Raw genomic sequence first — 62,522 nt, forward strand, 5'->3', positions numbered from 1 at the left:
GAGAGTGAATCTGTTTTTAGTGCTATATTTCATTTAATACATTGACAACCTCATTCATGGACAAGGGAAGATAAATACTAATACAATATTCGCATTGATGTCCGTAATACCCGCTTAACATTATTATTATTTTTAATATTGTTACGAAATAAACTCATACGCCGCCTCGGTACGACGCCTTGGGTTTTCTCGAGAGCTTTCTAGTAAGTATGTACGTATGAAAGCCACCTTTTAAGCAATTAAATAAAATTATAATCATTTCAATGCCTTGTGATAACCCAAACATGTCGCCCTAAATTCACACATGGATGAAACGTTACACTTGGTTGCCAAGATTTAACGATTTTCTTAATTTCTTTTATTCAAATTATTCAAATGCGATTTCGTCCCGTTGTTTTTTTTTTGCGCCAAATTTGAATCCACATTTGGACACCACAGCGTTTTATATGTAGAAACATGTTACAGCCCATAATAGAAGTTTGAACTTTAGACCTATAATAGGTGCCGATCGGAAGTGAAGAACCCAAACCAATAAATGACGACGGTTTTTCAAATTGGTTACCTAAACGAGCGTCCTCAATTGTTTCATCAATCATGCGAACACATGTTTATTCACACATGCTGTTTCATATGGAAAGGCCGACATTAAAATCGCACCTATCATCGTGAGCAAAAAATTCTAGTCGTCAATGTCATTTTTGTGCACCGAATTAAATGGCACACGCTGATACTGACGACCAGAATTTTTTGCTCGCGACGGTATCTCGTTTTTAAAAGTACCTACACAGGTATTCAGTAATATCACTGATGAATACTGATGATATTTTGGTTAAGCTGACAACAAATTATACCATTTGTATCAATATCCTGTTAGTAATGATACGAAGGCTGACGGCAAGAATCGTCTATATAGTTAATGGTCTTTTTTCGCATTTCATATGGTACGTCGAAGACGATAGATTAAAAGACGTTTGATCGGCGACCAGCTCTAGCTTGTATCATCGTCTTTTTCGCACACCAAGAGATAGGTAATATGATTCCAAGTTTAGAGACTGATATCTGTTAATAGGACCTGCACTCTGATATTCAAATAAAGAATAAGCCTAGTGTTAGTTTGGTGTTTTCGGATTTGGTAGAAACATTGGATAGGAAATTTAAACACTACTACGATGGGGAAGACCGGATCATAAATTTGAAAAGACAATGGTGTATGTAATACAAACATACGTTAATGAAACCATTCAACGTAGATTTCACGGAATTGTTTTTCTTCGTTAGTGCCATGCCAACGCCATTTACGATATTGTTTTATCATGATTCCTAAAAAAACGTTTTTTTCGAACCATGCAACTTACTAGTTCAACAGCGACAACACTCATTTTTTGTCCGATGAGACTCCACATGCTCGTCAACAAGTACGAGTTCAAGAGACCATTTTCGATAAACGTGTTTCGGTTGGATGCAACAGTTAGTTTGTGGAAATCAACAGTGTCCAGAAAATATCGTAGAGCTTCAAGAACAAGTGATAGTGACAGCCGCTACTCCGGTGTTTTTCTACCTACTTATCAACAAACATCTTGCGGCGCTCTGACGCCTGTATTGCTACTCAAGGACAACATTTTCAACACTTCTTGTAGCATTCTAGGTTACTCTTATTTTTGTTCCAATAAACAATGTAAAATCGTTGTGGCAAGGACCAAACATCCGTTAAAATCAAAAGTCGATCGTCATGAAGCATTACCAAAAAAACTTTAGCACTGACCATTAACGATGAATGAATCCATGAATGAGTGATAAGCAGCAAAAAGTCGGTTTTACTTTTAATTGAAACTGAAAGTGTTTACGTCGTTTTTATTCGAACGTTTTTCCAACTCTGTTTACGAGGTGGCTGAGCGTCTTCGTATCGAAGGTGGTTCACGGAGGTTTTGCCCCATTCGATTTTCAATTTGTTTTTTCTATATTTCGATACTACCGGGGTGGGGAATACCGTGTTTAAAATTATTGCATATACAGGGTTTTTCAGCTAAGATGATCCATTTATGTTTTTAAAATAGGCAACCCAAAATACCGATTCCACCTGAACCTGGATTACAAACAATGTTTCAAAATTGAATTGACTAATGACATTGTGAACGTCGTTTAAACGTAATTTTGACCCACGTCTGGTCAGGATCATTGCCGTAGAATACAAAACAGTTGTGTTATGCGTCTCTTCACGAGTTCTCATCGAAGTGAGTCAGTACGTTCTGCGTCAACCCTCATACAGGGGTTGCTAATTTATACAAAATATCTATATAACTTTTCATGTTTATAGTTATACATTTTATTGTGTCGAACACAGAATTTTTTTCCAATAGTATACTCCGGTGGTGCAGTATTAACCCTTAAAACCCCGTAAAAGGGTTGTTTTCTAAAAAAGTTTTATTATTCGTTAAAATGGTGATAATATGCTTGCGTACCAGATTACCACCCTGGTGGTTATTCTGTACCTTCTGTGTGAGATGGGTGTGCGGATTATTCGCAGATTGTATATGATTCGGCGACACTATGAACGTCGTTTAAACGCAATATTGAGCCAAGTCTGGTCAGGATCATTCCCGTAGAATAAAAAATAATTATGTTATGTGTCCCTTTACGTTTTCTTATCAAAGTGGGTCGTTACGTTCAGCGTCAACCCCCTTACAGGGGTTGCTAATTTATACAAAATATTTATATAACTTTTTAATCATGATTACAGTTATACATTTCATTGTGTCGAACACAGAATTTTTTCCCAACAATATACTCTGATTGTACAGTATTAACACTTAAAACCGCGTAAAAGGGTTGTTTTGTAAAAAAGTTTTATTGTTCGTTAAACTAGTGATAATATGTTTGCTTGGGTACTACTTCACCGTTCTGGTGGTCATTGTGTATCTTCTTTGTGCGATTGGAGTGCGGATTATTCGCAAATTGGATTTGATTGGGCGAGATTGGTCCAGATTGTATTTGATTGGGCGAAATTGGGCGACACTGTGAACATCGTTTAAACGCAATTTTGAGCTACGTCTGGTCAGGATCTTTGCCGCAGAATAAAAAACAGTTGTGTTATGTGCTCCTTTAAGCGTTCTCATCAAAGTGGGTCGTTACATTCCGCGTCAACCCTCTTACAGGGGTTGCTAATTTAAACAAAATATTTATTTAACTTTTTTGATCATGATTGCAGTTATACATTTCATTGTGTGGAACACAGAATTTTTTCCCAACAATATATTCCGATTGTACAGTGTTAACACTTAAAACCGCGCAAAGGGGTTGTTTTTTAAAAAAGTTTTATTGTTCGCTATAATAGTGATAATATGTTTGCTTGCGTACCACGTGACCATTGTGGTGGTCATTTTTTACCTTCTTTGTGCGATTGGCGTGCGAATTATTCGCAGATTGGGTTTGATTGGGCGCCCCCAATTTGGGATTGTATTTGATTGGGCCAGATTGGGCGACACTGTGAACGTCGTTTACACGTAATATTGAGGCACGTGCGGTCCGTATCGTTGCCGTAGGATGCAAAATGGTTGCGTAATGTGTTTCTTTACGACTTCTCATCGAAGTGGGTGGTTACGTTCTCCGTCGACCCCCTTATGGGGGTTGCTAATACGCAGACAATATTTATGCATTTTTTTTGGTATGCTTATCGCTGTAAACGTTATCGTGTCGAACACAAAATTTTTTCCCAAAAATATACTCCTGTTGGATAATATTAACACTTAAACCCGCGTAAAAGGGTTGTTTTTTAAAAAAGTTTTATTGTTCGCTATAATAGTGATAATATGTTTGCTTGCGTATCACGTGACCATTGTGGTGGTCATTTTTTACCTTCTTTGTGCGATTGGCGTGCGAATTATTCGCAGATTGGGTTTGATTGGGCGCCCCCAATTTGGGATTGGATTTGATTGGGCCAGATTGGGCGACACTGTGACCGTCGTTTAAACGTAATATTGAGGCACCTACGGTCCGTATCGTTGCCGTAGGATGCAAAATGGTTGCGTAATGTGTTTCTTTACGACTTCTCATCGAAGTGGGTGGTTACGTTCTGCGTCGACCTCCTTATGGGGGTTGCTAATACGCAGAAAATATTTATGCCATTTTTTTGAGTATGGTTATCGTCATAAATCCTATCGTGTCGAACACAGAATTTTTTCCCAAAAATATACTCCTGTCGGATAATATTAACACTTAAACCCGCGTAAAAGGGTCGTTTATTAAAAACAAATTATTTTTCGCTATAATAGTGATAATATGTTTGCTTGCGTACCACGTGACCATTGTGGTGGTCATTTTTTACCTTCTTTGTGCGATTGGCGTGCGAATTATTCGCAGATTGGGTTTGATTGGGCGCCCCCAATTTGGGATTGTATTTGATTGGGCCAGATTGGGCGACACTGTGAACGTCGTTTAAACGTAATATTGAGGCACGTGCGGTCCGTATCGTTGCCGTAGGATGCAAAATGGTTGCGTAATGTGTTTCTTTACGACTTCTCATCGAAGTGGGTGTTTACGTTCTCCGTCAACCCCCTTATGGGGGTTGCTAATACGCAGACAATATTTATGCATTTTTTTTGGTATGCTTATCGCTGTAAACATTATCGTGTCGAACACAGAATGTTTTCCCAAAAATATACACCGGTCGGACAGTATTAACACTTAAACCCGCGTAAAAGGGTTGTTTTTTAAAAAAGGTTTATTGTTCGCTATAATAGTGATAATATGTTTGCTTGCGTACCACGTGACCATTGTGGTGGTCATTTTTTACCTTCTTTGTGCGATTGGCGTGCGAATTATTCGCAGATTGGGTTTGATTGGGCGCCCCCAATTTGGGATTGTATTTGATTGGGCCAGATTGGGCGACACTGTGAACGTCGTTTAGACGTAATATTGAGGCACGTGCGGTCCGTATCGTTGCCGTAGGATGCAAAATTGTTGCGTAATGTGTTTCTTTACGACCTCTCATCGAAGTGGGTGTTTACGTTCTCCGTCAACCCCCTTATGGGGGTTGCTAATACGCAGAACATATTTATGCAATTTTTTTGAATATGCATATAGATGTATATTCTTGTGATCGATTCAGAATTCTTTCGAGTCTTGTTCTCGGGTAATAAAATGTTAACAACTTATAGAATTCGTGAAGGGGGTGCTTTTTTCAAATAATTTTATTTTTCGTTATAATCGTTTCAATAAGCGTTTTATTTCCATAATAATTAATTATCTTTTACGGCATTTTATTGTAAATGATAACTCAAAGCCATTTTGGGAATCTAAAAGAAAGCAACAAAATTATTTATATTAGGGACATCAATGTTAGTGATAAAATAAAATAAAATGTTCCATTTGCACGTTCTAGCACACTCCAAACCTAAATTGTATTTATTACATCACATTTTGATTTTTAGATGTTTTTATTGGTAATACACAATTATTTCCAATTTTCACAATCAAATCCAATCAAATCCAATCAAAACCCTTAATTGTGTTTGCCCAATCAAATCCAATATAAGTTCAAATTGAATCCCAATTAACCCAATCAAACACAATCTGGTCCAATCTAACTTAGATTGGGTTATATTGGATTTGATTGGGCATTTTTAACAGGGATGAAGTCACTCAAAAAGAAACAAACACGGACACAGAAACAGACGAATCAACCTACAGTTTTGATCAAATAATTAATGTAAATGGCATAACACATGAGGGCTCGTGGAATATTAAATTAAAGGTTAACAATACCACATTGAAATTTAAAATCGACACAGGCGCAGACGAAACAATTATCACGCAAAAAGACTTTGAGGAAAAGCTACAACATATAGTAGAAATACGAAAAACTAATGCTATTTTAATGGGACCAGGGAACAATAAAAATCTGGAAGTATTAGGAAAAATCAAATTACCTATAAAGTGGAACAATAAGAGCGAAATTATTAAGTGCTTCGTGGTAAACACGCAAGAAAACTTCTTAGGTAGGCCAACATTAGAGAAGTTAGAAATAGTAGAGTGGAACAAGAAAACACTAAAGATAAGAAAAGGTATACAAAGTGTGGAAAATAAAGACAAGTTTAAGGAAGAAATTATAAGAAAATATCCAAATTTATTTTCTGGTTTGGGAAACCTCAAGAATTATGAATACAAAATAGAATTGAAGGAGGGAGCAGAACCATGTGCAATAGGCATACCAAGAAGAATTCCGCTTCCACTTATGAAAGATGTTCAAAGGGAAATAAACAAGATGGTAAACGACAACGTGATAGAAAAAGTAGAAGGACCTACAGACTGGTGCGCGCCAATGGCCATAGCACATAAGAAAAATGGTAAAGTTAGAATTTGTGCAGATGTAACAGAATTAAACCGACATGTAAAACGTGAAAAATTCCAATTACCGTCAGTGGAAGAAACTCTCGCAAAATTGCAAGATGCCAAGATATTCAGTAAATTAGACTTTTCAAGCGGCTTTTGGCAAATGAGCCTGGATACAGAAACACATCACTAAAGTGTGGAATGTCACCAGCCCAGCTACTATTTGGTAGATCACTACGAGAAAGAATACCGATATTGTCAAATAAATTGTAGCCAGTACTACCAAACCACCAAGAAGTGAGAAAAAGACTATTGGAAGAACAACAGAATCAAAAGAAGTATTATGATCGACGCCACCGAACACGATACAACTAGCCAAATACACTGACGTCATCCGAGGTCATCAAGATGGCAGCGTTTGACAACTAGCCGGTTTTCTCATAAGAGTCAATGCTAATATTTTCGGAATTCATTTGAATTTGAGAATGTGTCAACTGTGTTTTTATAGTTTGGTAAGTTTGTTACAGTTTCTAGATTGCGTAGATATCTGTAAAACGCACCATAACGTTTGAATATGCTTAAAAAATAATGTTTTCCAATGTGATGTACAGGTTAACTTCGCTGCATCTTATATTATTTGTTTTGCAAATTAAATCTTTGTTAATGTACATCAATGTTTTTTAAATACACTAGCATCTTAATATTATAACATTTTGTATTTTAGGAGAAAATGCTTAAATTTTATGCTGTTATGGGTTGCGCGAATCGAAGCACAAGAAATGCGGACAAATTTTATTTTCCTTTCCCAGCAATTAGCAACAATAAAGGTAAATATATACAGGATGGGGAAAAAAGGCGGAAGCTTTGGTTAAAAGCCTTGAAACGGGTGGATTTAACGAAGCCAAAGTAAAGTATTCCTATGTTTGTTCGGATCATTTTATTTTAGGTACAGTAACTACCTATTAGATTTACAGTTTCTAATACATTACTACATTGGTGCTCTTTTAGATAAACCCGCAGATTTGTCGGATGTGGACCATCCTGATTATGTTCCATCACAAAATTTAGGATATCAAAATAAATCCACTCATAATACTTGTAATGTTCAAAGACACAGTCGTTTAAAAAAGAGAAAACTAAATAAATGCCTGTAGAGTTTTGAATGCACGAATTTCATTGTGGGTTATTTTACTTATTCCAAAAATAAAAAAGTTTAGAATGGTATTCATTGTTATGGTAGAGAATCGTCTACACAAATTAAAATCACTTGCACTCATTGTATAAGGATCTACGCCGTTTAAATTGTTTAACTTTTGTACATATTTGTTTTTCTCTTTGACAGAAAGACATCGTGCATAATCACTTAAATTATCCATACTTTAAAAACAAATCACACACCTTCACTTAAAGCCGTCACATTAACCTTAAACGAAAATATTAATTTCCGATTTACCGCTTAAAACACACGGATGTATTTTGGGTGACGAGGAATTCAGACCAAAACAGCGTTCTGTATTTTTATTTTTATTATGGTTTTTTAAACTCAAATCGCCAAAAAAAGCACCCAGATACACAGAAAAGATATGAAAGAAGCTACTCACGTGTTTATTTTCTAGATAAATACCCACACTTTTAAATAAAATGCGAAAATGTTAACATTGTCACTTATGGAGTTTCACGGCGCTTGTCAAACGCTGAGTTCCCGCCACAGCGTGACGTCACGTGTTATTGGCTAACTCTGAATTGAAATCAGCTTGCAAAGTATGGATCATAAACTCCAGAAAAGAAGGAATTGTGAAAAAGGAAAGAGATGAACCACGATCATACGAAGTAGAAACAAACGAGGGAGTCATTCGAAGAAATATAGTACACTTGCAACCAATGAATATAGGAAACGAAATAGAAGTTAAAAACCCAGAAGAAAACCGCATCCCAAGAGAGAAGTCAACGAAGAAAGAAAGTACCTACGGGGCTTCAGGAAATGTGCGCCGCAGTGAACGAATGAAGACTGCCCCAAAAAGATTTAATGACTTTATTCGTTAATGTTTGTATTCTTATTTTTGTCAGTATTTAGTTTTTATGTAACCTCATTCATGTTCATTTGTTAAGTTTATTTTATTTGTATTTCTTAAGAAAGGGAGATGTAGGGTAGATCTTAGTTAGGTTGGTATTGTACGTTGGTACTGTTGACAGTTGGTTGGGAAATGAATAAAGAGACAAGCATGGCGAAAGACGCCGTAACGGATATTAATTAATACGTGGGGGCCTGTCTAATTTGCAGACCACAGTTTATCTTGCAGACTGGGGGTTAAAAATGCTCCAATCAAGTTGAAACTCAAAATTTGTTTATTTCTCAATACGAAGATTGTTGGTACAAAATTTCAACCCGTTCGGAGAAACCCTTAAAAACCACCCCCAAAACAACCTTGCAGACTGGGGGTTAAAAATACTCCAATCAAATTAAATTTTGACATTCGCTAGTTTTTCAATACGAGGATTATTGATGCAAAATTTCAGCCCATTCGGAGAAACCCTCAAAAATCACCCCCAAAACAACCTTGCAGACTGGGGGTTAAAAATGCTCCAATCAAGTTAAAACTCGATATTTGCTTATTTCTCAATACGAAGACTGTTGATACAAAATTTCAAGCCGTTCGGAGTAACCCTTAACAACCACCCTTAAAACAAATTTGCAGACTGGGGGTTAAAAATGCTCCAATCAAGTTAAAACTCGATATTTGCTTATTTCTCAATACGAAGATTGTTAATACAAAATTTCAACCCATTCGGAGAAACCGTTAAAAACTACCCCTAAAACAACCTTGCAGACTAGGGCTTAAAAATACTCTAATCAATTCAAAATTTGACATTCGCTAGTTTTTCAATACGAGGATTATTGATGCAAAATTTCACCCCATTCGGAGAAACCCTCAAAAATCACCCCTAAAACAACCTTGCAGACTGGGGGTTAAAAGTGCTCCAATCTAGTTAAAACTCGATATTTGCTTATTTCTCAATACGAAGATTGTTGATACAAAATTTCAACCCGTTCGGAAAAATCGTTAAAAACTACCCCCACAACAAGCTTGCAGACTGGGGCTTAAAAAATACTCTAATCACGTCGAAATTTGACAATCTCTAGTTTTTCAATACGAGGATTATCGGTACAAAAGTTTCAGCCTATTCGAAGAAACCCGCAAAAATCACCCCCTAAACAACCTTGCAGACTGGGGGTTAAAAATGCTCCAATCAAGTCAGAACTCGATATTTCTTAATTTCTCAATAGAAAGATACAAAATTTCAAGCCGTTCGAAGAAATCGTTGAAAACTACCCCCAAAACAACCTTGCAGACTGGGGCTTAAAAATACTCCAATCAAGTCAAAATTTTTTATTTGCTAGTTTATCAATATGGGAATTATCGATACGAAATCTCAGCCTATTTGAAGAAACCCTTAAAAATCACCCCCAAAACAACCTTGCAGGCTGGGGATTAAAAATACTCCAATCAAGTCAAAACTCGACATTTGCTTATTTCTCAATACGAAGATTGTTGGCACAAAAATTTAACCCGTTCGCAAAGACCCTTAAAAACTACCCTCAGACAGACTTACAGACTGGGGGTAAAAAATACTTCAATCAAGTCAAAACGCGAGATTTGCTTATTTCTCAATACGAAGATTGTTGATGCAAAATTTCAACCCGTTTGGAGAAACCGTTAAAAGCTACCCCCAAAACAACGTTGAAGACTGGGCCTTAAAAATATTATTACCAAATCGAAACTTGGTGTTTAGTTTTTATCTATACGAGAAGTGATAATGCAAAAAAAACAGCCTTTTTTAAGCTGCTCTTAACAAGTACCCCAAAGCAATCTTTCATACAGGAGCTTAAAAATACTCCAATTGAGTCGAAAGTTACCACTTGCTGAGTTCTTTACACAAAAAATTATCATGTCAAATTTTAGTCACCTTGAAGCAACTTATAAAAATGATTGATAGTTGACATTCATTTAAAGTACAAGTAGCAGAAAAATTTCAGACACATATAAAGAGACAGTACATTATGTCTAAAGTAGGTGCGCACCATAGAGGTAGAATGAGAGGAGGGAAGATTGTTTGAAAAAATGCCTGTTACCGCGCTTTCTACTAGGGTCATAAATGGTTCTTCCAGGTCCTCCGAGAAACTGGTTGTTCCAGTGGCGTGCTCAAAAGCGTTTGCGGGATACTAGGCATAAAACAAAAATAATTCCATAAGAAAGCATATAAAAGTAGCAGCAGCAAATTTACTTGAGTTTTTAATTGGTTAAGATTCGTTGCTACGGTCGTTGTGTTATCTCCACCTTTGCGCAAACCAAGCTAATTCCTACAATAATTAATCACCTAATGATCTTAATATGCATTGTTAATTATGAAAAATATTGTTTTGTTACCTTTTATAACTGTATTTTAATGCGTATACACTGACCGGCAAAAAACCTACCACGCTGTAAAATGTCGCAAAACCAAACTTTAAAAATTGTTAATTTAACTTGTGATCGTTATTTTATTAAAGAACCATTCACTGTTGACACATGATGTATAAATTAGCAACAAAAAAGAAGACAAATAAACGTAGAATTAAATTTAATTTAACAAAATAACAGAAACAGAGCGACAATTTGGGAGACGTCTGTAAGAGTTAACGACATTATTTTCGAGTGAAAACGTCTATTAACTGCCAAACTTATAATCAAATGATGAAAAACACTGTTTACAACAACAGCCTCCTTTATTATTTTAATTAAGAAAATATCCTAATTGGTCTGTTTCTGTTATTTTGTTAAATTAATTTAAATTTTGCGTTTATTTGTCATCTTTTTTTTGTTAATTTGTACATCATGTGTCAACAGTTTATAAATAAGGTATGTAGTGCCATTGGAAAGATTAAAATCATGTATATTTTCAAATTCTATTTTTTTTTCTTGCATTTTCACATCTATATCGTTATTTCCGTCTAAGAATTTAATTTATCAATACAACTAAAATTTCTCTAAATACATGCACTCAACTAGAACTAGATTTGTCTTAACTGTAGTCGTCTTTACTTTTACTAAGATTTTCCAATTCTATGTCACTTTCACCGCTAGTACGTAAAAGAGTTTTGAGAAAAAACTACATATACTCCTATCTTTTTTTTAACATAAAATGCAATCGAATCAAGTTACATTTGCAACAGCGTAACCAAACAACCTTTCTTATTTCCCATTTTATACAATTTATGTCATAGATTTATGTCAATTAACGCTTAAACATGCGCTTAAACAATGTCATACAAAATACAGTTGCAAAGAGCCATATACCAGTTAATATAGTGAATATATTTTGGACCAAATATATTACACGCGCAACTATATACAGAACAATTAAAGACTGCGAGGTAGCAATACCAGAATAAGTTTAGAAAGATTAAGAAGAAAGACAAGAGCCTGGAACATCAACAAGAAGATTGGCTCGATTGTTTAGAGTTCCTATATAACAAGTTTCTAGAGAAATAGGCAAAAACAACTTAAAATACAGCAAAAGAGCTAAATGTTCAAAACATACAGCATCGCAGTTAGAGAGAATTCTTAGATGTTGCCGGCTATTGAGAATTCATCATTTTCTGGACAATCGTGTGGTTGTGTTGGGCGATGAAAAATATTTTACGTTTGCCCATTCAGAGATGGAAGGTAACGATGGATTTGATACAAACAATATAGAAGAAATTACAAGTAAAATTTAAGTCGAAGGCAAAGTTTGAAGATAAAATTTTGGTTTGATGGGCTATATCTCCGGCCGGCGTTTCAGCACAATTCATTGGCCGTGCTAGAGGTGACGCGGTCAATACATAACAATATATGGGAACACCATAATAACGAAGATGTAATATTTTGGCCAAATTTAGCAAGTTGCCATTATACTAGAATGTCCAGGGATTGGTTAGAAAGCAATAATATAAGTTTTGTACCTAAGAAAAGGTAATCCCCCCATAGTGCCCCCAGTGCAAACAATCGAAAACAAAATTTGGGGAATACTAAGTAGAAAGGTTTACAACAACGGCTGGGAAGCCAATTTAGAAGAACAATTAAGAAGAACAATTTACCAGACAGTTAGAGAAATGGACGTGGACACCATCCAAAGGCTGTAAGACCTACATATGAAGACAATTTTGCGTCGTATTGAATATAACGAATCTTTATCTGTTTTCCCATTAATAATAATTAATTAAGAAATTAGCACATTTCTGGGTTCTTTTTGAAATCCAAATAAAATTAAGTTTGAGCTTCCTATTATTAATTTAAACTTTCTCTCAAAACGTTTTTTTTTTACGTTAGGTTTCTCGGAAATTAAAAATGTCTCTGATTTTCTTTATAATATCTTTAAGATTTTGTTTCGTCTGAATTTTAAATTTTCTCTTCTGGACACCACTAACTTTGTATTTTTTGACTGATGATGAAAGTTTAATTATATCTCAAAGAACTCAAAACCAGCATATAGTATGTACTGAATGAACCAAGTTAACAGCAAAAATGACGTGTAAAAACGCACAAAAAATGAGAGATTGGACGAAAAAATGCCCAACTTATGCATTCTTACATAGTAGCAACAATTATCTAACAGCGATAAACATGAACTCAAATTATCACAATTCACGTATCTGTAACAAATACTCCTATATTCGTAATTTATATATTTTTTAAATTTAAATATTAATAAATTAATTAATAATTAACAACAAAATAATAAAAAAGTAAATTAATGTCAAATTTTGACTTGATTAGAGTATTTTTAAGCCCTAGTCTGCAAGGTTGTTTTAGGGGTAGTTTTTAACGATTTCTCCGAACAGGTTGAAATTTTGTATTAACAATCTTCGTATTGAGAAATAAGCAAATATCGAGTTTTAACTAGATTGGAGCATTTTTAACCCCCAGTCTGCAAGGTTGTTTTAGGGGTGATTTTTGCGGGTTTCTCCGAATGGGCTGAAATTTTGCATCAATAATCCTCGTATTAAAAAACTACGGATTGTTAAAATTTAACTTGATCAGAGTATTTTTAAGCTCCAGTCTGCAAGGTTGTTTTGGGGGTAGTTTTTAACGGTATCTCCGAACAGGTTGAAATTTTGTGACAATAATCTTTGTATTGAGAAATAAGCAAATATCGAGTTTTGATTTGATTGAAGCATTTTTTACCCCCAGTCTGCAAAGTTGTTTTGGGGATGATTTTTGAGAGTTTCTCCGAATGGGCTGAAATTTTGCATCAATAATCCTCGTATTAAAAAACTTGGGATTGTCAAAATTTAACTTGATCAGAGTATTTTTAAGCTCCAGTCTGCAAGGTTGTTTTGGGGGTAGTTTTTAACGGTTTCTCCGAACGGGTTGAAATTTTGTGTCAATAATCTTTGTATTGAGAAATAAGCAAATATCGAGTTTTGATTTGATTGAAGCATTTTTTACCCCCAGCCTGCAAGGTTGTTTTGGGGATGATTTTTGAGGGTTTCTCCGAATGGGGTGAAATTTTGCATCAATAATCCTCGTTATGAAAAACTAGCGAATGTCAAATTTTGAATTGATTAGAGTATTTTTAAGCCCTAGTCTGCAAGGTTGTTTTAGGGGTAGTTTTTAACGATTTTTCCGAACGGGTTGAAATTTTGTGTTAACAATCTTCGTATTGAGAAATAAGCAAATATCGAGTTTTAACTTGATTGGAGCATTTTTAACCCTCAGTCTGCAAGGTTGTTTTGGGGGTGATTTTTGAGGGTTTCTCCGAATGGGCTGAAATTTTGTATCAATAATCCTCGTATTGAAAAACTAGCGAATGTCAAAATTTAACTTGATTAGAGTATTTTTAAGTGCCAGTCTGCAAGGTTGTTTTGGGGGTAGTTTTTAACGGTTTCTCCGATTGGGTTGAAATTTTGTGTCAATAATCTTCGTATTGAGAATTAAGCAAATGTTGAGTTTCAACTTGATTGGAGCATTTTTAACCCCCAGTCTGCAAGATAAACTGTGGTCTGCAAATTAGAAACGCCTAATACGTGGTCCCCTGTAAAGCCAACCACCACACCGTTTTTAGCCAATTGTCCGGTGGCTACCACTTTACCACGACTAAACAATTGTAACGTGTGTTTGCTGAATAATGCGTTGACACCATAATTACTAGCTGCACTTATTGAGAATAGATTTTTCCCAATTTCAGGCACGTACCACACTTCACTCATGCCTTGCTCCAGTACTTGTCCATTAACGTACGAAGTAATCATTACATCTCCTTCGCCTTCCGCGTAAATGGTTTCATTGTTGCCGACTGTAATCGGTTTTCTCACACTTGCATTAAACTTCCTATAATTTGTAAAAATGTCGCACCAGAATCCGCGACCCAAATTCGCCCGCATTACCGACAGCCATCGTTTCGGCTGTATACATCATCGCACTCGATGCGCTACTGTTTGATGCTGCATTCGCCTGGCCATTGTTTTGGGTGTTTTGGGGTTTGAAGCAGTCGATCTTTCTATGACCCGTCTTACCGCAGTTATAACACTTCCCACTAAATCGCTGTTTTGAAGATTGCTGTCGCTGCTGTTGTTGATGACGGCCACCTCTATTTCTTTGGTGATTTTGGCGTTGTCCTCGATTGCCGTTGCTTGTATAAAGGGCTGAGTTCTTTTCTTCGTCGTTTTTACTTTCGGCCATTCCATTTCTCATTGTTTCCAACTTTAATAACCGAGGAAGAAGGTTGACCATGGTTTGCTCTTTTTCTGGAAGCATATCAAAGTCCGCCGCAATATGTTGATACTGTTGTGGTAGTGTGTACAGTACTTTCGTGATTATTTGTTCATCGGTGGGTTTCTGATTCAGATCTTCCAGCTGTCTCACCAGCTCTTCGATAGCAGCAACATGTTCAGTAATTGTTGCGCCTGGTCGCATTTGATAACTATAAAATTTTTGGTGTAAAATATGAATCGAAGTCTTGTTCTTTTGTTCGTAGTCACCAGTCGTGTCCACATTTCAGCTGCAGTCTTCATATTCATTATATGACGCACAGCATTCGACTCTAGGGCACACGATAACGCAAATTGAGGTTTCTCGTCTTTTCTGTCCCATTCTTCTTGTTCCTTGGACGTACCTTCCGAATCAGGTCGAGCTTTCATACCTTCGACAACGTCTAACAATTCGTGATACCGCAGAGAGGCGGGCATTTGAAATTTCCACACTGCAAAATCGTTGCCGTTAAACTTAGCTATCGCGAACTTATCCATTTTCGATGTGTCTCCTACTATTGGCCGCGAAACCGAACTTGAACAGTGACCAACTACAAATCACAACTACGAATAGGAACTAATCGCTTTTATTCTACTAATTGCACTTTTTCAAAATACTAATTGCACAATAATCGATACGTAATCTGCGTATTAAAAAATGCAAAAATAAAAGGCCAACGATGTTAACACCAGCGAAGGTATTTATTAACTGACTTAGATATGTACAATATGTGAAAACTAAATTAGTAAAAAAAAGGTCTCCACATCTGGACGTCGATTTGCCGTGAAACGCCGACAAAGACAAAAGGGTCAACCCCACAAGTGTCGCAGCGGCACTGGGCCAGAGCGTATCTAATTCTGATATATTGCAACATTAAACACCCGTTATAAGTAACAGATAATAATGACTCACCATGTTACTTTCAAAGTATTTCCACTATACCTAAAAGCGTATTTCGTATATTTCTTCTGGATCTCTATGCGCGATTTGTTTGAATAGATTTCAGTATATTGGAACGTTGGACGGAATGAGTAATAGACTTGTTGTCCCTTTTATGGTTTATTACGTTCTACTTTTAAAATACAGTCCAGACCTGAGCAGGTTGGGGGTGACAAACCCACCACTGGTCCATACAATTAGGGGAAAGTCCCCCTTATTGGACCAGTGCCTGAATTGAACCACCCTATTTTTTTCAAATCTAGAATAGTTGCCGACATCTAGTGCATATTATTCGAAAGTATTTGGCGCCAAAGCAGTGTTATGCAAAATTCCATTCTGTAGCGGTAAGTGTCTGCTTGTTAAATTGTAAAGAAATTTTGCTACCATTGTGATACAACTTTTCGCATGTTTTTGTAAGGATATATAGCCTAAACTATTTCATAAATACAGTGCACAAAGACTACATTGGTCAAAGCGTAATAAAATTAAGAACCTAACCTTGAAATAAATATGTTTTATTTCGTTATAGCATTTTAACACAAGAAAATAGTAAATTTTGTACCAGCGCGTAAATTGGACCACCTTATATTCTCCTTATTTGGACCGGTCTAATTGAAGGAACTCCCGATTTGACCAATCACGTCACAGTATCTAGGCGCGTAATTTTAGAACTTCGTATTACAATGCCCAATAATACATTTTCTTGTTATAATCTATTAACCATGATTTTATACTAGATGGATGCGGAGATTTCACGATTGACGGGCACTCTAATCCAAACAATAAGACTGAAAAACAGCTGATTACTGAAGTAAAGAACAATACGAAACTAGAGACTGAGGAATTAAGACTTGATGACGAAACTGCCACTCTGCATTATTATACACCTCTAGAAATTTCACCTATGCCCAAGATAATTAAGCAAACAACAAAAAGAAAAAGAAAGACGCAAAAAACTACAATATTAACAACGACACCTTATAAGGAACAGTTGGAACAAAAGAAAAAACAGAAGACTAAGAGCAAATTTGTTGATGAACTTAAAGAACCCAAAGCAGGTCCATCTGGTTTGCGTAAGGACAAAATACCAAATACAAAACAAGACGTTATTATAGAGGCCAATGTGCAAGAATGGTACTGCTTCCTCTGCGAGGAAACAACGCTGGAAGACATGATTCAGTGCAATGGATGCAAAAAATGGGTTCACGAAACATGTTCAGGAGCTGAATCGCGCACAAAGCGTTATTTATGTGATTATTGTACCTAATTATAACAGTATTGTTCAGTTTACATGTAGTTCTAAAACGTTTGTTTTTGTTATTATTTTTTAAAATTTAATATTGTTTTTTTTCACATTTTAAATAAAATTATGTTCATTTTATGCATTTTTACCAAGAAGGTCCAATTTAAGAACCGGTGGTCCAATTCAAGAATATAGTGGTCCAATTTAGGAACCCAGTCTCCTATTTTGGACCACTTGCAGACCTTCAAAAATTATTTTTTTTAACCAATTTGGATGTTTCAAAAAATTCTAAAAAAATTACCGAACGTTGAAAACATGTCAAAGTTAATGGCTCAACACTAGATAAGTTAATATCGTATTACATTTTGGTTTTAATTGAAAAAATGTCCCACTAGGTCCGAATGAGGGGACTTTCCCCTATCACGAACATGCCTCCCCCTTTGAAGGATAGGATTGAAAATTGAGAAATAAATTAAATAAAAGTAAAAATTACAATAGATGTTACAAAATAAAATAAAAACAAAAAATACGATAGACGTTCCATTATTAAATATCCGTCACTTATTAGTCCGAGTCTGCTGAGAGTAAGCACACCCTTTTTACGGTTCGTTTGTAAACACCAGTCAATGTTTGCACTGTGACCACTCTCACTACCCCATCTTGTCCCGGATGAACATGCAGTACTCAACCCAATTTCCATTTCAATGGTGGCAAATTGTCCTCGATGATTATCACCAAGGAAGCGACAGCGATCTGGGTTGTGGAGGATTGCTGACCTTTAGGGCGCTGCTGTAATTACGAGAGATATTCCCGGCTCCACCTGTTCCAAAAATGTTGGTGGAGCCTGGAGCTGCTGCACCCGCTGCCATCGTGAGAGACGATTGATGGGTAGTGATGTGACGTCTTTTTCGGCGGTATTCGTCAACATCCCCTATAAGCAAGTGTCCTGGTGTGAGAGCGTTCCGGTCATTAGGGTCAGGAGATAGAGGGGTGAGGGGTCGTGAATTTAAACAAGCTTCAACGCAAACTAAAAAGTACCCTCTAATAAAAGAGAGAGAGGGTGGGCGGTACAAATACCTGCTAAAATAAAATTGACTTTGGCAAATGAGATACCTTCTAAGAAAAGAGAGGCCGGGTGACCGGGCTAAAATTAGACCGATCTTGGCAAATGACATACCCTCTAAAAAAAGAGAGGCCGAGTAGGTGGGGCTAGTATCTGTTAAGATAAGACTGCTTTTCACAAATGACGTATTCTCTAAGATATTTAATTAAATTATTATAAGAAAAGACACTAGGGGCTTCAAAGCATTTTCAAATTCTTTCGAAACAGGAATACCTAGAACTTCAAGATTGTTTTAAATTTTTGAAAAAAAAAAACAGGCTCCCAAAATTTACTCAAAAACAGGTCAGGTCAGAATTTTCCAAACATAGAACACCAAAGTCACCCAAAATTGTTTTCAAGCATCTCATACAGCAGCTTGAAAAAAATTAAGTTTTAACTTGTGAAATCAAGTAGATACTATTTATTATGCATATTGATCTGAGTATTTACTGGAAAATTTAGTAAATGCTGGAAAAATTTTAACCTAGCTAGCATGTAGTATATACTTTTTAGTTTAAACTAATTTTTATGCATATAAACACTAGTACATACCTACTTAAAATTTTCAGTATTAAGTATTTACTAATTTTTATGCATATCACTCAATGGGATGATTAGACAAATTTTGGTTAGCGTTTTACCATTTACATAATATACCTAATATAAATACAAAATTTGACAACAATCGGCCCAGTACTTTCGGAGATTATCTGTGTAATAAAAATTCGGGACGGTAGACAGACGGACAGACAGACGGACAGAGAGACGGAAACTGGAGACCTATTTCTTCGTCCTCTAGGGGTCATGATAGGTTGAGAAAATGCAAAAGTAGAGAGTCGGCCGACGGACTCGATTACAATACTTCCTTTGCTTACGCTCGGGAAATAAAAATGCAGCAATTTCGCCATTCGCCGGTCGTGTTTACGTTTGAAATTGCGTTTGAGCTTTTGCATGGGTAATCTGGAACTTTCTCTACAAAGTGCCGTTCACATATATATGTGTCCTTAGTAATGTGGTTGATAGAACAAAATTTTGTATCGCTTCGTTTACAACTCTTAATAAAATATCGCAAATTTTGCACACTTCACACTTTAAGATGTGTTCACTATTAAAGTCGCTGTTAGACACCAGATTACGCATGTTCTGTTTCCGAAATGTTATCATGGTTTCGGAAACCGATGAAACTCGATATTTTGGTTAATTTTGTACTTTGCGATACTGCTATCACTCCGGTAGTTTGCAAAAACACAATGTTTTGTTGCACCGTTCTGTTTTAAAGCACTCATTACTACCGTCTTCAAAAAATAATTTATAATATTCACCGTCGTCTTCGTTGATTCACTATTAAAGTCTCTCCAATCCCTTAAATGTGACATGTGAGGGCGCATACGTCGGGAGGGAAAGGAATCTGTAATGTCGGCTAAATGTCTGTCGTGGTTTGACTTTTTGACACAATTTGACATCATGTATTTCAGTTTTTACTTGGAAAAGAGGCAAAATTTCGGTACCGGTGCCAAAGTCACAACGCCATGGGCGTGGATGGTCTGCAAAGGGATATGCAGTAGGAAAGTTTTTCTTTGAGGTGTTTACATTGTTATCGAAATGTCTCAGGAATTATGAAGCTGCATTCTGGATCACGTTTAGTACTTGCTGGGGAGCTTGAAGAAGTAGGAACAGGTAGTGATGACTTGGAACCATGGAGGAACAAAGTAGGAACAGAGCCGGGTTTAAGTCTTTTATTTGCATAATAACAACTTCTCTCAAAGTGTTTACCACAAATGTATAAATTATTTGCAATATTATCACCTGAAATGGTTTTAATGGCTATACATTCCCTTAGGTAAAAGATTCATGTGGGAGTGTCTACTTGTAGCATTAAAAACCTTTTTGCACCACAACCTTTTGTTCACAGTGTTTGAAGGGAATCTGTGGATTATTTTGTGGTCTCTAGGATCCTTGATTACCCCACAAGCAGGCACAGAGCAATATTTTTGGACATTTTGATAATATCAATTCAAGCACAAACTGTTTTGGCTCGTAACAAAACGGATTAATTACAGATTCCTGTAACTCCCGAGGGGAGTGACATCTTTTGATATTTTCCCTTTTGACAAGTCGGACGATTGTAACCAATTGGAGAGACTTTAATAGTGAATCAACGAAGACGACGATATTCACAATAGTGCACCCAGATATAACCTAATTGTTCAATTTGTACAGCTGTCAATCTTGTCAAGGTCAATTTTTGTACGAAAATAAGGCGTGGTTTACGACGCATGCACCTCAAAAATTTGCCTTATAATCAAGCCCTATTGAAATAAACATCTGACTGCCAAAAATGGTGCGCATGTGGTTTCCATATGTCACTGTATTTAATCGATAGATTTGTACAGGTTCCGAAACTTCATTTCGCCAGAGGATTCTTTGGAAATCGCGGTCATTTTCATGCATTAAAATCATTCCGTAGATTTTAGTTATATCGACTGAAACTACACATTTATATATTCGGAATCTACATTGTTGGACGTAAAGGCTTTGAAAACACCTTTTTTTTTCGCGGCGATTTTACAATTCCAAAAAAATAATATTAAAATTTGGATCGAAGCTGACAAACGCATCAAAAGGTCACCTACCTTGTTTTGTTCAGCCTCCTGGGTTGAGGGTTTGTAGACCGCATGCACAAAGGAACCACGTGTCTAAGTTTCGCGACAACAATTCGCGATTGACGTCACACAAGATGGCAACTGCGTTCACTTAACGCCCACCTTAGCGATGTTACCTCTCTGAGGGTTTCTCGATCACTCTGTTCAATAACAGCGCCAACCCCAAGTACCGGGCCCTTTTGCTCGGTACTATGGCGCCTCTAGTGGAAAGTGACCAAAATACACTTGTCAGCAATCCGCGGGAAAACAAACAAAATCAAAACAAAATATTAACAAACTTCGAACCGGAACATTCCGCCCACCAAAAGAAAATTAAACTAATTTTTTTTTTTTTTTTAAACGTAGGTTCCAGCACAATATAAGGTTAATTGACAATCTAAAAACTAATAACTAAAACTAAATACAATATGATATACAAACTATTGACGAGGAAGCGGGCACAGCTTCACTAGAAGACGTGTGATCAGGCCGCTAGTGGTACGTACTTGTGCAACTCGCACTATGCCGTCTTTTCCCGGGTGCAGCGCGACAATTCGGCCAAGTTGCCACTGCAACGGGGCCACCGAATCACCCTTGATTACGACCAGCGTATCTACCGACGGTAGGTTATTCGACGTGTTCCATTTATTTCGTTGCTGCAATGTATGGAGATAACCCTGTTGCCACCTATGCCAAAAATCCTGGTGCAACCGTTGCACGAGCTGCCATCTACTTAGCCGATTTAACCGTATTGTCTCCAACGGTTCATCGGGATTATCCGCGGAGGCGGGACACAGGGGTCGCGAATTCAATACGGCTTCAATTTGCGCTAACACGGTACTAAATTCTTCGAAGGTTAGGGGTTGCTCGCCTACAACGCACTTAAGATGGGATTTGACGCGCGGCTCCCATAATCCTCCCATATGGGGGGCCGACGGGGGGTTATAATGCCATTTGAAGGTACAGTTACCGGCCGCTGCTTGCAATAACAAATACTGTAATGTCCGGAATCCGACATGTAAATGTTTCCGATGAGCGGCCTCTATGATTAGTTCGGTTAGACTGTGCGAGCGCGGCAATAACAAGGGGTGCTTAGTTTCATAGAGGAGTTCCGTTTGGTGCAATCTTCCGGTAACGCGAATCAAACCGTCGTCCAGGAACGGGGTCAATTCGTGGAATGGTTTTGAACACGTGCCATTCTTTTGCAATGAACGAATTTCATTGGCAAACACTTTACTTTGTTCCATTCGCACAGGTATTAACAACGCATGATGCAATTCCCTTCTGTGTACTTCAAGTTCCCTACCGGTACCAACTTCTAGGTCTACTTGTAGAGGCCACTCAGTACCTGTCAACCACATGGGATCCGCCCACCATAGCGGATGTGTGACACGCTCCTGTAAAAGTAACCCCCTCGAGGCGCAGTCGGCTAGGTTATCAGGGCCGCTTCCATGATTCCATGCCGAAGGTTCGAATATACCTTGTATGGGCGCGATTTGATTTGCAACAAAAGTGGTCCAATGACCGGGCCGCGACTTAATTCCCGTTAGCGTTACTCTTGAGTCGGGCCACGCACACACCCTGTGTGTGTTCAACACACCCTTGAGGGTTTCCCGGGCAAATGACAATAGGTCGGCCGCAAAGAGGCGCGACTCAGGGACGAGAAAACGGCGCACTGCTGACTCGGAGGACCGACCTAATAAGGACGGCGTCTTGTCGGCGAAAGGTAATTGAATGTTGTATCTACCCTGGATGTCACGTGAGATCGCCGACGTGACTTTTTCCTCACACCAAGCGTCTTGCGGGGCCGCCATACTGCGTTGTGAGCCCTGCTCAGGCTGCCAAAAGCGTTTTAATGCCGCGTCTACAGAGTTGTCTATGGACGTACAAAAGGACCTAACCGCGGTTTGTTGTTTGTTACGCCTAACACCCCCAATCAGTACCCACCCGAAAACAGTATTTAACGCGGACGGTTTCTCGAGCCCACCTTTCCTGAAGCCGGATGTCACGATTTGTCCGTAAACATCAGCACCCAACAAGACATCCACTTGTTGTGGCTTACCGAATTCCGGGTCAGCCAATTTCAAATTACGTATGTGACGAAATTGTCGCAAACGATCTTGTGATACTGCCCTTCTGGGGACGTCACCGCAAATTTGAGGCACAACAACCATTTCAGCTTTTAACGAAAAGCTACGTACTAAATGCGACCTAACTTCGCATTTCAATACACCCGACGTACTGCTTGACGACATTTGATTCAAGCCTTGAATTGGTACCACCGCGTTAGTTTGAGGGAGCCCTAAAACCTTTGCACACCGCTCTGTGACAAAGGTGGCCTCGCTCGCAGTATCCAAAAGCGCCCTAAATGCGCGATATTTACCTCGCGAATCCACCACAATTATTCGCGCGGTCGCCAACAAAGTGAAACTATGGGTCGCGATCGCGTTAGTCATTACTTTGACCCCGTCGTCGACCGATGGGTCCTCAAAGATACCTGACGCGTCTTCCGGCTCGGCGCTAGGTTTGGGGACAAAATGTAATAATGTGTGATGCCTACAATTACATACTCGACAGTTTACTTTAGATGGGCATTTGCTAACCGAATGTACCCTCGACAAACAATTATAACACAGATTTTTCTTACGCGCGAAAGTATGTCTATCCCGTGGCTCCATTTCTAAGAAAGCATCGCATTTCGTTAATGGGTGCTCATCCGAACAATTAAGACATTGTTCCTTGCTGGTCGGTGATCGCGTGACAAACGATGACGTCACGGGACGCTTAGCAGGTACGGACGATGCAGCTGTGGGTTTACGAAGGGCGGATGCGGAATTATGACCCATTGTCATAACGGAAGTTTCCAACGCGGTACAATGTTTAAGCAAAAATTCTTGGAGGTCATTGTAAGCAGGTACGGAATTTCCTACAATACTCAACTCAAATTTCTGTTTCCACGTGGTGTCCAGTTTTTGTAACATTAAATTTAACAAGGTGAAGTCCCACAAATCGACTTCATCGTACTGCTTCAACGCGGCCAAATTTTCCGAGAACACGTTTAACAAATTTCGCAACAAACTCTGCGAATCTCCATTCACTTTGGGTGCACTATAGATTGCTTGCCAATAATTCGTCAATAATACGCGCTTATTGTTATAACGCGCCACCAGCGCATCGAATGCGATAGCATAATTTGCCGCCGAAATCAGCAAATTCTTGATGACGGTAGACGCCTCGCGAGACAATGACGTCGACAAATATTGAAATTTTTCAATTGCGCTAAGATTTGGGTTATTGTGGATAAGCGACCGAAACAAATCATAAAATGTGGGCCAGTTTTTGAACTGACCGTCAAACGTCGGAATTTGAATTTTGGGCAATTTGACGTTGTTCGATGTTAAATTGCCCCTAGGTGCGGATGACTGCGCGGCCTCGCGATTTAATTCGGCTGCAACCAATTTAATCGAGTACTGCATAACGTCAAATCTTGATTGCACCTCGTATTGTTCGTCTAGCTGCTCAGGGGTGGTGCATAATTCGACAATCTGCAACTGTCGCTGCTCAAACTGGGCAACAATGCGGTTTAAGTCCGCGGTTCGAATAAAAAACTCTCCTCGTACAGTTTCGTGGACTCGGGCTTGTTGCGATAGATTCACTAAAGCCTCCACGCGTTTGATCAAACTAGCGCGTCCATTACTTAGCGCGGCGACGGTAGCCATTGTGTAAGCTCGAATTTACGTGTTTCGATAATTTGAAAATCAAATGAAAATGCGTGCTAATCACGCTTAGCAAAACTACAACAAATTTGTGCTGGAATCTACAAATCTCTCGTAATTACCCTAAATCCGGCTCGAAGGACCATATGTTGGACGTAAAGGCTTTGAAAACACCTTTTTTTTTCGCGGCGATTTTACAATTCCAAAAAAATAATATTAAAATTTGGATCGAAGCTGACAAACGCATCAAAAGGTCACCTACCTTGTTTTGTTCAGCCTCCTGGGTTGAGGGTTTGTAGACCGCATGCACAAAGGAACCACGTGTCTAAGTTTCGCGACAACAATTCGCGATTGACGTCACACAAGATGGCAACTGCGTTCACTTAACGCCCACCTTAGCGATGTTACCTCTCTGAGGGTTTCTCGATCACTCTGTTCAATAACAGCGCCAACCCCAAGTACCGGGCCCTTTTGCTCGGTACTATGGCGCCTCTAGTGGAAAGTGACCAAAATACACTTGTCAGCAATCCGCGGGAAAACAAACAAAATCAAAACAAAATATTAACAAACTTCGAACCGGAACATACATAGTATGGAAAAAAGATTTTGCTGTAAAGGTGGACCCGTTAACAAAGTGTCATTTAAACTAAGACCATTTGAAGTCGGTGCCGACGCATCAAAAACAACTCTAATTTTAGGGCCACTAATTGTGTTTTTAAAGACGGAATGGTGTGGAAGGTAGTAAATATTATCTCCTTCCAGATGTTTTATTGCTGTTCCCATGTGACCAATATCCAGGTACTCGTTCATGAAACCGACATAAGCCTCCCTCAATGAGGGATTTTTGCGCAACTTCCGTTCTAGACTCAAATATCTGTTTATTGACATGTCGTAAGAATTACCCAGTTGGGTAATGAACTGACCGTGAGAACTTCTCTCGTAGTTTTCGTCGAAATGTGGTTCGCATCGTAAATGGTTTGCGAACAAAGTCGTACCACCTTCAATTTCTTCGTCTAGCCGTAAACTCTCTAAACACAAATCTAAGTCCCTTTCTCTTAATTTGCGAGATACACGCATTATGATTGACGGGTGTTACGAATATCATAAAATTGCCTCCTACTACAAAGTCCAATTTTGTATTTTGCCAAAATGGTTGATTATTTTCTAATTGAAATGCTGCACCAATTAATATATCCCAATACAATCCCGATTCTATTAATAAATCAATAATATCCTTAGGCGAATTGAAATCAAGATCTAAAGGTCTTACATTTGCTAGCACTTTAATTAATTCTTTGGGAAATGAAAAAGATAGAGTCGGCTCTGTGATTTTGGGCACAATTAAACAATCCATATTAGAGGCAAAATCTGATACAAGGGATTTTATTGTCACCTTAACACCTTCGTTTATTGAAATAGCCCTTAAATTAACGCCTGTTAAGGACGTAGCTATTTTTATCGTAAATAAGCCAAGTCTTTTGCACATTTTTGAAGTTAAAACATTTGCTTGTGATCCTTGATCAAGTAAGCCTCTGTATTTATGAAAATTATCGTATCTGTCCGCGATTAGGAATGTTACGGTGGTTAATAAAACTTGACTGAGCCCTACGGCGTATAAAGATGCTTGAGGTAGGTTAAAAATGTTAATATACAATAAAGTGTCATGCTTTTGATGACAGATTTTGCATAAACTCTTTGATTTACACTGTTCAACCTTATGATTAGTACGCAAACAATTTTCACACATTTGTAATTTAGAAATTTCGTTAAATCTTTCAACTACAGTCCGCCTCAAAAAGTCGTCACATTGATAGATATTATGGTTTTTTTTTACAAAAGGCGTAAGCTGCCTTGGAAACTAGGTGATTGGAAAATCTGTTATTGCCATATTAATTATTATTGGTATTAGTCTTGAATGCATTTTGCTGTCTTCGAATTATTTGAATTTTGAGGTTTGATTGTGGTTAGCGATTCAAGAATTTGGTATCGTTTTTCTTAAAATTCGTTAAAATCCACGTATTTTGGAACATCCTTGTTTAAAATTGTTTGTCATTACCATTTGGTGGTATAATCTAATTTTTCAGTTAAAATAGGTATCAAAAGGGCAATGTTATTGTTTACCGCATATAAGAGTTGACGCAATTCTACATGAGATGATTTCATTAACGGTGTAATATTTAAGATATTTAAAACGTGCTCGTTTACGATTAGCCGCTTATTTTCAAAACGTTTAATGAGTAGTTCTAGTGCAGTTACATAATTATCACTGGAAATTCTGAGTGATTCAATAGCTCTGAATGCTTCATCCTTAAGACACCCGCGCAAATAATGAAATTTGCAAATGTCCGAAAGTGTTTTATCGTTATGCACTAATGATTTAAACGAATCATAGAAATTATACCATTCACTAAGTTTTCCTGAAAACACTGGTAAGGGCAACGGTTTTAAATTTGTTATGTTTTCGTTAGAATCGGGGGCAGCTTTGTTAATATTTATTACTATAGTTGACACTCCAAGGCCCATACACGTATCAGTTTTCAATAAAAATGTCTTAATATTCGCCACTACGTCACAATAATACTGATTTCCTACCGCTGTGCGCTCTTTATCGTTTCAATACCTCTTTGAATCGCATTGTATTTTTACTTCCCGAGCGTAAGCAAAGGAAGTATTGTAATCGAGTCCGTCGGCCGACTCTCTACTTTTACGTTTTCTCGACCTTTCATTACCCCAACAGGACGAAGAAATAGGTCTCCCGTTTTCGTCTGTCCGTCTGTCCGTCTGTCTGCCGTCACGGATTTTTATTAGACAGATAATCTCCGAAAGCACTGGTCCGATTGTTGTCAAATTTTGTATTTATACAGGGTTAGTCACGAGAGAATTACTTCTGAAAATTATTTTTACGCAACCCAAAATACGAATACCATGTACCATTTGATACTAACTGAATTTAAAATCAAATGCTTAATCCATGACTGCTTTGAGTTTGGCAATCTCATTTTGACAATTGTGGAAAAGGAGGTTACACGAATGTCCATGGAGGTACCGCAGCCAGTCGGAAATCTCCTCCGGCGCCGCTAATAAATTTGTCAGTGTGACTCTTGATCTTTCGCAACCGATTAATCACGAGAAAATTATTTCGAAAAATTCCTTTTACGACATTTTATTCAAAGGTTACAACACAAACTCAAACAAGTAAGTAAATAATTTAACTACTAATCTGTTGAAAATGTTGGGCATTTTGGGGGGATGCTACGGCTTTTTTGTAAATGGATGGCCGAAGAAGTCCAGAGGTTGCAGATTTGCACTTCGAAGAGGCTCTAGGTGACGCAGAGATGGCGAATTAACACATGCACATTAGCGGCGAACAACATTGGTAGAACGGCTTCAGTATAGCCCAGATTGATCTGACTGTATGTCGTCGATCCAATGGGGCTCTAGAGGCGAGTCAACGATGAAAAAAAATGTTAAAAATTAATTAACGTCAAAGTGACACTGCCAAAGTCAAAGCAATCATGGATTAGGCATTTCATTTTAAGTGGTACAGGGTATAAGGGTATAAGTATTTTGGGTTGCGTAAAAATAATTTTCAGAAGTAATTCTCTCGTGACTAACCCTGTATTAGGAATATCATGTAGATGATAAAACGGTGACCAAAATGTCTTTAATCAGCACCACCACTAATGCGATGACGTTACTTCAAAATTGTACATAGTAAAATGGGTTTTAAATTGTATAAAATAACATAATCCTACACATGTAGTTTACACCTCCGAATTGAGTTGTTACCCGAAATGTCCAGATCTTTAGACAAAAAATCAAACTTATAAAACAAGATTTTGCAATTTAATTTTGAATCTGCTAACCCGAATGCTTTGAAATGTTGCAGATGTTTTAAGGCTTGTTCTTCATCTGTGATGTTTGCAAAATTAATTGTCAAATGACTGAAAAATCCTATTTAAGTAACATAGAAAAAAATGTAAGTTCCATCAATGTTCAGATTGCTGAGCTTAATAAAAACAATGGGAAACAAGTTACAGAAAATTTGAAATATGAATTAACATCTGCTTTTCAAGCACAAATTAATGACTTAAAGCTTTCAATCTCGAAACCTGAGAAAACTGATGATGAAACCACTTATGCTAAAGCCCTTAAACAAACATCAGCAATTATTTTTCAACCAAAGGACCAATCTCAAAGTGTATCGGCAACCAAATCTGATATCTTACGTAACGTTGATCCAGTAAAATCGGGTGTTTCAATAAGAAATACAAAAAATGGACACAATGGAAGTTTAATTGTTCGATGCGATAAATCTGAAGATACAGAAAAAATTTCCAAACTTGCCAATGATAATAATTTGGATGAAAAATACACCATTAAACAGCTACCTGTTATCAATCCTCCTATTAGAATCGTTGGTATAACTGATGAAGAAATTACTACAGAAAATCTCTCTGATTATGTAATCCATCAAAACCGATATCTCTTTGTTGGTGAACCGTACTGTAAAGTAATTGATAAAATAGTATCGTTACGAAAAGACAAAAAAAGGTTTCAAGGTATCGTAGAAGTAAATCCGGCTACTTATGATAACATGATTAAAAAAGGTTAATTAATTAAAATTAATCGTTGGGTATGATGACTGTCTTGTATACGATGCAATAGATATTAAAATATGCTACCAGTGTTGTGGTTATCACCATTATCAGAAGCAATGCTCTCAAAAGCTACCGAGATGTCCTAGATGTTCTGGCTCCCATAAAAATTGCAAATCCGAAACCTTACAATGCGTTAATTGCACATTACTGAACACTAAACAAAGTAGCAATCTATCGATAGATCATGCAGTTTAGGACTTTAACAAGTGTCACGCTTACCATAAAGCGAAAGCGGAATTTAAAACTAGCATTCTTTCAATTAAATAGCAATTAAGGACCTCATCTCCAGTTTCTAAATATCCTAAGCGTCTAGTGGATACCAGTAAATATTTAAATATTTATTACCAAAATGTAAGAGGTGTTAACACCAAAACCTCTGAAATTCTTCTTAACTCTACTTTGATGTCCCAGTATGACTTAATAATATTAACTGAAACCTGGTTAAATTCAAGCTCTTTTGATGGTGAATATTTTGATGTAAAACTCTTTAATGTATTGAGAAAAGATCGCGATTTTTCTACAACAGCAATGCGTAGAGGTGGTGGTGTTTTAATTGCAGCTAGGAAGGAGATAAACGTCATAATGTTGAAGCTTGAACAGTTTTACTATAGATTTGCTGAATTAAAACATATTGACATCATATGGGTTAAAATTAAAGCAGAAGATCTTCATCAATGTCTACATATTATTGTTCTATACGTCCCACCTTCTTGTGGAGTTGATGATTATTCAATTCTTTTTGAGTCCTTAATGTCTGTAAATGTTCTTTATAAGTCAAATATAATCGTGTTAGGTGATTTCAATATCCCTGAGTATATTAGCTGTTATTCGTCCAGTGTTATATCATCCAACATCTACTATGACTGTGACAATTTCAGCAAGTTTCTTGGTCTTTCCCAAAAAAATTTTGTTCTCAATTCTAATGAACGTCTTTTAGATCTTGTGTTTAGCAATACAGAGTGTCACGTAATTCATGCAGAGGAAGTGTTAACCCTAGAGGATGCGTATCATCCTGCCTTGGAAGTCAGTGTATGTCTCTTGAAGGAGAAAACAACTTGTATTCCAATCAAAACTCATGGTGAATTTAATTTTAAAAAAGCAGACTTTCCATCCCTATACTATCATTTATCCGAAGTTGATTTTTCGTTTTTAGATTCTGCAAAAGATGTCGATGGGGCTATTGAGTTATTTTACGACAAACTTTTAAATATTTTTAATTTTTTTGTGCCAACGAAAAGGCAGCCTCTCGGTACCTACCCTGAATGGTTTGACAAGGAAATTATTAAAAGTCTCAAACAAAAGCGTAAAGCATGGCTGAAAGACAAAAAAGATAAGTCGCTTCTATTTCTAGAAACATTCAAATTGTACCGAAGAGAAATAAAAAAACGAATTAAGATGCTTATGACAGATATTTAAAACGTGTTACTGATGGTTCTGGACACTTGTTAAACATAAAACAAAAAAGTTTAGTATACCAAACATAATGCAATATGATAAGGAGCTAACATCACCACAAAATATAGTAGATGCTTTTGCAGATTTCTTTGGTAAATCATTTAATAGCTTGTCGATTTCCAGTACTTCAATGCGTGAGAACAGTTTAGACAGCTTATATAAAAATATTATCTATTTGACAAGGATTAATGAAGATGAAATTCCTAATGCCATTTAACAACTCAAACCTACGTTGACAGCTGGTCCAGATTGTATACCGTCATTTCTTATTAGAGATTGTGCCTCCATTTTCTGTAGGCCATTAAACATTATTTTCAATTTAATAATAAAAAAATCTTATTTCCCAATGAAGTGGAAAGTATCTCGGGTCGCACGAGTCCACAAGAAAAATAGTAGAAGCAACATTGCTAATTACCGTCCGATTACAATTATAAATAATTTTGCAAAAATATTCGAAATCGTACTTCATTCTCGTATCTTTAATCCCGTCTCCACTTACCTATCTCCATCTCAACATGGGTTTGTTAAGGGAAAATCCACAGTCACTAATTTATTCTTAAAAATTCAGTTTATTTCAGAGCGTCTAGATGCTCGAAGTCAAGTTGACTGTATATACATTGATTTTTCTAAGGCGTTTGATGGCATTGATCACAAAATCTTGTTGCATAAGTTACAAACATTTGGTTTTTCAAACAACTTACTTAACCTTCTTACATCCTATTTGCATCAAAGACATCAATATGTTTGCTATCGTGAATACCGTTCCAACAAATTTTTGCAATCGTCAGGCGTACCACAGGGTTCTGTGCTGGGTCCTCTGCTCTTTAATATATATATAAATAATGTCGTTGACGAACTTGATGTAAGACATTTACTGTATGCCGATGATTTAAAAATTTTCTGTGAAATTAAAACAGTTGAGGACTGCTTACATCTTCAGGAAAATCTCAGTAAATTGTGGAATTGGTCAATTAACAATCAGCTTTTGCTAAACAAGGACAAATGCTTTGTAAAATCTTTCTATAGAAAACTTGATCCAATAATTTATGACTATGCAATTGAGAATTCAATACTAGAAAGGCCTGACTATATTTATGATCTGGGTGTCACTTATGATACAAAGCTAAAATTTGATAAACATATTGAAAAAATCGCTTCATCTGCTTACAAGTCACTTGGTCTCGTCATCCGAAACTCAGGTGCCTTTCAGAGTAAAGATATCTTAAAACCACTTTATTTTGCGTATGTCCGATCTCGACTTGAGTATTCTTCCATTATATTTAGTCCCGTATATCAAGTTCACATTTCTGCTTTAGAGAAAATCCAACGTAGGTTTCTGAAATTTTTGGGTTTTCTTGAGGATGGTACTTACCCACTTAGAGGAATTCCAAATGATATACTCCTCAGACGCTTCAACTTGCAGAGTCTTTCTTGTCGTAGGACTGTTGCCTTTATTATTATGCTAAGAAACATTTTGCATTCAATAGTAAACTGTGAAGATATAGTAAACCTTTTATATTTTAGAGCACCGACAACTAGCCTAAGATTGAACTCTTTAATAAAGGCACCCTTTCCTAAGACTAATATAATGAAATCTTAACCACTATTTCAGATGCTACACAGCTACGCTAACGTTGAAAATCATCTTGACATATTCTGCTGCACAGTCAGAGATATAAAAAATCATTATGCTTTACTATAAACAGTCTATATGCTTGTCTTCTTCTACTTGTTCTTTTTTTGTTGTATGTCTTCCGTAAATGGGCTATAGCCTATGGAAGGGTTTATCAATAATAATAATAATAATAAAGAGCATCATAAATCTTTAGTCAAAATATATTTGGTTATCCCCTCCAAAAACTTGATGACGTCAGCTCAAAAGTTTGCCGAATAAATCCTGTCTAAAATGCACCAAATATGATGAGACAATACTTGTGATTTATTATTCCATTAAAATTTTTTGGATTTGCATATAATGGATGACTCAAAAAAATTAATGAATGCGGGAATTTATTTTATTTAATCAAGGACTACAGAACCGAATGCTTTCAAATCTTGGAGATGTTTTAAAGTTATCATGGGCATTGTAAATGGTTAGTCAAAATGTATTTGTTCATCTTCCCTAAAAAATGTATCTTAAATGTGCAAAGTATGATGAGACAACACTTGTGATTTATCACTAGATTAAAATTTTTTGGATTTGTTTATACGGATTGTCTCAAAACTAATGACTGTTAGTCAATTTATTTTATTGATTGAATCAAGAATTGCAAAACTGAATACTTTGAAATCTTGCAGACGTTTTGAAGTTATTGTAAGAATCTTAACTTTTTAATCAAAATGTATCTGTTTATCAACCCCAAAAAGTTGGTTACGTGATCTCAGAATTTTGCCAAAAAAATCCTTTCGGGAATGTGCAAAATATGATCAGACTATACGTGTAATTTATCATTGCATTAATATTTTTAGATTTGCTTATACGGTGTGTCTCAATGAATTCCCTCAAAATTGTCTCTAATAAATAGAACCTGAATTGCATAAAATATTATATTATCACGCTTGTGCTTTATGAATCCCCCTGCTTTTGAATTTCATTATTCTAATTACAATTGTTATTGTTCAAACATCGTCGAATCGAATATTTAACAAATTGAGGCTTGCTTAAAATGCGCTTTCAGGAAATTAAAAAAGGAAAAATCTGACCTGAACGTCTAGGACACGATGCAGACGCTGAGATGCCTCGAGGCTCGGGATCGGCATCTAATTTTCTTCCCGACGAACTCCGGAGGTGAAAATCGGGTGGATTCTTTCTTGCGTAGTCATTGTGTGGATTTCTTCCCGACGAACTCCAGATATGGGCATCGGGTGTATCCTTTTTTGCGTCACCGTCAGTTGGATTTCTTCCCGAAGTATTCCGGAGTTGGCTGGATTATTTCTTGGATCGCCTGGTTTTCTTCCCAACGCACTCCGTACATGTGAGTTGGGTGGATGTTTTCTTGGATCGTTTGGATCGCGCTACACTTTCACTTTTACATACACAGTACGAATGTGTCGATGCCGTGAAAACGTGATTTCGAATTTTGATGATTGAGATGGATGGTTCCATTCGGCTCGAAGAACCAAAAAATGTTAGAACGTTGGAAGGGAGAGTAATAGACTTGTTATTCCTTCGATGATTTATTAAGTACGTTCTACTTTTAAAATACAAGTGAGTCCAGACCTGAGCAGGGTACTGGTCCATACAATTATCAGTACCAGTACTGGGACATTTTTTTTATAAAATTCATACAGAAATTGCAAAAAAATGTGTAAACAGTGCGAAACACAAATTTAAACGGGAATCACATTTAAAAAGCGGGGTATTTTGTGATAAATGTATGTGATAGCCTTAGTTAAGATTTTCAGAACTCATCAGTAATCGTTTCAGATTCGGTCAAATATAACAAGACTAGAGCAACAAACCTTTGTTACCGAACTGAAATGTACAAAATTTTAGGGAAACAGTGAGCGTTTGTAAATGTATAAAAAATCTCTTCAATAGTGTTCAACAGACATCACTTACTTTTTTATCTTCAGTTTTTTTACGTGCATCAGGTGTACCTGAGAACACATATCACCATTTTGTTTAACGGCCATTCTGTGATGTTTGCTCTAGTTTTTAAATGCCTGTTAAGGTACTATTTTAGGCAACCATTTAAATCAACTGATTTACACCTACGGGTAAGTAAATTATAATTTTTTTTTAATTTACAATAACATTTGCAAGTCTTTCTTCAAGTACCTATATGTGTTTTATATGTACCGATATAAAATATCGCAAAATCAAGTTGGCTTTGGAAAGTATGTCACTGCGTTTTTAACAAGAAATTTCCATTTTCATTTGATCTGGACTATTGGTTGCCTCTCCATCGGATAGAAAACACATTGGAAAGGCTTAAGAATGTTGGATTTTGATTGGCAATCTTTTATTTATCTTGCATTTATATTTTGAAAGCTGACAACTCCTTTATGTTTTGAAACCGGAAATAACTTACTTTTGTTCTTTAGTTACTTAATTCAAGAAGTTTATTTCTGTTTCAAAATTTTTCAGCTGGAGAAACAGATCATATTTATGGTTGATTTCCTTTAAATTTTATGCATAAATACGTAAGTTGAGAATTACTTAGTTTAATTTAACCAATGGAAATAGCTATTTAAATTGAACTAAAATTAAAACAAATGATACGAAAAAATTATTTAGGTTCCTGGGGGACTTTTTGAGCAGAAAAGTCAATTTTGACACGACTTCTTCGAATTTCCATAATTGCGTACATTGAAAAAAAACTAGCAATTGAAGGAAATGTATTTCAAACTCTGATGAAACCTTGTAAACATTCATTACAACAATTACAAATTATTTTTGATTGTTTGTAACAACCCGTCTTTGGTACCACAAAGTCCCAGAAAATCATCCATATCTACCGTCCATATCATAAGACCCGCCAAATTGTTATCTTTGGCATACTGAACCTAGAATTCCACAAATATGCTAGATAGTTAATACAAAATTCACAATATCTATATTACCTTTAACGCAACAGATTCTTCGTCGTCATACCCAATCCACTGATCGTCTTTGTATTTATAAGGCACTTTTTGTTGATCGTCAAAGACTCGAGTCCAGTCGCCAGTTAATTCACAAATCTTTTCAAAACAAAAAATTCAGTAAGACATTTACATTATCATAAAGTTAAACACTTACTTCGTTGTAACCCATGATACCATAACCTTTAGTATACGGTCCAGACATTCCTGCGTCTGATACGGGACTTCCAAGATCGTGCTGGGCAGGATCAGTCAATTGGAACGTATGACCGTAAAACGCTAAACCAATGGTAAGCTTCGCTGGATCTGCACCTTCATTAACCCAATTAACAACCGTAGAATTCACATTTTCGTACTCTTTTTGCCACGCAGAGTCAGCTGCTCCCCAATAAAGTGGTGAATTTTGACCAGTGATGCCACCTCCAGCAATATGGAAGTCATAAGTCATCAAATTTATAAGATCTACGTTTTCGGACATTCCAGGGATGTCATAGGCGTCATCTATGGGAATAGCAGAAACAGCTATGGTAAGGACGTATCCTCCGGGTTGGAAGGCTTCTTTGATTTCTCTCAGAAGAGTTATAAAATTTTCCTGAAAGAAGATGGTTGTTATGGACGGGTGTGTATAGGGCGATTGTTTACTTTATCTTTGGCTTCTGGATATTCCCAGTCGATGTCCAAACCGTTGAATCCATAGGTTTCGAAATATTCTAAACAACTAGCAATTAAATTTGCTCTAAATTCTGCGGATGCGGCTATAGGTGATAAAATGGCATTTCCTGCGTTCCAGCCTCCAACGCTGATAATGGTTTTCAAATTTGGGTTGATTTCTTTTAAAGCTTCCACTTCTTGGAAGTTACCTGAAAGAACGAACAGTATAGAGACAGTTTTTCCAAAACATGTTTACCTTTCTCGATGTCACCCCATTCATCTATCATTTGCAAAGTTCCATTGGGGTAAATTCCTAAGAAGGCATAATTGATGTGGGTGCATATTGTTGGATCGATGCTTTCTGGGTGAAATTCTCCTTTATCTGGACGATAAATAGCCCAGCTGGCGTAGTAGCAAACGACTGTATCTGTAAACGTTTTTATATATTTACTATGTAATGTATGTTTAACTAGAAATTTGCATTACCTGTTACGCCGTAGCTGAACTGAAGATGTAAACACAAAAACGAAAACAGTAATAAACATTTAACAAACATTTTTTGAGACTAGTTTCTGAAGAATTTTAAAGAGAATGTGAAAAAAGTTAGTGCAACGTGGAATTCTAGGAGAGTTTATAGTCTTGAAAACCTAGATATCTTGCCGATAATGGAAAATTTAAGTGGATTGTGTACTCATATTTAGACAATTTGCTTTCATGTTGTTGCATTAAGTGCTTATTGTTATTTGTTACAAATTTGCATAAAGTGTAAACACTTCATTTCTTAAAATTTTGATTTTTGATCGAGTGATATGTTTTAGTATTGGCTGACCATTTAAGTTAAAAAAAATCACACAAATCTGTTCAATATGCGGTAAAATAAAAAATTATTTTCAAAGATGTAAAAGTTTTTGTTCATAAAATTTTATCATAAATAAATTATTTCACTATTGTTAGGTAGGAAGATAGTATCAATGGTTTTCTATACACGTGTTCTTTTGATAAAAATAAATTAATTCGTATGTGACTCTCATATCAGATAACTAAAGGAACGTGTGTAAGGACACCGACATGCAATAATATGAAACTGTGGGTTTTCGTTCTTCTGCTGGTGGACCCATTACTGACAAATTCATGGCGTACCTTAGGATTGCTGTGTTGCCTGGAGACATTAAAATGCTAAACAAAATTTGTCTGTCCCCACTGAAAATTGATAACGTAGTATCACAATTTTGTTAAGTAAATCATATTTAAAATGTTCAAAATTATACGGTCTTTTTCCTATAGCTAAACATAATTTACTTATTTGTTCCTTCTAACAACTTGATGACACAGTTTCAGAGTTTTGAAGAGTAAATATCGTTTGTAGGGTACAAAATAAAGTGTTTCTGTACATCCACAACATTACTATACTCTTATTTTTAAGATCTTTCGGATTTTATCACAGGATGGAATATTTTATGTTTTTTATGAAAACTTTACTTTAAAAACTAAAACTATATAGTTTCGAGACATTTATTATTTAATAAAGGTCAAACAAATGTACTTAAGCACTGTTTTTCCATTCGATCAATATTGGGTACCTCTGTTCTGAAACTTTAAACTTATCCAAAGTACCCAAATTTTCCAATCAACTGATATTACACTTTTTTGAACAAACAAAAATGTTGAAAAATCTAAAGTGTTTTAAAAAGTACCAGCATTAATTTATGACTAATAAAGTATTTTTAGTTAAGGAGATAATAATCTCCTTGTGATTAAATCAAAGTGCATGTCTTTGTATAATGGAACAATAATAATTAATTAATAACTCAATTTTTTTATGATTCTATATGTATATTAAAAAAAAGAAATTAAAATTAATTTATCATGTTCAATCACATTGTGAGCGCTCTTGTGTTTTCCCTAAGAATTAAATTAGTTATGTTGTTCTGCGTAATTTTCCTGACAGTGTTGACTTATAGATATTAAGAAAACACATACATTTAAAACGAGAATTTGTACAAACTACTTACTTAATGTAAATTAAAAAGTACAGAATATATGCATAATAAAAAATTCACATTTGTCGTTAGTAGATTAATTTTTATTGTTATTTTGGAGTTAATTTTTAGTTCCGTCGCAGTATTCTACTCAAAACTTTGTACTTTAAAGACGGAACTGATCATTTCAGATAACGTGAGTTTAAAAATTTTGAAAAAACTATACGATTATACTTAAAAATTATGCTAAATTTTAAACAGTTCTTTTTTGCTTTTGAGAAAAAAAGCACGAAAATTTGCGTTTTATGGTACACTTTTACTTCCCCAACATAAGATAAAAAAGTATTGCAATAGGATCCATAACAATCAATTCCATATTTTCTCCGTGGTTTCTCGTTAAAAATAGAAATACGAGGGGATCAAGAAAAAAATTGTTGATCTCAGTTACCTATTAACTAAAATAAGTACATTTTTTTGTTGTTATACTTTTGAGTCTGTTGTTAATTCAGCTGCATAGTTAAAAGTTAATTGGTTTTTATAAAAAAAAAGAATTTTGAAAAAGAGAGAATGGGTAAATTGAATGCCACGCGGTCATCAAATTTCTCACGAAAAAAGGAAATTAAATATTAAAATGACACGAAAATATTAAATAAAATTAATTTACGAATAAGGCGGATCATTTCTATGAACACTCAAGGCGCATTTTGAATAAATTGAACTAAATCTGTAAATTTTAATACCGTTACAGCAATAAAACTTTGATAACTTATATGGTGTGATTTTTTAATCTGTGATCCAGTTGGTCATGACGCTTACGTCAACTGTTGCGATTGCACTGCTGACGTACGCCTCATGGTCAAACAGAGCAGAAACTTAAAATTACGAGGTATTTCTTGTCTGCTTTAGTACATATAATAAAGATCACAAGATCAGTATCAATATTTCAACTTAATGCAATCAGGTTTAAAAAAAAAACAAAAAAGAAAACAAAGATGTTACAATTTCTTTTCCTTATCCCAAAAACCGATTATCCTGAAATTTTGCACACGTCCTAAGATTATCGTGAACGTGGCAAATCAAAGTCACTACTCAGAATTTATCTGTTGCCTTTCAAAAATTTAATGACGTCGTAGAAAAATTTACACAGTATATTTGGAGTGTTTAGAATAGGCTGCTTCTTAAAGTGTACTTTCTTAATACTTATTCTCTTATTTTTCAGAATTGTTTGTTGATGTGCATTAAATCGATGAAAAAAATTGATTAAGAAAATATCATTCCATCTTTGCGATATCCGTTTTGTAAGTGGTTTTTACTAGAGTCTTGTTTTAAATATTTTTGAAACAAAGTCAGGCAAATGAATTACAAAATGTTAGGAAATTTATATTTAATCAATTAATAAATTGCTTCAGCGTTAATATATAGTCTACAAAGTTTAGATTAGTCAATGCACTCGAAGGATTAATGGACTGTGATAGATTTGGGAGAAATGATTTTAACGACACATTTGACTTAAACAATAGAAATTGGTCTAAAGTCATTTTGACAGGACTTTCCTCTCCCCCAAAGTGCAGTGCAACAAATCCCGCTTCTTTGAAAAATTAAAAGATTGATTTTGCGAATTTGTATTCGTAATAACCTCTATACATTAAAATAAATATAGATAAGTAATACTATAACCGCCTAAGAAAGTAAATGACATCATATAAATTCGTTTTGATACCCTATATTTTTTTGTTTCTTTACCACATATCACTTATTTTTCAATGATACCCAATACATTTTTGTAGAGATCTTGTAGAATTCTAACATAATATGTGACGAAAACCATTTTTTATATTTGTGCGGCATCTCTGGAATGACCTGGTCTTCAACCCATGATAAGAACCGGATTAATAATTGCTTCAAAAAATATGAATGCATTGATACAGGGCAAGAACACACTGAATGTATTGGCGAGTTTCCTATTTAAAAATGTTTCGGTCAATATTATTTCAGTAAGGATACGACATATGCAGTGTAATACTAAAAATAACACTAAGGTATACCGTGTTAGAGATATGAACAATAAAACAAATACAGTAAACCCTCGTTAACACGAACCCGTCGGGACCATGATCTTGACCAATTCGTGTTAACCGAATTCGCCATAACCGAAAATCACTTTTTGACATTTTAACACAAATATAACAAAAACAACTTATTTAAGCCGAATTTTCTTCGTATTAGATTTTTAACAATACATAACCAAATTTTGAACATTAATACTAGTACTACATACATATAAAATTTCATGGATCAATTTTCCTAAACAACTTTGTGAAAAAATTTGACGCAAATGATCCCAATACTATTTTTTATTTGAGATCGGGTTTTCAGAATGGTGGACTATGCAGATTTTGGAATGGTGAACTTTTTAGCTACTGCAGTTTGCATTTTCGTTTTAATATTAATGGATTTTTGGCCTCGTTTTGGTTTTTGCTATGGCATTTTGGACGTTGCACATTGAACAATAAGAACGAACTGATTACAACTCGGTAAACCACACAGAGACATACTTTTGCGTTGTGCTTACTAGATACCCATTAAGATAAAGTAAATTGTATTTGAGCACGATGCAAAGAGTTTGCACTTTTTGTTCGCGTTAACCGAGTGATTTTATATGAGAATTATAACTTGGGGCCGAAAAAGTTGTTCGAGTTTCGTATTAACCGAATTTCGTGTAAACCGAATTAAGTTGCATTCGTTTTATAAGTGGACTGTTTGGGACTTCGCTTCCAGTTCGTAATAACGAGGTGTTTGTCTTAACCGAGTTCGAAGTAACGAGGGTTTACTGTATAGGAGTATGCTATTTTATAAACTTTAAATCTTTCCTACTATGAAAAATTTTGACATGACATGACATTGATGGGGAGATTGGACAAATTTTGTTTAGCGTTTTACCATCTACACGATATTCCTAACATAGATTTAAAATTACTTTTGGAAATTATCTGCCTAATAAAAATCTGGACAAAGGAAACAGGAGACTTAATCTTTCATACTCTACTGGTCATAAAATGTCCAGAAAACATAAAAATAGAGAGTCGCCCCCAGACAGACTCGATTACAATACTTCCTTTGCTTACGCTCAGGAAATAAAAATAAAATTCGCAAAATTAAATTTTATAATTTTCCGAAAATTTTGTGTTTAATACTTAGAACGTTTATTCCCATAACACCGAAAACACACAAAATATTTGTCGACGCGTTTCGTCAACCAGTTGGGCATTATCTATACAAAGCTAAACTCTGTATTTGTTCGACTGTATTTCAAGGGCGAGGAAAATTGTGTATAAGTATCCCTAGACCACATTTTTGCTCAACTTTCAGTGATGTATCAGACTTTACCTAGGCTAAAACATCCACCTTTAACCTATGTTCCACCACTGATATAATATGAGGATAAAAATAATTTTATTAACACCCGCACAGAACTAAAGGTGACTAAAGTCATCTTGGCAATGAAAAGGTAACATTCAATATTATAACTGTATTTATACCCCTTAAAGTGTCGTCCTTGAATTTCAACGTTGCGTTGTAATAAACAATCGTCTAATGGGCTAGAGGGTGCTTTAAAGTTAATACAAGCATTTTGATTAATTTAATGTTTTTTTTTTATCCATATATTGAGTTGTTACATGTCAGGTAATGATAAAAATATTAGGACAATCTACTATTAATCAGGATGTACATTACAAAAGTACCAAAAAATGTTAGATATAATACAATCATTTTTCGAATCAACTTACTGATTATAATTTTTTAATCTTGTCTTTTTCCATTTATGAGTAACCTAGTATTTTTGGAAGAAAGATTAACCCCTTTTGGTATATTCTTACGATTGGTAATATCCCTGGTAATCAAATAGCCGCGCTACGAAAGTTTCACTGAAATTTAAATAGCGCGCCCGAAAGTGACGGTTTGGGGCGCAGTACATAAGGACTATTGTCGCTTAATTTTGCGAGCTGTCGTATCTCTATTATCTCTGCTACCAGTTTGAGCACTTACTTTAATTGAAAAATGATGAGGCGAGGGGACTCATGTAAATTAAGCACCCTGATAAGTGAGAAGCGAAGAGACTCGCATAAATGAAGCAGCCTGATAAGTGAAAGATGAGGGAACTCACATAAATCAAGCATTTTGAGAGGCGAGAGGACATACCTAAATCAAGTACCCTGATACGTGAAAGGCGAGGTGACCCACGTTAATCAAGCATGCCGAAGGGAATAGAAAGCTACTTCGTCCACATTGTTGTTCCTGGGTTACGCTAAAAATAGTTTATTCGCCGGCCATTTACATTTCTACAGGTAAAAATTTCCAAGTTATTCGAAATTTGCAACATGAATAAACTTTTTTGACGACGAATATATAAAATGTGGTCTTTTTTACTGCCGACGTATTCCAGAATCGTATGTATAGATTCGCAGTAGGACAAACCGAAAAAATTTGAATTTCGTAGATTCAGCGCCATCTATCACCACTCGAAAAAAACGTTTCAGACAAATCATACACACTTTTAGACATAGACTCCGAATCTACAATAAAAAAATAGCAGTTCTCATTTAAGGTTTCCAAGTTAACCCCCTCCCCACCTACAAGGAGAAAAGGAGGGGAGCTAATGTTATTACTAGTGTATTTCCCCGTCGGCATGATTAAATTTTGATTCTGGATATTTTTTCGGAGAACGCTTATTTTCCGAGATATTTGAAAGTTTTAGGTTAAAAAGATCAGCCTGTATATCCACGAAAGATACGCATCTTAGGTCTGAATTTCTGAAATACCACAAGTTAAAAATAGTATTCTTGCATCAAAAAATGTAAATCTTTTTCTCATTACATTTTTTTTATTTTAACACATTATGGATATGAAAATCAATCAGAATTAAGTTTTTTAATGCGTGTGAGCAACTAGACTTGTTTAATTCATTGTATATACAGTGTGACTGCGAAATATATGCAATAATTTTAACCATGGTATCCCCCGTCCTAGTAGAGTCGAAATATAGAAAAACAAATTAAAAATCGGATGTGGCAAAACCCCCATAAACCACCCTCGATACGAAGGCACTGAACCACTGTCGTGTCCATCTGTGTTATTATCGGTGGCCAAGCATGGACACTAACAAAATTATTTATTTGGGTGTAGGCCCATTTCCTTGGAAATGGATAGCTAAATTGCAATCAGGGGAAGGTAATAAGTAAGATGTGGTCTTCATTTAAAAAATGTATTAAGTATAAATTTAACACAAGTAATAGTTAAAATTGTAAGTCCCAGACAAAGGTTAAATATAATTGCATTCTTAAGGCTAATATACCGAAAATCGATATTTGACGCGTCCGCTAAATAATAATAATCTCTACTTGATAATACAAAACTAAAATAATTACTATTCACTTCAATTATTTAGATATATGGCAATCAACAGTTGCTACAAAAGGGCCAAATATCTACGTCTCCTTAAAGATATTTAAAACGAAAACGCTACTCGAAATATCCTTAAATAATCTTTTCCTATCCCTGATCAATAAAATATTAGCACAAAACTTAAATTAAATGTCAGTGAACAATTGCAAGTATGACGTTAAATAGGTAGGACATAGACGTATGAGGTCCAATCTACGAATGGTACTTTTCACAAGGATCATCCCCTATTACCCGAAGTTACAATAACAAAATTTGGGATGATTAGAATCTATACAAACAAATTAAAATAATAATAAAAAAAAACTATTAGGAGTATAATATTAGGAAAAGAAGTTTCCGGACCTTAAAACAAGAGTAAAAATGAAAATACTAATTTAAGATTAGTACGTGATTATTCATTAATTATGGCGAGTCTTAAAGTCTTATTAAAGTACACGGGTCATCCGAAAACCTCCAAGAACCATCAAAATGCCGCGATTCACATCTAAAACAGGGGCCGCAGAGTGCAGTGGCCGATTTCGTTATCTTCGTCATTTCATTATTGGCGTTTGCATTTAAGCGACAAAATAGTAACCAATCTCTCAGATAATTCCTCAGTTCTTAATTGATAAACGTTCGCCCTCTTCCCAAGCAGCAGACTGTCGTCTAATTCACGTCAATTTTTGGTCATAACTCGTCGGCGACGTCATTCGCCCAAAAAATCACGTGATAATGACGAGATTTTTATGACTTACTTCTGACGTCAATTAATGACGTCAAAAGGCCGTCCTTTCTTGGTCATTTTTTTATAGATTATATGATCAATTAGATGTGGATCGTCGTATTCTTTAAAAAGTGCCCTTCATAATGCTTAATTATCTTTAGAGCAAAAAAAAAAACAACGGCTTTATTAGAAATACACCAAAGACAAGTTTTTTCATCTAATAATTTCTAATCAAATAATTATTTCTGAAAACTTGTTTATACTCTGGAAGTGTTATTTTGTAAGTACCTGCTTGGCAAATTATAAATAGAACATCCGGGGTTGAGCGTATAATAGTGAAGAGACCCCACGACACAAACAAAGTCATACAAATTCTTTGCCCATTGTCCCTAAAACGGGACAAGGTTTTGAAGAATTCCTTCGTCGAATTTTGATTTAATAAAGACGTTTATAAAGTGATGATGGTTACCAAAAAAATTAGAGAGTGATTTAATATTTAGTTTTATTAAATTTATTTCATCTAATGAAAAAATAATGCTCAACTTCCGTAGTTACCATACAATACATCAGATGTTTGAGGCGTGCATTCGGACTTTCCCTTTTTTCGGTATTTATGTTTATTGCACTTCACAGTGAAGCATCCCAATATTTCCAGTTGGTTCTCAACTGCCGAAACTTTCTCGTGTATCCGTTACTCACTTCATTTTTAACGCAGTTTTGTGAAAATTTTTGTACTTATTTACACTAGGTAAGTTAATATCTAATAAAGTAATCATTTTAATTTTTACATGTTTCTGTTATTTTTGATAACAGTACGTAGATAACAAAAGCAGTTTTTTTTAAGAAAGACCACCATTAATCACTGAAGATACTCCCACTGATTATGAAGAACTTACGGTGATTGTTTTTGAAAATGAGGCGCCATAAAAAAAAGGTATATTACTGCAATTATTTATGTACTAATGCTAATGAACATAGTTTTATTCTAGATTTGAAACAAATACAAAACACATGTGCGAAACCAAAGAAATGCTAAAGGAAACGAGTGAAAAAATCTCCAACATGGAAACGTCATCAAATCTGACAACTGAAAAAGAAAACAAAAATAGAAGTTATGCCGCCAAGACCACACCTAAACAAATTTTGACGAATTACAAGATTATCTTTGCCTATTAGAATAAGCAGATTTCTTTGTAAATTAAAAAAATACAATGAATTCATATATACATATAACATAATTGTTCCGGCTCGAGGGACCAATGTTCCGGCTTGAAGTGCCAATGTTTCGTACAATCCGAATCGTAGTACCAACGTTTTTTGTAATCCGGTTGATACGACCATGTATGGTCTTCCGAATTGTACCTTGATATTGCTCGAAGGACCTTTGTTTGTTATAATTGAAATAATGGACAGCGTTCGGTTTTGATGTTTAATATAGGACGGTTACAGAAGTAGGTGCTAAAATTACAGTGCTATTTACAAAATCAGGTAAAGATACCCAAAAGGGTCAGTGGCCGCTTCCGGAAATGCAACACATAATATTGGATATTATATACAGGTAGATGCCTGTAATACTACGATATTTTTGATAACTTACTATACATGGCACATTTCGCTTCATTGTAAAAAGTATTGACAACGAGATTTTCCTGATAGGCTATACGTTTTTGTCAATGCAACTATTTTACGATTATCCGTTAGATTCAAGTAAATTTAGCATTTTTAAAATGCAGAATTTGTCTTCTGCTTTAAACTGTAATCCCTTAAATTTAATAATTTGGCTATTATTGCCCATAGACGAAAAAATGATTGCATTTCCATTAATCCATGCACTCTAATGGGTTTTTCTTTTCAGTGCAATAAATTAAGGCAAACTTAAAAAAGTTAGGTTATTAATATGATTGTTAAAACAGAATTAATTCTTAACGGTACTTTTTTGTGTGTTGGGGACAGTCAAGTCGTCATGAATTAGAAAGTTTTACAGTGTATTTTCAAAGCAAGTAACTTCAACAATGCGATTCAACTGTCTTTTCCCTTTATTCTAGTTTTTTATATATTTTTTGTAAATAGATTTTTTGTGTTTTTAAGACTGATTTATAGTTTATTATAGTTTTCTTTTAATATTCTTTGTAACTAAATAGATTTCTTTGTGTTTTTAAAACTGATTTTTCTTTAAATAGCATATTTTATTGCAACGTTTATTTTTGATTGTATATTGTATATTATCCTTTTTTTTGTTTATAGTAATTTGACTCGTAATTACCTGTATGTAGATTTGTTTGTGTTCTTAAAAGTAGTTTATCATTAATTTGTTTAATTGACATATATTTTTTTATTTGTTTATTGAAGTTCATTGTTGGTTGTACAGAATTGTAGTAAATTTAATTTTTTTTACACTAATTTGTTTTAACTTTAATTAATACATATTTTGTTTTGGGGTTTACCTGGTGATTATAACGAATTATAATATTTTATTTAAGGTAAATAACATAAAAATATAAAAATATTTCAGCGTTTTAATTATTGCATATTTTTTTCTAAAAATCAAAATATAAAAAACGTCTTAAAATGGACAATAAATGCCGTCTATAAGACGTCAGTACATCACGTCAATAGTTCGTCAGAAAATGACGTCATCTGGACGAGACATTTGACCGTCATTGGTACGTCAATATCACGTGAAATCTTTGGTCACTATGACGTAATTGATGACCATTTATTCACGTGAAAAAGACGATATCATGTTGCCTAGGTTGATGACAATAATGGACCATTCGGAGGTACGGGATAATCACACATCAGTCGATTATTATCGAAGAAGGCACAAAAGCAAGATAACACATGCATGAGGGTTTAAATTTGGAATCTTAACTTACTGAAAACCATGGAACTTTTCTAAGTCTTCCTTCACAATTTCGGTCAAAGAACACTCAGCTGGACAAGGCTTCAACACAGCACTACTTGGGTATCGATCGTCGTGGGTACTTCTCGTCTTCGTGGCACACTGGATTCGACTTGCTCTTTACTCTCGATTTTGCGACCTTTTATACGGCGTTTTTGTCATTAATTATGTCTTTGGTGGCATCTTTATGAGTGCACGTGTGGCATCGTGGTATTCATATTTAGGTCAGTTGATAAAAATCCAATCCTTTTGGGCTTTATTTAGAGGTTTTATAAGTTTTAGTTTCTTTGTTCCGGAAATTTCGTCAGACTGATAAGTCGCAAAATAGATTGATGGTAATGCGTGAGATTTGGTTTGTTTTATGCTTCTTTTATCTTGCGTTGCGTTATTGTGTAACGCCTGGGTGCCTTATTTACTGGTTGACTAAAGTTATATTTTGTTTGTATGCGGAAGCCTTTGGTATTTAATTTGGTGTGATTTATTCGGTGTTTGTTCCTCTGTGTTTTTAATTGAATGTCGTTAGTATCACGTGCAAACGTGGATTCTTCTTTGTCTTGTTATCATTTTAACGTCACGTGCTGTCACCATCTTGGAACTTTTGCTTGGGTGTGGTATTTAGCTAGGGTTGACTGAGTGAGTGCTTCTCAATGGTGTGCGAATATAGGTTTGCAATTATCTGGTGGTTGGGTAATACATACGCGATTCGACATGCGCAATTTGCTTGCTTTTTGCGAATATGCTAATTTAGTCTTTGAGTTAGAAAATTATGTTCTGAAGTTTCTTATTGCGGTATTTTGCGATTTCTCCTCAAGGGTGGACCGTCACACCACCTTGTAAACAGAGTTGGTAAAACGTTCGAATAAAAACGACGTAAACACTTTAAGTTTCAATTAAAAGTAAAACTGACTTTTTGCTGCTTATCATTCGTTCATTCATTTATTCATTCATCGGATGTTTAGTCCTTGCCACAACGATTTTACATTGTTTATTGGAACAAAAATAAGAGCAACTTAGAATGCTACTATCTTTTTACAAGAAATGTTGAAAATGTTGTCCTTCACTAGCAATAGAGGCGTCAGAGCGTCGCAAGGGATTTGTTGATAGGTAAAAAAACACCGGAGTAGCGGCTGCCACTTTCACTTGTTGTTGAAGCTCTTCGATTATTTCTGGACATTGTTGATTTCCACAAACTAACTGTTTCATCCAACCGATACACATTTATAGAAAACCATCTCTTGAAATCGTACTTGTTGACGAACACGTGGAGTTTCATCGGAAAAAGTGAGTTACACACCGTGGACAATCAGCGGGCTCCAATCCGTGCACTTTGTGAACATGGTATGGCTGTGTTCTTTTAATGTAGGATGCACTACAAGCTCTGAAAATCCAACTTCTTCTTTCTGTCCTATCACGGCCACGATCGTGAGTTTGAGACTGAAGGTACCATGATCTCGGAGATGTTGCAATTTCACCGACCGCTCGATGATGACTGGCCCTTTTCGTGTTTTTAACGTTGCGATTAAAAAAGTGCCTGATAAAGTCGCTTTTTTGGATCTTAATCCGAGTCGCTCTGCCCCATTCATTGTAGTAATTATGTAGGTCACGAAACATTACCAGCGGCGCGTATAACAATTTACATTTAATTTCAAACAATTTTTTCTAGACACTGCTACCACATAGGATCGTGAATTTTCCCCAGTGACATAATCATATTGTGAGCTAGTCCCCATTTTTTACTTCCCGAGCGTAAGCAAAGGAAGTATTGTAATCGAGTCCGTCGGCCGACTCTCTACTTTTACGATCTTTCATGACCCGTAGAAGACGAAGAAATAGGTCTCCCATTTCCGTCTGTTTGTCCGTCTGTCCGTCTGTCTGTCTGTCTGTCTGCCGTCCCGGATTTTTATTAGACAGATAATCTCCGAAAGTTCTGGACCGATTGTTGCAAAATTTTGTACCTATATTAGAAATATCATGTAGATGGTAAAACGCTAACCAAAATTTGTCTAATCATCCCCACCACTAATGCGATGACATCACTTCAAAATTGTACATAGTAAATAAAATAACATAGTCCTACACATGTAGTTTACTACTCCGAATTGAGTTTTTACCCCACACGTCCAGATTTTTGGAAAAAAAAATCAAAATTATAAAACAACATTTTGCAATTTAATTTTGAATCTGCTAACCCGAATGTTTTGAAATGTTGCAGATGTTTTAAGGTTATAAAGAACATAATAAATGTTTAGTCAAAATATATTTGCTTTTACCTCCAAAAAATTGATGACGTCAGCTCGAAAGTTTGCCGAATAAATCCTATCTAAACTGTACAAAATATGATGAGTCTGTACTTGTGATTTATCACTCCATTCATATTTTTTGGATTTGCATATACTGGGTGACTCAAAAAAAATAATGAATGCGTAAATTTATTTTAATGGTTCACTCAGGAACTACAGAACCGAATGTTTTGAAATCTTGCAGATGTTTTAAGGTTATAAAGAGCATAATAAATTTTTAGTCAAAATATATTTGGTTATCTTTTCCAAAAAACTGATGACGTCAGCTCAAAAGTTTGCCAAATAAATCCTATCTAGAATATACAAAGTATGATGAGTTTGTACTTGTAATTTATCATTTCATTCATATTTTTTTAATTTGCTTATACCGGGTGACTCAAAAAAAAAAAATGAATGCGTAAATTTATTTTAATGGTTCACTCAGGAACTACAAAACCGAATATGCATGCAGTCGTCACGTTTCCGACAGTGAGGGAAGTACTGTCTAAACTCTTTAGACTAATTTTTTTTGCATGTATTTTGCAATCACCTTGTCTGGACGAGAGAATTTTTATTTTAATTAATCATAATAAATTTTTATTAACTCGTTTTATAAAAATGAAAAAGTTTATTTTTACATATTTCTTTAATTAAAACTTAGTTCAATTTTATCATTAACAGTGATACACTTCTATTTTGGTTTCAATTAAAAATGTCAGTCAATTTATCATCTTTATAATATTTTAGCAAGTAATTTAATGATTTGGATATGAAAACTAATATCAATAACATCTCCTGTACACTAAAATCTCCAAAATTTTCTGCCATTGACAGTAAATTAAGATAAAACAAATTCAATGGAAAAAACAAGCTATGCAGTCAGAGCAATAAAATAAACTTGTTTTTGTTATCTATCCAAAAATGGCTGCATTAGATAACGAATTATTATTTACAGTCTAAAATATTTGAAGTACCTATTTCGTTTACACTGGGATCACGTCATGGAGATTATCATTAATTTTAGGTTTAATAACAAACGATGATTATCTCTAAACCAGTTAACACAAAGCTTTTATTTTTCTTAAAAATGTTTTATTGACGAATGTTGGATACAAATATATTTTAATCAATGTTATTTTTGATAGCTTGGAGCAACACGTCTACAGTACCACAAGATCCATGGAAATCATCAGTATCAATAGACCAAATAGCAACACCAGCCAGTCCATTGTCAGCAGCGTACTTGGCCTAAGAGAAACGTAATTAAAGTAAAAATAAACAAAAACTTTATGTACGCCCACCTTTATTCCAATAGATTCTGGATCGTCAAAGCTAGCCCAGTTGAAGCTATCGTAGCTGTAAGGAACTTGAGCTTCATCGTCCCAAACTCTAGTCCAGTCATTATAGTATTCGCAAATCTAGAAAACTGCCCTTACTACGAGATTCTCGATACTAAAAATTTGTGCGCACCTCATTGTAACCCAACACACCGGGACTTTGGGTCAAGGGACCACCAATTCCAGTGGTTGCTGAATCTCCAATTCCGTGTTTGGTTTCATCAGCGAGAGTGAAAGAATGTCCATAGAATGGTACGCTGAGACTTAGTTTGGCGCTGTCAGCTCCAGCATCCAACCATGCGTGAACAGAAGTATTAACACTTTCGGGTCCATAAAGTGGAGCGTTATGACCAGTGACTCCTCCTTGTCCGGCTACATGGTAGTCGTAGCTCATGATGTTAATCAAATCTGCAACACTGTTTAACCAACTTAAGCAACATTCTTTCACTAGACAACAAATCTTACGCTGTAATTTGTGGTACATCATACGAAGAAAGGGGAGTGGCAGACACGGTCACAGATATCAGATAATTGTTTGCGTCAAATGCGGTTCTCATTTCTTGCAAAAGTTTGACAAAATTTGCCTAAAAGTAGTAGTTAGTGACGCTCATGGGGAAACATATGATAATACCTTATCACTGTTGACTGGATATTCCCAATCGATATCAATACCATCATAGCCCCATTGTTGGAAGAATGAGATGCAGCTCGCAATCAAATTAGCCCTAAGTGTAGAAGATGCAGCGACTCCATTTAGAATAGCATTTCCAGCATTCCAACCACCAATGCTGACAAGTACTTTTAAGTTTGGATTCACTGATTTCAAACTTTCTACATTTTGAAGGCCACCTAGGTCTATTTCGTTCCAAGAATCCAGAATTTTGAGACTTCCGTCGGTGTCTACGCCCAAGAAAGCGTAGAAAACGTGGGTGCAAAGATTGGGGTCGATGTTATTTGGTTTGAAGGAGCCATCGCCGTTTCTGTAACCAGCCCAGCTGGCAAAGAAGCAGATGATTTTGTCTGGAAAAGAATTCCAGTTAAAGTTTTGGATTGAGAGGTTTAATAATTACCTGTTGCAGCGCTGGTCTGGTGTGCTGAAATTAGTACAGCTGAGAAAACGAGAAGAAGCTTGAAGATCATGTTGAATGGTTTGGTAATGCTGAAAGGAAGTAGCACTGAGTATTCGGACAAATTTGCGATATTTATATACAATTTTAGTGTGGTTATCTTAAGGGTAATCAAATAAACAACAAACAAAATAAATCTATTATAACTGAGTATCTATTGCTAAATCTCGTATGTTACAAATGCTGTCATTGATAAACCGAAACAATGAACTCTATTAAAAGGGAAGTGTCAAGTTAAGTATTGTACGTTCATTCTCAGAAAAAACTGTCTACGGAGTACGTACATCCGTTTTAAAGTGGTTTTCACTATTTCCTTGTCTCAAATGTAATAATTTTTAAACACAAACAGCTAATTAAGATAAACTACAAAAAGTCGCAAAAGTTCTTTAATGATTGTCGAGTAATGTATTTAATAAATTTCAAATACTTTAAAATTCAAAAATGAAACAAAAGTGTATCATTGCAAATGCAGTTGTTTATATTTCCGTTATGATGTAAATATTTAATTTTGTAGACGTTCGGATAGCTTCAGTTGAATAAGTCAGTATTAAACTACAATGGATTTTTACCAAAAGCTACAATTTTTTTGCTAAAATTGCTTCCACAATTTTATTGGCTCTATACAATAATGAATAATGTACTAATAAATTAGTAACAATAGTAGTTTTTTTTAACTTTATAAACCAATGTTGCCTATACATTGTAGCTTACTAACTATGGAGTTGATGAATTAACTAATTAGTTAATGACAGCATAATATTACTATCATTGATAATTTTTGACATCAAAAATTAAAGCTACAATTCATTTGCCTCAGGAAGTTAAGCAGATCAAAAACTTTATTATTTGTAATCATACACAAAAGCATAATGTCACCAATTTTTTTGTATGATCTGCACTTATCACTTATCAGTTTATCGATCTGTCGTTTAATAATACAGTGCATGGCACAAAAAAGATTTTAATCTCATGTTAACAAATAATCACTTTCCCAATGGAGCTATCAAAAAGAACAGATTCCTTATAGCATTTGTAGAAGTCTAGAGAATGGGAATTCGATGGAAACATAGACAGGAAGTGGTATGCCAGCGAAAAAAATTACCCAGAAGAAAAGAGACGCCTTAATTAGTTACAGCCACGGTAAACTTAAAATTTCACTGAAGAAACTTGGGCACAAATTTAAAATCGACAAGAGAGAATAATTAATGGAGAATAAAATCAGTACTTGCAAAGCGAAAATCAGCCCGATGATATTCAGAAAAAGGAAAATTGCAACAGGTAGAAAGCCAACGTTATTGCTGCATATAATGATTTAAACATTAAGTTTATTCCTAAGGACAAAAATGTTCTGAACGTTCTTCAACTGCGACCAATTGAACGTTTTTGGAGAAATCCAAAGAGGAATTTGTCTGAAATTTGGTAGGAAGTCCCCAAACATATCATCATGGGTGAAAATCTGGTAGACAAAAATATCGAGTTCACAAATTTAACGCGTTCTGTTTAAACAAAAATGGCGGAGAAAGTAGATAAGGTGCATACTGTGTTGTTTAATGTTGGTGTTATAAATATGTTAACAGTTACATTTTTAATTCGTCATTTAATAATAAAGTTATGCTAGTTTGAAATTTGTGCAGCTTTTTTTCTCCACAGCTTTAGTCTTATTTTATATTCGCAGTCTTATTTACATATGTTGCTTAAAAAAAAGGGATGGTGCAATTTATTTGACTGATTAAATCGAAAACAGCTTATCTAATTTGTCCAAACTTCTGCGAACACAGTAATCTTGCCACTAATACTGATAATATAATCGCAGTAATTAATTAATAGTAAATAATAATTATTAAGATGATCTCACCTAAAAAAAGTATGAAATGCTTCTTTACTTGTGGTTTAAAAATTTAGAAAAAAATTTCTTATTTTTTGTTTAACAAATTGTGCTCCAGAGGTGAAGAAAGTTCTAAGTGACCTTAGACAAATCTTTATTTTAATAGAGTCTAGCTTACAAATTAAATATTAAAATGTTAAAGATATTAAACTGTATATAAAAGGAAATACAGGAAATACGCATTAACACTAGAAAAACTCGCAAAGATTTTTACGGCTGAATGAATTAATATAAAAAAAATTGATGGTAGACCAACTGGTTTTTATTATCTGTCCAAAGATGGTTGCATTAGATAACAAATATTTATAATCAAAAATTTTTGAAATGTGGCATTTGAACTGGGATGACGTCATGGACTTTAAATTCAATAATATTCAGTTGAATTGTGTACCACTTTTGAAGAATGAACGTAGTGGATTTTTTTGTTTGGTATATACCAGTGCTTACTCTCTGTTAACTGGAACTGCATAGGTCAGAAAGTTGAAATGAATATATTTTTTGCAAAAAGGAAATGATGTATTGAGTATTACTTTACCGAAAGTTTATCATAATAAAAAACGAGAACAATTTAAATGCGCACTAGTTTTAATGAAATGTGAAATAAATCACAGCATTATTAAAGACATTTCAGCACAGAAGAAACTATTTCAGCATTTGTAAAACTGAAAGGGCTTTAAATAAAAGAATGGCAGATAATGTTTTCTATTTGCGCAATAAATAATGCAAGTTAGAATTATTTAATTAAATTTGCTCATTCGTTAAAATAACTGTTTCAATCCAATCAATTTGTATTTGAGAAAAAATAAATGAGCAACAAGCAATGTTCCGTAAATTACTAAAATGTGCATTAGTTCACACTAAAGTGGGCATTACACTCCCACTCTTTAAAAGACGTGTCATGTGCTTCATTTCGCGCCAGCTCGGCAGGGAAGGTATCCGCCCTTCTAAAGCCAAAAAACCATGAATTATTATTAAATAAATTAATAATGTTTAGTAATTGATTTTTTTGATGAAAGAATGTTTATTTTAAGTTTCTTTGTTAATTTTTTCGAAACTTTTAATTTGTTTACCTACCTTTTCGCTATGAATATCTTATGTTTTTGTTAATTTTGTATGTCTTCATAAAACACATTTTAATACAGCAAGTCTATTTTTGTTTGTTATTTTCTATACAGTAATGCACGCAGTACAGAAAATCATTGTCCAAAACAATAATTTTATTATTCCAATTTGCACTTAATATATTGCACAAAATGCGAAAACTTATGGCGCAACATAGTAAATTTAATGCACAAATGTTATTGCACATAGTATAAAATTTAATGCACAAAGTATTAAAAATAACGGTCTAGGACAATTGACCAGTAAAGTAAGGTTAGAATTTAGAATGCGCGGCAGTTCATAATTCAAAAATTCTACTATGGGTTTCTTATGGGAGCTTGATTTTAAAGACAAAATACGCCGCATAGGTAGAAATCTTAACTAGTTCATGCTACAAGCGATAAAGACTGTACAATTATCTTTCTGTTACTAAAGGTTTAACTATATAAAAAGCTTCTATTAAAGAAATATTGCAAATTAAAAACAGCTCTATCCATCGAAGTAACGTACATCGTTTCTAACGTCTTGCGCATGAGTGAAACGGAAAATCCAGAAACCCTTGGGAAAGAAAAAGAACGCGAATATTTTGCGGTACTAGTGACGTTTAGATCGTGAAAATCCCCAAAATATTACAGTTGATTTCGTACTTTAATCACAACAAACAATCATAATCAATTTTTGGGTGATACTATTTCTATGATATTAGTTCACATTAGGTTGTATATGTCTGTGGACTGTTTTTTTTTGTATTTGTTATTAATAATGACAGAAAGACATGTGTTAACAATAGGGGCAATTACCAATTTTTTTTTTGTTGACGATCGGAAATGCATTGTGAACGGAGAAAATTCTTTGCAGTCAAATAATATGGTGAAAGTCAATTGGCATACTGAATTAAATTAAATGTGCTTGAAGAGTTTATTCGAGCTAGAATGCGAAATAACCAGGTATAAGGTTATGGTAAGTTAACGTATGTTGATTAAAGTTCTGTATCAAGTACAAGTATGAGGTATTTTGTTTTATTTTGCACAGATATTCCTTAAGAGAGGCAACATGTGAAACCCCAAGAGGTACATTTGTATGTCACCATATGGCTACACCTGCCCTACACGGCGTTCTTTGGACGTACATCTGAAGAAAAGTGAATCAGCTGAGGTCAGAGCTGTGATCTCTGAAAATTCTTTTAATCCCCAAGTCAACCTAAAAACAGCTAATGTTGAGGTACAACTTCATGAAAGCTTACGACAAACTGATGAGAGCGAAGCACTGGACTATTGGGCTCTAAACCAGAAAGATCTCAAGAAAATCTACTTCACAGTGTCGAAGAACTATTAGTGTCTGAGGACTATTTAAATGGACCATCAAGACGACAGTTTGTGGGCCAGTTTTTCACCAAACGTGAATCAGATTTTGCATTAGGAAGTGCAATTTTTTATTGTAGAATATTTTTTTTTGTTTTGAAATAAATTGTTCTTTAAATTGTGATTTTTTTTAAATGGGCGTTTCAGACCCAATTCGTACAAAATGAAAGTAATTTTTACTTGTACATGAAAGGTTTAATCAGGAATGCTAAGTTTTTCCTTTTCTAGCAAAAATGTGTATAAAGAAAAAAGCTTGGGATTGATGATGATTCTTAAATCAAAATTTGGCAATTGATTGAAAACTCTCCTTTATGTATTATTTTAAATTCACAACCGTATCTGTAGCATGTGAAAATCAAAGCCATTTATGTGGAGGGGAAACTCAATGGCAGTATGAACCACTGTACGACATACGTTCGAGGCAAATGTAGTGGTAAAAGTTGAATTTATATATTTATTAAATACCACCGGTTCCGTTCATGTTTGGTGTCAAGATCAACAGTAAAAATATCAGTCTTCATGGTACAAGTAGTGGGAAATATAAGAAAATTACTTTAATGGTAGAATTTAAGCGTTAAAATGACGCCTCGATTTCACCCATAAGGATTACACAGGGAACTGAAATACGGGTCTCGTGTTATGAACTGAGTTCAAATTTCGCGCGTCATTCACTTGACTGGTCAATTCGGCGCGGCCGAGTTGGCGCGGCCGACTTGGCGCGAGACATTTTGGCGCAAAGCCAACTTGGCGCAGGGACACTTTGGCGCAAGCCATCTTGGCGCGAATGAACTTACACCAAGAAAAGTAGATATAAATATACAAAAATTGCACCCGTTGTTAGCATAACCTAATTTTTATTGTCTCCAACGCGGGGAGCGGTAATGTCGACTTTTTAATGGACACACGGGCGCTTCGCGCCCTGCACCCCATTATAAACATACTCCTAAACGTGGAACTTCTTGCTCCGTGGATCATTTAGTTATTGGAGTTTGTGCGAATGAAATTGTATATTTGGTGGCCTATACTTAGGATAAATAACAGGGTGCCAATCACAGTACGAACAATAAATATTTTTATATTATATACCGACGTACTCGCGCCAAGATGGCTTGCGCCAAAGTGTCCCTGCGCCAAGTTGGCCTTGCGCCAAAATGGCTCGCGCCAAATAGTCCCATTCCGTAAAAATAATGAACACTTAATTACGACCCATAAAAAATTGGTCTAAAGAGTTTAGACAGTACTTCCCTCACTGTCGGAAACATGACGACTGCATGCCTATTATGTTTTTTTTCTTATTACATTTTAGTTTATTACATGCAATATAATACTAATAATAACAGTGTTGTATCTCCAAATTTTCGGGAAAATGGAGTGAACTATTCCTGATTTAATCAATTAAATAAATTCACTCATTCATTAATTTTTTTGAGCGACCTGTTAAGCAAATCTAAAAAAATGAATGGAATGATAAACCACAAGTAAAAACTCATCATATTTGCACATTCGGTTTTGTAGTTCCTGATTAAACCAATAAAATAAATTCATGCATTCATTAACTTTTTTGAGTCACCCTGTATATGCAAATCCAAAAAATATGATTGGAATGATAAATCACAAGTACAGACTCATCATATTTTGCACATTTTAGATAGGATTTATTCAGCAAAATTTTGGAGTGACGTCATCAATTTTTTAGGGGGAAGAGCAAATACATTTTGATAAAAAATTTACCATGCTTATGATAACTTTAAAACACCTCCAAGATTTCAAAGCATTCGGTTCTGTAATTCCTGATTAAATCAATAAAATAATCGACGCATTCATTAATTTTTTTGAGTCACCCTGTATATGCAAATCGAAAAATTTTGAATGGAATTATAAATCACAAGAAAAGACTCACCATATTTTGTACATTTTAGATAGGACTTATTTAGCAAAATTTTGGAGTGATGTCATCAATTTTGTAGGGGGGACGAGCAAATACATTTTCATAAAAAATTTACCATGCTTATGATAACTTTAAAATATCTCCAAGATTGCAAAGTATTCGGTTCTGTAATTCCTGATTAAATCAATAAAATAAATTGACGCATTCATTAATTTTCTTGATTCACCCTGTATATGCAAATCCAAAAAATATGAATGGAGTGATATATCACAAGTACAGGCGCATCATTTTTGTACATTTTAGATAGGATTTATTCGGCAAACTTTTGAGATGACGTCATCAAGCGGATAACCAAATATATTTTGACTAAAGATTTATGATGCTCTTTATAGCCTTAAAACATCTGCAATATTTCAAAACATTCGGGTTATCAGATTGAAAATTAAATTGCAAAATGTTGTTTTATAATTATGATTTTTTTTTCAAAAAAAACTGGACGTTTCGGGTAAAAACTGATTTCGGAGTCGTAAACTACATGTGTAGGACTATGTTATTTTATACAATTTAAGACCCATTTATTATGTACAATTTTGAAGTGACGTCATCGCATTAGTGGTGGGGATGATTAGACAAATTTTGGTTAGCGTTTTACCATCTACATGATATTCCTAATATAAGTACAAAATTTCACAACAATCGGTCCAGTACTTTCGGAGATTATCTGTCTAATAAAAAACCGGGACGGCAGACAGACGGACAGAGGGACAGACGGACAAACGGACAGACGGACAGACGGATAGACGGACAGACAGACTGAAATGGGAGACCTATTTCTTCGTCTTCTAGGGGTCATGAAAGATCGAGAAAACGTAAAAGTAGAGAGTCGGCCGACGGACTCAATTACAATACTTCCTTTGCTTACGGTCGGGAAGTAAAAATTGGCCTAAACTTTGAAGAGAACTTTATTCAACTCCTAAATACAATCGAATAAAGCCAGATTTACGAAAAATAATAAAACTTCATTTTGAAAAATTGCTAAAATTTAAGGCTGATTCATAAACCACGAGTAAGGGAGTATATTATTTTATAAAATGTAGATAACTTTTACTACGCAAAATAATGAGGGGACGTTATCAAATTGTTGGTGGGGACGATTAGACAAATTTTGATTAGCGTTTTACCATCTATACGATACTCTTAAAATTATATATAAAATTTGAAAACCAGTCTAGTAGTTTCGGAGAATATATGGCTGACCAGATGTAATGTAATGGTCATGAAACGTCGAGAAAATATGAAAGTAGCTATTCGCTGTATCACAATGCTTTCACAGATTACGTTCGGGAAGTATTCATTCATTCATTAAATCATTATACTTCCAAAATAAAGTTATAAATTAAGATATGGTGAAATGTTGAAGAGAAAAATTAAATTTTGAAAAATTTTCTTATGTCGTCTACATTTGGGTTCAAAGATTTTTTAAATTAATTTTTGTTTACTCAATAAATAGTTCTTAACAACGCTTCAAAGGGCTAGAGATCCATTTTTTTGTTACCCTGTCCTTTCTGTTGATCACAATATTTTGTTATGAATTCACTTGAAACATACGCATAGGATGCTTGTTTATCTGTAGATTAAATTATGGGGCTAACACAAAAAAATTAAATTCCCAAAATAAAATTTTATAACCCGTCTAAAAAACCTGATTTGTTTGATTGTAGAGGCGACAGAAGTACTTTCTAAATGACCTTTGCCCCATTTTTGTAGAATTATTGTTAAATAAACCAACAAAACCAGAAAACCTATTTAGAATTAAAAAAACTGATCGATTTCGACAGATTTTTACTTCCCGAGCGTAAGCAAAGGAAGTATTGTAATCGAGTCCATCGGCCGACTCTCTACTTTTACGTTTTCTCTTTGATGACCCCTAGAAGACGAAGAAATAGGTCTGCCATTTCCGTCTGTCTGTCCGTCTGTCCGTCTGTCCGTCTGTCCGTCTGTCCGTCTGTCCGTTTGTCCGTTTGTCCGTCTGTCCGTCTGTGCGTCTGTCCCGGATTTTTATTAGACAGATAATCTCCGAAAGTACTGGACCGATTGTTGTGAAATTTTGTACTTATATTAGGAATATCATGTAGATGGTAAAACGCTAACCAAAATTTGTCTAATCATCCCCACCACTAATGCGATGACGTCACTTCAAAATTGTACATAGTAAATGGGTTTTAATTGTATAAAATAACATAGTCCTACACATGTAGTTTACGACTCCGAATTGAGTTTTTACCCGAAACGTCCAGATTTTTGGAAAAAAAATCAAAATTATAAAACAACAATTTGAAATTTAATTTTGAATCTGCTAACCCGAATGCTTTGAAATGTTGCAGATGTTTCAAGGCTATAAAGAACATCATAAATGTTTAGTCAAAATATATTTGCTTAACCCCTCCAAAAAATTGATGACGTCAGCTCGAAAGTTTGCCGAATAAATAATACCTAAACTGTAAAAATATGATGAGTCTGTACTTGTGATTTATCACTCCATTCGTATTTTTTGGATTTGCATATACAGGGTGACTCAAAAAAATTAATGAATGCGTAAATATATTTTATTGGTTTAATCAGGAACCACAAAACCGAATGCTCTGAAATCTTGAAGATGTTTTAAAATTATCATAAGCATGGTAAAGTTTTAATCAAAATGTATTTGGTCGTCCCTCATAAAAAAATTATGACGTCACCACAAAATTTTGCTGGATAAATCCTATCCAAAATGTACAAAATATGGTGAGTCTCTTCTTGTGATTTTTATTATTCCATTCAAATTTTTTCGATTTGCATATACAGAGTGACTCAAAAAATTAATGAATGCGTGAATTTATTTTATTGAGTTAATCAGGAACTACAAAACCGAATGCTTTGAAATCTTGCAGATTTTTAAGGTTATATAAAGCATAATAAATGTTTAGTCAAAATACATTTGCTTATCCCCTCCAAAAAATTGATGACGTCAGCTCGCAAGTTTGCCGAATAAATCCTATCTAAACTGTACAAAATATGCTGAGTCTGTACTTGTGATTTATCACTCCATTGATATTTTTTGGATTTGCATATACAGGGTGATTCAAAAAAATTAATGAATGCGTAAATTTATTTTATTGATTTAATCAGGAACTACAAAGCCGAATGCTTTGAAATCTTGTAAATGTTTTAAGGTTATAAAGAACATAATAAATGTTTAGTCAAAATATATTTGCTTATACCCCCCCAAAACTTGATGACGTCAGCTCAAAAGTTTGCCGAATAAATCATATCTAAAATGTACAAAATATGATGGTCTGCACTTGTGATCTATCACTCCATTCATATTTTTTGGATTTGCATGTACAGGATGACCCAAAAAATTAATGAATGCGTAAATTTGTTTTATTGATTTACTCAGGAACTACAAAACCGAATTCTGTGAAATCCACTGCGAAAAAAAACATAATAGGCATGCAGTCGTCACGTTTCCGTCAGCGAGGGAAGTACTGTCTAAACTCTTTAGACTAATTTTTTTCTCACCCCTGAAGTACAATTAAACAGCGTTTTCAAAAAATTAGAAAATGTGATTCTGAGAATTTTATTTATTTTTTATGAGAACCGCTATAAATTTAAAAAGTTATGGAGGTATCTAATGTTAAAAATTAGCCAAATACACTGACGTCATCCGAGGTTATCAAGATGGCAGCGTTTGACAACTAGCCGGTTTTCTCATAAGAGTCAATGCTAATATTTTCGGAATTAATTTAAATTTGAGAGTGTGTCAACTATGTTTTTATAGTTTGGTAAGTTTGTTACAGTTTCTAGACTGTGTAGATATCTGTAAAACGCACCACAACGTTTGAATATCCTTAAAAAATAATGTTTTCCAATGTGATGTACAGGTTAACTTCGCTGCATCTTATATTATTTGTTTTGCAAATTAATTCTGTGTTAATGTACATCAATGTTTTTTAAATACACTGGCATCTTAATATTATGATATTTTGTATTTTAGGAGAAAATGCCTAAATTTTGTGCTGTTGTAGGTTGCGCGAATCGAAGCACCAGAAATGGGGACAAATTTTTTTTTTTTCTAGCAATTAGCAACAATAAAGGTAAATATATACAGGATGGGGAAAAAAGGCGGAAGTTTTGGTTAAAAGCCTTGAAACGAGTACAGTAACTACCTATTAGATTTACAGTTTCTAATAAATTACTACATTGGTGCTCTTTTAGGTAAACCTGCAGATTTGTCGGATGTGGATCACCCTGATTATGTTCCATCACAAAATTTAGGATATCAAAATAAATCCACTCATAATACTTGTAATGTTGAAAGACACAGTCGTTTAAAAAAGAGAAAACTGAATAAATGCCTCTAGACT

The 62,522-nt window shown here is 35.1% G+C and overlaps 2 protein-coding genes across 2 annotated transcripts; both read right to left on the minus strand.

The window, feature by feature from the left end:
• Window positions 1-35,180: 35,180 nt before the first annotated feature.
• On the minus strand, window positions 35,181-36,737 carry LOC135134699 (acidic mammalian chitinase-like). The gene is made up of 6 exons (XM_064063468.1): window positions 36,578-36,737; window positions 36,348-36,518; window positions 36,083-36,300; window positions 35,598-36,032; window positions 35,423-35,539; window positions 35,181-35,365 (listed from the first exon to the last, which is right to left on the minus strand). Exons 1-6 carry the CDS (start codon window positions 36,645-36,647, stop codon window positions 35,243-35,245), a joined length of 1,134 nt encoding a protein of 377 aa, XP_063919538.1. The 5' UTR covers window positions 36,648-36,737; the 3' UTR covers window positions 35,181-35,242.
• Window positions 36,738-50,487: 13,750 nt separating this feature from the next.
• On the minus strand, window positions 50,488-51,913 carry LOC135134702 (acidic mammalian chitinase-like). Its single transcript, XM_064063471.1, has 6 exons — window positions 51,825-51,913; window positions 51,386-51,774; window positions 51,220-51,338; window positions 50,888-51,170; window positions 50,719-50,835; window positions 50,488-50,665 (listed from the first exon to the last, which is right to left on the minus strand). The coding sequence occupies exons 1-6, from the start codon at window positions 51,892-51,894 to the stop codon at window positions 50,540-50,542; spliced, it is 1,104 nt and encodes a 367-aa protein (XP_063919541.1). The 5' UTR covers window positions 51,895-51,913; the 3' UTR covers window positions 50,488-50,539.
• Window positions 51,914-62,522: the final 10,609 nt, after the last annotated feature.

The sequence above is a fragment of the Zophobas morio genome, unplaced genomic scaffold (genome assembly GCF_036711695.1).
Source record: "Zophobas morio isolate AGI-343-1 ecotype UQ-CSIRO unplaced genomic scaffold, CSIRO_AGI_Zmor_V1 ptg000023l, whole genome shotgun sequence".
NCBI classification, from domain to species: domain Eukaryota; kingdom Metazoa; phylum Arthropoda; class Insecta; order Coleoptera; family Tenebrionidae; genus Zophobas; species Zophobas morio.

Bases quoted from the DNA above. Each gene is read 5' to 3' on its own strand.
- LOC135134702 (XM_064063471.1), bottom strand. From the start codon at position 51,894: ATGATCTTCAAGCTTCTTCTCGTTTTCTCAGCTGTACTAATTTCAGCA. The intron at 50,836-50,887 runs GTGCGCACAAAT...GCAGTTTTCTAG, and splicing joins GTGTGTTGGGTTACAATGAG to ATTTGCGAATACTATAATGA. The intron at 50,666-50,718 runs GTGGGCGTACAT...CGTTTCTCTTAG, and splicing joins CAGAATCTATTGGAATAAAG to GCCAAGTACGCTGCTGACAA.
- LOC135134699 (XM_064063468.1), bottom strand. From the start codon at position 36,647: ATGTTTGTTAAATGTTTATTACTGTTTTCGTTTTTGTGTTTACATCTT. The intron at 36,519-36,577 runs GTAATGCAAATT...AAACGTTTACAG, and splicing joins GTTCAGCTACGGCGTAACAG to ATACAGTCGTTTGCTACTAC. The intron at 35,540-35,597 runs GTAAGTGTTTAA...TGTTTTGAAAAG, and splicing joins GTATCATGGGTTACAACGAA to ATTTGTGAATTAACTGGCGA.